At 43.3% G+C, this 72,089-nt stretch overlaps 2 protein-coding genes and 1 non-coding gene across 5 annotated transcripts in view; 2 read left to right on the top strand and 1 right to left on the bottom strand.

Annotated features, from left to right (window-relative positions):
* Positions 1-8,828, bottom strand: part of LOC121916017 — a 111,261-nt gene extending 102,433 nt beyond the window's left edge. For both annotated transcript variants that reach the window (XM_042440719.1, XM_042440728.1), the window contains exon 1: positions 8,629-8,828. The gene's annotated coding sequence lies outside the window, so the exon portion shown is untranslated. The remainder of the gene's footprint in view (positions 1-8,628) is intronic.
* Positions 8,829-9,236: 408 nt separating this feature from the next.
* Positions 9,237-9,309, top strand: TRNAA-AGC. Its single transcript has one exon. It is a non-coding gene; the product is annotated as a tRNA-Ala (tRNA).
* A 36,310-nt stretch (positions 9,310-45,619) lies between these two features.
* On the top strand, positions 45,620-66,100 carry RNH1 (ribonuclease/angiogenin inhibitor 1). Of its 2 annotated transcripts, none has more exons than XM_042445447.1 (10): positions 45,620-45,715; positions 51,586-51,685; positions 52,576-52,746; positions 54,092-54,262; positions 54,884-55,054; positions 56,867-57,037; positions 58,165-58,335; positions 60,074-60,244; positions 62,435-62,605; positions 65,445-66,100. In XM_042445447.1, exons 2-10 carry the CDS (start codon positions 51,600-51,602, stop codon positions 65,530-65,532), a joined length of 1,371 nt encoding a protein of 456 aa, XP_042301381.1. In that variant the 5' UTR covers positions 45,620-45,715; positions 51,586-51,599; the 3' UTR covers positions 65,533-66,100. The 2 variants fall into 2 exon arrangements, with proteins under 2 accessions (XP_042301381.1, XP_042301382.1); XM_042445448.1 differs by lacking the exon at positions 45,620-45,715 and adding an exon at positions 45,795-46,027.
* The last annotated feature ends 5,989 nt before the right edge of the window (positions 66,101-72,089 follow it).

Raw genomic sequence — 72,089 nt, 5'->3', positions numbered from 1 at the left:
TGCCTAAACCGAGCTGATAAGAACGCTGCCGATAATTATTTCTGTTCCAGCAGTGCTAACTACATTTTAGACATTTGTTTCATGTTCATCAATAACCTTCAATGGCCTCTGTGGTATCTCTGTTTTTCTTTTATTTTAATATTGGGTTTTATTCATTCGCTTCAACGTGAGATATTTTCAAGCGGCAGGAAAACTTTTGTCATGCAGGTATGTATGAAAGAAACAGAGAGTGGGCTCTATTCAGGATACTCCCTCTCTTGCTGTGTAGAGCAAAACTAGGCATATTGAGCTATAAAAGGCAATTTTTCCAAGCAAGCATCGCTAGCTCTAAACATACTCACGATTAAACTGAGCCTATACTTTTATGATATCAAAACATCTGCTTGTTTTCGTCATCATAAAAAATACTTGGTTCAGAAATATCAGCAAGCACAGTAGTCTCATCTGTCTATAAAATATTAGACCATTTACTAACTATTCTAAAGTCAGTTCAGACATGAACTTTTCACTTTTTCTACCACACCATTATTACTGGATATGGAACAACCTCACCATGAAATGAGCTATAAATGAAAACAATCTACAGTATAGTCATGTTGGAGCCACTTTCCACAGCATCACAAGTTCAACTACAGAAATGAATTCAGGTTGTTTTCACAAAGATTTCTACCTAAAAATTCTCCCTATGATCAGCTGGTTCCTTCAGTTGTATACAGCTGGAACTTCAGTAATAACAAATATCTTTTGCCAACATTATTAACACTCCCCATTCCTACCAATAATTTCTTAAATTGCATGTAACTCTGTTTACAACAAGAAGTTAACCTGAAGGAGATTGACATGAGCTACCATAGATACTGTGGTTAAAGATACAATATACATTTTTACAGAATCCCTATGCTTATAGTAGTACTTTAAGCTTGATAAACAGCAGCAAAATGAAGCACTCTGAGAGAGCTACAGCACACTGAAAATCATTGCCATATTAATCCTGAAGAAAAATACAGAATGCCTAAAAATAGCATAAGGGGTGTCTGTGAGATCTTTTGGCACAAAAAGCATGCAAACGTTTCACCTACAAAGATTAGCCATACTGGATACTTGAAAACACAAAGATAATTACAGTGATCCATTGGAACGAAAGAAAATAATCCAGGCAATACCTTCTTTTGGAGCAACCAAAATAGCATACAAGCATCCAGGGTCTGTGGCATCTGAGTAAATTCTTAAAATGGTACTGCTAAATTGTGTTGTTGTTTTTTTAAAAGCATCTGGTATCCTCAAGAGATTAAAAAGAATTCAGCAAAATACAGTGGGTCCTTGGTATTTGATTCCAAGACACACACTCCATGGATACAAAAATCTGTGGATGCTCAAGTCCCATTAAATATAATGGAGCAAGTGTCCCTCATACAGTGAGCCCTTGTTATCCACTAAGGTTTGGTTTCAGGACCACCATGGATTCCAAAATCCGTGGATACTGAAGTCCCATTAAATACAATACAGTATATACAGTAAAACTGTGCCCCTTATTTTAAAAAAATGGCAAAATCAAGGTTTGCTTTTTGGAAGTTATATATTTTTTAATATTTTTAAATCGTGGCTTGATAAAGAATCTGTGGATACGGAGGGCAGACTGTATAAAAGGGCAAAATCAATGTTTGCTTTTTGGAATTTATAATCTTTTTGAATATTTCCAAACCATACATAGTTGAATCCATGGATAAAGAATCCATGTAAGTATAGCACTGAAAGGTACATGCATATAATCCATACATGTATAGCATTGAAAAGTATAAGCAAACTGTGATGCCTCTGTTGCAGTCACTTAATCTCAGAAATAAGTATGCCAGCCTATAGGGAAAAAAATACTTAATTCTTCAATAAAATGCAAATGTTAGCCAATTAGTATAATTTTTACTATCATTCATCATAAGGACTTTGTTGTAGAACAATACACATTGACGTTAAATATTTACATAGAGGAAAATATAGATACATATACACAACCAGAGGGAGAAACAAAGGAGACTGAAGGTAACTGCCAACATTTAGAAAGGGAGACCCTGTACCACCAGCAGTGTCCATTCCACCAACAGACTGACAGAAATGTAAGCACATACTAAGCCATTAAATATTTTTAAAACTAGATTTCTCTACACATCTAGCATATAACATAATTTATGGAACTGGTCATCCAGAGGAAAACTGGAAGGCCAAAGGCAGTGAGTGCCCCATGTTGTACACCTAAGGAATTAAGTTAATTCTCTCAAAGACCTCTACACATTTCTATTTCATCACTTAAAATTATAGGGACAACCCATTTTGACTTCAGCAGAAACAGAAAACTGAAAGATTGCATAGTAATAACCTTAGAGCATCTTAATCTGAGCAAAATACATCCAAAGTATTCCTGACTCTTTAGAACTCTACTTACTTTTTTGAACAGAGAGATTCTCATCTCCATACTGATTCAGAATCGGTTCAGTGTTCCCACTATATTTACTGTGACTGAATCTCTCTGTGCCATTTTAACCCTGTTGCTGTTCACATTTGCCACAGTGTCGATTTAAAAGAAGGCACCTCCATTTTCAGGAACAATGCAGTGCGATCTAAATCGCTTCAGTAGCGTGGTCAGACTACTGAAGTTGCATATTAAAAAAAGAACCGTGAAGGGGTTTGGTGCCAAATGCACCAGTTTAAGCGGGCTTTTAGGTCACCTCTCCACAAACTGCATCGAGTGCAGTCAAGGCAAGTGTGAACTTCATGGAAATAAACCGGTTCCATACCGGTTTATTTCCATAGTGTGAATGATGCCAAAGTGTTCCTTCACTACAAAGCTAATTTTCTAAATGTGAAGTCTATGACAGAGAAATAGCACCCATGGATCATATCATCAGTAAACATGTAAGAAATAATGATGTGCAGAATTTTCTGATGCATGAGAAGAAAAGGGTCCGTGGTTAAATCTATAAGATCTTCCAAAAGATAAGGTAAGAAGATAAAAGTAATTAAGAAGATTGCAAAGGAACTGAAAAAATGAAGCCAACACAGTTTTTTTCAAGAGCAAATTGAACAAGAATACTTTAGCAGGGAGGAATGCATCAACAGCACAGAAGAGGATTAAATCCAGGACTCCCAGAGGATCAGTAATTAGCAAAGGCAAGGTAAGAAAAAGCATAAAGACAGAACAATGGCTACTTGGTGTGAGTAACTACCACCTTTTCAAGCACCAACTAAAACATTTCTCATGGTTAACTTTCAAAGGATAAAATATTTTTTTATTTTTTAATAAAAGTATATATGTCTTGTTTACATTAATGTTCTTCTTGTGGGATCAAACTTTGGAAATGCCTCCACCCACGTATTTTTGAAAATTTTCCTCTGGGAATATAACAAACTTGCATTAGTCACCCTCAATGAGTAACAATTTGTTCTCATCAATAGGCTGTAGGCCCTTCTCTGCAAATCACCTTGAAATTGGCAGGTATGTACTGGTAGGCAGTAGCTGGTTATTGAGTTATCTGAAAGGCTGGATCACAATGAGTAACAATGAGCACAATGATGAAAACAGCATGGAAAGACAGAAAAATCCAGATGAGAAACGTCAGCTGCATTGTAAAGTAGGTCTCAAATGCCAAACTTCATAGCACATGTCAACTGTTGCAGCCCTGCATAACATAAAACCCTCCAAGCTGACTGAAAGCGGTTATCCATATACTGTGACCTAGGCCAGAAATAGACAGGCCAAAAGTGTCTGCTTCAGGTTGTGTTGGGGGCATGGTGTTTACACAATGCATGCCTCAAATGCGGCCAGAAGCTGCTCTGAGCCCACCCCAATCCGGAAGAGCCAGCACAAAAAGGAGCAGCAAAAAGCTGCTCCTTGTCGGTGGCCAAGTTGAGGACCATAGCAGCAACTCAGGGCTGGGCATGTGTGGTTGCCACAATCCTGGTACAATTGGTGCTGGCATGGCCATGCACCACTCTTTCAGGCCCATCTGCATGAGGCCTTTATCACTTTCTTGATAAACTCTCTCCATCTTCACCCCAGGAGGAAAAAGCAGAACTAATCTACACAGTTGGTAGGTAGCTTCTTCTGTTATGGATCACCAACTAAACAGTCCTTAGCTAGAGACTGGAAGACATCAAATTATTGATGTAAAATTTATTTTAATGTTTTGAAACACCATACACAAGCTAAAGTCATTACAAAACACAAAGTAAGGAGTATATTACTCTCACATAGCCGTGTGAAATGGTGGGGAAGCTGACAGTAATATGAAGTAAAAGTATCTGTCATATTGTCTACAGAAACTAGAGGTGGGTGATTTAACTGTACAGTTGTCTGAAAGTAATTACGTCGGGATAGATGTTTGAACACCTGCAGAACAATGCTTTTATGAATCTGATGGACAGATCTAATGAACACATAAGCAAAGAGGTATGCTGAATGCAAAATTTACACGTAAAGACTTCAAATGTTGCCTCAGCCTGTGTAAAATTGATGCAAGTTAGTTAATTTCACCTACTGTATCACGCAGCTACCAAAATAAATTATTTGACAGACAGCATTCAATACATTTGACCCAACTATGATGCAGTGCTGCTGCTGTTGTTGTGTACCTTAAGATGTTTCCAGTTTATAGTGACCCTAGGCAAATATCATGGGCTTTTCTTGGTAAAATTTATTAAGAGGGATTTGCTTTTTGCCTTTATCTGAGGTTGAGAGAGTATGACTTGCCAAAGATCACCCAATGGGCTTTTATGACTGAGCAGGAATTCAAACCCTAGTCTCCAGAGTCATAATCCAATGCTCAAACTCTTATTCCACACCAGCTTTCCCAATGCAGTGTTAGACACATCCAACTTTCTGTGGATTTCATTTGGTGTTTGTAAGACTTCAAATATGGATGGTTCTTCCCTCACAAATTCATTAATATTCTATTATCATAAAATATTGCTTATTGCATCTGAAAGAAGTACACATGAAACCAATTTCTGTCTATGGATCTTCAAAACTTATGAGGAAATGTTGAAGGAGCTGGGCATATTCAACACAGTGAAGAAAAGACCAAGGGATTACCTGATTGCACTCTTTAAATACCACAAGGGCTGTCAAAGAGAAGGGGGGGAGGGAGCGGATTTGTGCTCTGCTGGCCCAAATGGTAGGACCATGGCCAGCAGTTTTAGGTTACAGGAGGGTAGATTTTGGTGCTATACAGACGGCGCTATAGTGCACCCTCGTCACATGCGAGGGGCATCGCTTCCAGACGCCCCTCACACCTTGCACGTGACGAGGGCGTCAAAGTGGCAGTGCCCTGTACAGATGGACACTGCCATTTTGACGTGACGGCGCCACTGTGATGCCGCGAGTGTGCCATTGGCGCACTGCGGCATCATAATCATGCCGCAAGATTTGCTCCGCGGGGCTGTTTGACAGTGGAATACACTCCCTCGGAGTATAGTGGAGTCTCCTTCCTTGGAGATCTTTAAACAAAGACTGAATGGCCAGCAGTCAAGGGGGGTAGATTGTGAGTTCCTGCATGGCAGATTGGGTTTGGACTGAATGGGACTTGAAGTCTCTTCTGACTCTATGATTCTTGACAGTGAGAGCAGTTAGCAATGAAAACAATTTCCTAGAGTCTACTTATCTGGACATCATGAAAAAGAGGCTGGACAGCTACTTGCTGGGGGTGCTTTGACTGGCTAGCCCATAAAGACCAATCCAACTCTATGATCTAAGTTACCTGTCAACGTATGGAGAGACACCATAAAATAAATGGGATGTACACAAAATAAATGTTCTCTTAAATGTAACTTCTATTCACCAAATCAATTTATATAATTTGAATTGTTTTAAAGCATAGTGTAGCATTTCCCCAGGGTTAAAACAGTTAACAGTGCACAGATCCCATTATTTTTGCTGAGCTTTTCTAGGCAACTTTTATGTCACTCCAGCTACAAAGGATAGATAATTGCCATGCAAAAAAATGAAAGCCAGAGTCTGGTATTAGTCAGAGGTAGGAGTAAAAAATCCCACAAAGCATGAGAACAGACGATGAGCTGTTTTAAAGTTTCCACTGTATGAATGTATGCATTCATTCTCACACAGACTATTCTGGCACTCTGACAAACACCTGGACCAAGCCCTTTTTGTCAAGCAAGAAGTCTGAATTACTCATTGCTTTTTACAGGCCCCTGCATTTTAGGAAACAGCAGCAAAGTTAATACATCTATGGCAGAGACAGCATGGTTTGCACAGAACTGTGAATTTCTTCCAGAATGGCAGAGCTGTCACTAAATTATCTCTTGGATGTTGTTTTTTAAACAAACAAAATTAAACTCCATTCTCTTCCTTCCAAAAACCCAATTCAAATTAAGGCCTCTTCTCAACGTTAGTACATTAAGATGTGATAACCTGCCTTTTTAAAACCCTGTGGCAGTTTATTCTGTGAGAGGCACATATCATACTCTATCCAGCCTCCAGGCATGCTCTCTTTTGTAGTCCTCTGGATGGGCCCAAAACACTAAAATACACAAACTAAGTAGGACTGCTGGGTTGACTGGAGTCTCTCCAGCTGTGTATACCCTCATCCTAGTCAGACCAGATATTGCTACGTATGGCATGGCACAGTGTTGGACTATGTTTGAGTGCTGGACTATGACGCTGGAGGCGAAGAGTTGAATCCCACTCGGCCATGGAGGCCCCCACGGGGTGACCTTGGGACTGTCACATTCTCTCAGCCTCAGGGGAAGGCAATGGCCAAACACCCTCTGAACAAATCTTGCCAAGAAAACCCCACCAAAGGTTTGCCTTAAGGCCACCGTAAATCAGAAATGACTTGAAGGCACACAACGACGATGACAACAGGCAAGAAGAACACAACACAACCCTGGTCATTGTCAGGATGTACCTAAAACATCATTTAAAACACATAAACTACTTCATACACATCATGAGAAGGCACAATTCATTGGAAAAAAGAGTAATGCTAGGGAAGGTGGAGGCAAGTAGAAAGAGCGGAAGTCTGCATGACATATGGATGGACTCTGTTAAGGAGGTCATTGGTATGAGTTTGCAGGAACTGAGGAATCATGTGTTAAGAGGTCATCAGTATGGGGGTTTTGGGGGGTTTTGGGGGCTCTGTGGCCATGTTCTAGAAGAGCTTCTTCCAGGCGTTTTGCCAGCATCTGTGGCTTTGGCATCTTCAGAGAATGCTTTGCCTGGAAAGGAGTTGGGTATATCTTCTCTGAAGATGCCAGATGCCACAGATGCTGGCGAAACGCCAGGAAGAAACTCTCCTAGAACATGGCCACAGAGCCTGAAAAACCCACAAAAACTATGGATACCGTCCATGAATGCCTTTGACTTGACCCTCTTGAGTATGAGTCTGCAGGACAGAGCAGAGCAGAGGAGGGCAGGGGGTCTCCTCATCCACAGGGCTGCCATGGGTGGAGGTGGACTCCAGGGCGGATAACAACAACAAAAGAGCAGAATTGCTGTGTGGACCGGAGTCCCTCCAGCTGCGTGTGTGTCCTCAGTCACACTAGACATGGCTAAGCACAGTGTGGCGCAATGGGCTGAGCGTTGGACTAGGACTTGGTTCGATTCTCAGCCGCCCTGGGTGACCTTGGGCCAGTCACTCTCTCTCAGCCTCAAGGGAAGGCAATGGCCAAACCCCCTCTGAGCAAGCCTTGCCAAGAAGGCCCAGGGCGGAGTATGTGGGAAACAACAGCAACAACAGCAGCAGCAGCAGCAGCAGCAGGCAAGAAGTGCCCAGAGGGTCCAAAGGCCACTGTCACCCCGCCAAAAGAATACCGCCCCCGTCTCTCCTCTCTCCCTCTGCAGGGCTTGTCCTCCTTTTCCCGGACCCGTCCTCCATGCCAGCCTCCCAGTTCCATCCAGGATTCCCAAATGCCTCCTCCTTTGTTTTGAGCGGGGCTCAGAAGCCGGCACTTCCTTGCTTTGTGGCTTGGCCATCTGCTGCTCCCTTCTGACTCTAAGAAAGAAGGGTCCCATCCAGAGGAGGGTCTGGGGCTTTATCTGGGAACAGCCTCCTTCCTCCCTTCGGAGCAGGGCTAGAGCACGGGTTCCCATCTCCAGTCCTTTTGTCCGGCCACCCCTCCTCCCTCCTGACTATACGGGAAGGGTTTCCATCCACAGGGTTCTCTGGGCATGTCCTCCCTCCGGAGAAGCTCCAAGCAGCAGGGATTGCCCTCCCCGGTCGAGGGGGCTTTAGCCGTTGTTTGGGAATAGCCTCCTCCCTTCGGAGCGGGGCTGGGAAGCACGGATGCGCATCCCTGGGAGCCTGGGCAGCTGTTCTGTGGCCACGTCCTCCATTGTGCCGCCCCTGGTCCTCTCTGGCTCCCCTCTGCCTCCCTCCAACCTCCCTCGGCAAGGATTAAAACGCAAGCCCCGGTGCTTCTGCATTACACTCTCCTCTATCTATCTATCTATCCATTATCTCCTATCCTTTATTTATTAGTCCTTCATCCTTCCTTCCCTCATCTCCGCTTTGGGTGGTAAAAACGGCGGCGGCGGCGGCGGCGGCGGCGAGAAACCGCCTCCCTCCCTCCCGAGCCACGCCGTCTCTCCCTCTTTCTTCCCTTCCCTCAGGTTTTATTTACCTTAGAACGTTGAGAAGGAGAAGAAGAAGAAGAAGAAGGGCGCGAGCCGCACCGCTCGGGACGCCTTCCTCCTCGTCAGTCATCCTCCTCCTCCTCCTCCTCATTAGCATACCGCTGCCAACGCGTGCCGCGCTCGCGCCCGAGGAGGAGGAGGAGGCAGACCGCCTCTTAAATCGCTCCCCCTCCCTCACTCCGCGCGTGCTCGCTCCCGCGAGGCCAAGAAGCATCACCAACGCAACGACCAATCAACGACCGCCCTTCTTCCTTCCCTCGCTCTATACTGTATCTTGGTTCCCTAACTAGCCTCCTCGCCCCGCCCCCGAGCGCGCGCTCTCTCGGGCTGGAACGGTACCGCGCATGCGCAGTGAGAGAGAAAGAGGGGGAGTCTCTTTCCGTCTTTGAGTGACAGGAGAACACTGACCCAACCCCGATATAACACAGACGTACATACATACATACATACTCCTTTTGTTTTTATTATGAGCCGTTGGAGAAACAGAGAGAAAAAGCGCTCCCTTGGATTGGAAAACTATGAGGAAGTTGTTGCTGAACGTGCCTCAGGCGCGACACTGTTTTGTAAGAGTTCAGAGAAGACCAAACTGCAACGAGGGGAATTAGCTCAAATGGTAGAGCGCTCGCTTAGCATGCGAGAGGTAGCGGGATCGATGCCCGCATTCTCCAAAGTGACACTTTTTGCTCTACCAAAATTTGATGGCTTCCAATAAAATAAAATAGATATCCGGACATAACTCTTCGTAGGGAAAGAAGATCACTATTCGTGTTTGTTTAATGTTCTTTTTATTGCTGTCTCTTCCATTTCCCCCCATTTTGGAAACCTGAAATTGCCTTGTTAATGCTTCTTTTATTCTCCTCAGAATCCAGATTACAAAACACCAGAGGGCCCTTGATTGCTATTTCTTGTGTGAATCCGCCTCAGACGAAAGAAAATTAATAAAGAGACACATTTAGTTCAGTTTGGGCTTCTCACATAATTCCATATGGACAAAACTATGATTTCACCTCAACTGTCTCCAGTCTGGTAACACTCACTGATTCCGAAAATGTTAACACACATCAATCTTAAATGTCATTTTACTTCCCTTAATAATTACTGTACTTCACATCAGCCAATGGCCATGTTTGTGGTCCTCCAAAACTACAGATGGAGCACAGCACTCTCTACTGGGGAAGCGTAATAAATATTTCTTTAGGCTGCATCTGCGTTGGAGAAATAATCCAGTTTGACACCACTTTCTAAACTGCCATGGCTCCACGCTATGGAATTCTGGGATTGTTGTTTGCACCAGAATTTTGCTACAAATCCCAGAATTCCATAGCGTGGAGCCATCGCAAATTAAAATGGTGTCCAATTGGATTATTTCTCCGCTGTGGATGTAGCTGTTGATCTCTGAGCAAGACAATTGCTTAAAATTGTACTTTACTAACAACAAACCCTCGACTGAATCTACATTTAAATTATTCCTTTCATTTGTCCATTGGGCTGAAATTGAGGGGGAGGGGGGACACTTTCAACATTTGCATTGTGTCCTCAAGCCGACCATTGCCTAACACCACATTGGCTGCCCTTTTTGCCTCTGAGAAACAAGCAGGCCCTGAGCTCTGGGTGCAAGTCCTATCTGCTGCTGTTCTTAGGAAAAAAGACCTTTAGAAGGATCCAGCCTATCCCACTCTTTGTCAGGTGGACACATTTCTCAAAGGAGAACAACAATCATGGTGTTAGTTAATGGGCTTCCTAGCCATGGTCAAAATGGAGGACATTTAGGGATTCCTCCTGAACAGAAGGCGGAAATATAGGACATGTCCTGGAAAAGGAAGACGTCCATTTGCCCTGACTGCAGCACACTATATAGGAAATATGTGTACTATTTGAACAGATAAACAACACACTTGGCCTCAGCAAGGCAGGCATACCAGGAGCACTCACTCTCTGATGGCAAATTGTTGTTGTTGTTGCATGCAAAATTGCTTCTGTAGTTATGCATTTAGTTCCCTCTGTGATGGGGACAATTCAGAGATGCTGAGCCTGGATGGACATAGGACAATCACTCTCTTTCTGTTTGTGGTCCTACTAAAGGGGAAAAACTGGATTGATGTGGCAGGTCAGTGATGACCAAATACATCTATGTCTCAGTCATCTAAGCCTCGGACAAAGAAACTCTTTTTTATGGCCACATAATTCCATTCCTTCTTTCCTCATTGTTCTCTGGGTGAAACTCGTTTAGGCACCATCAACACTGGGAAGATGGATGGTGAAGAAGGGCTGGAGAAACCCCAAACTTTTGGTGTTGCATTGCAGCAGTGTGTCTTCAGCAAGGTGACCGGATGTCCTGCCTCCAAGGAGGACAATGCACCACAAAATGTAGGGCATTGAAGAAAAATGTAGGGCATGACCAAATAAAAGCTAAAAACACTCATAGAAATGTAAATTCATGCTTCTTAATGATGCTCAAAATGGAGGACATTTTGGAATTTCTCCTGGAGAGAAGGTTGAAATGGAGGATATGTCCCAGGAAAGGAGGATGTCTGGTTACCCTGGACTTCAGTAAATAAGGCAATAAAGCTGGATTTGGGAAAGAATGGTATTCTATTCTAGCCAGTCCTCCTATGTGTCTACCTACAACAGACATGGTAAACAATCACTGCCTCCAGAATCATGACCAGCAAAACAGAGAGAAAACAGGAAAGTGGACAAGCTTGCTTCACCAACTATCTCCGACATGTTCAGGTACCAAAATGGAAATCATAAGAAAAGTGGAGGGTGGCGAAAGAAAGAAACTTCCATAGACTTATATTGGAAGAAAGTTTCAATAGCTCTCCAGAAGACTGAGAGTTTTTGTTTGTTTGTTTACTTATGCAAGGGTTGCTTGACCTGGTTTTCCCATTTTGCATTTTAAAAATAGCTATCTTTTTATGTGAGGTGAGAAACTATGCCTATTATTTCCATGATATTTCTGCCTTTGATACCAAATTTGCTTTCAAGGACCACCCAGGACCATATCTCCTTGGACAGTTGGGGATGCTCTGACTGAGAGTTCCTGCATGGCAGGGGGTTGGACTGGATGGCCCTTGTGGTCTCTTCCAGCTCTATGATTCTATGATAACTGAGGTGTAGCTGTTTTTCCTGCAGTGTGGACAAGTAATCCTTCATACAGGGTCCCTCTCCTCCCTCCGGCTTCACAGGCAGGGCTTCTGATTTGTGAATTATCCTTACCACCGGTTGACTAAGCCTTTTATCCTTTTGTAGGTTGGTAAAATTAGTACCCAGCTTCTTGGGGGTAATTAACTTACATGCGTAGAGATGCTTAGTTCAATATAAAGTGGTATAGACATGTAAATGCTATTGTTAAATGCTATTGCTAGACGTGGTCAGTCCCACCTTCCCAGAGCTTGAACCACACATGCTACAGAGACTTTGGCCTTGGGGATCAGTTTCTGAGGAGAATTCCTCCAGTCTGTGGATCAGGAAATCTTAATTTGTATTAGTTGTACTATCCTAATGGGGACCATCAGTCTCAGCTTAATAGACCGTGGCGTCCCCCACCCCTGGTGGTGTCATGCAGTGCAGGAAGGGGATATGCCATGGGGGAGTGGTGGACAAAAGGGCATGCTGGGCCCTCTCCTTTGCTGCGGCTGCAGTGATCTCTGCATGCAGAGGCCTCCTTTGCTCAGGTGGCAGAGGTCTTGTGAGGAGGCCTCTGCAACCCTGGCAGTGAATGTCTCCTCATGAGAAGGCCTCTAGTGCTGCTGAAAGCCATGACAGGGTCACTTGGTGGTCTCCTTTGCTGCGGTAGTGGAAGTCTCATTGTGAGGAGGCCTCTGCCTCCATAGCAAGCTTGGAGGGGCACAATGGGAGAAGGGCCTGAGTGGGTGTCACCCCACTTCTGGTGGCTCACCCGGTGCAGTCCACACCTCTCTAGTAATGCCACTGAATAGGGATCACATTCCTGAGCTCTCCTCTGAGAAGGAGTTGGTGGTTGATTGTACAATGGGGGAAGCCCCTCTGGGGGTCGCAGACCAATCAACCAATCCACCTTTCCTGGGAAACATGATCCAGTTCCCATTCATGTTGTGGCTGGAGAGAGTAGCATTGGTTTCCGCTTCTGATCCAACCACACTAGGGAACTTTCAGGTGCAGCTCTGGATGTGTGGGTAAGTCCATCAAATGCTCCCACTCCCTTCCCACCTCTGGTTGTCATAGAATCATAGAATTGTAGAGTTGGAAGAGACCACAAGGGCCATCCAGTCCAACCCCCCTGCCATGCAGGAAATCCAAATCAAAGCATCCCCGACAGATGGCCATCCAGACTCTGTTTGAAGACCTCTAAGGAAGGAGACTCCACTACACTCCGAGGGAGTTTGTTCCACTGTCGAACAGCCAATGGTTAAGATTTCTCTTGAGAATTATGTTATTGGATTTCCCTCATAGCCAGACAGGCTGTGGGACCTGGGGTGTTGGGGGATGGAAGAAACAAGAGCAAGTCTGTTAACAGCCCAAGACGGTGGGCATGTTGAGCCCCATAAGAAAAGGTTGGCAGGAAAGACACACACATGGTCTGTAATGATGAGCTCTTGGACACTTGCAGGCCCTCTGGTGGTCAGAAGCATGAGTAATGCTTCTTGAAAGCTCCATGCCTTGGCTTCTTCTTCCTCCTCTCAGGAGGGGAGGAGGAATATGTGAAGGGGGCACTGTCTATGGTTTCTCCCCTCCGAAAGCAAAACAAAAAGACAAAGCATGCCTCTGCTGTAACCTCTATGGATGCCTTCTGTCTCTGCAAAGACTTCAGACAAGGAGCAGGAGGATGAGGAAGAGGATTCTCTTCCAGAGCATGTTTCTCCCCATTGGTTTGAATCTGAACAATCTTTCTTCAGCCTTTTGAAAGATGGGAAAGCCTTTGGGGTTGTCTTGTAGCAGCCAGCTTTCTGGTACTAATGCTGAAGGGGCTCCAGAAATCAGAGCTAAGACTAAGCAAGTGCTTTCAGTTGTACCCTTCCCTGCAGTGCTTGCAGCAGTGATGTAAACTCGAGTCATTTGACTTGGGACTTTATCACACAGGAAGGAAGGGTCAAATTCCATGCATAAATTGCACCACTTTTTAACTTCGAGAAAATCCCATTTTGCCACTTTTTGTACAGGTTAATGTCACATTAATGCTTAATTTGCATGACATGTCTGAAAACAATCCGTTCTTGCCGGATTTTTCTGGGATTTAAACCCTGTTTGTGCACGGGATTTGAGCACTTTGTTGTCCCCCCCATGTGATAAACTCCATAGACTTAATTCAGATTCAAGTCACTTCAATGGTTAGACTTGGACTTTATTTGGCAAAAATGACACACTGACATGGCTTGACTTGAGACTTGCATATTTTTAGGGACTGACTTGCTTGTACCATTCACTATGAGCAGCAGGCAGGATCTTCCTCCAGAGCAGAATGCAAAGTGCAGAATACATTTCTGGGAAGAAAACAGCTAGTGCATTAAGCAATGTGCTTGAGGCAGAAGGATCTTTTCAAAGGCTTTAGAAGATTCCTCTAGTGTGCCGCAGGGACAGCCTGCTGAGCAGACCTCAACTCTCACCTCAAGTCCATTGCCTAATGTGTTTGCTGTTCCTCTCTGAGAAATGCACCCCATCTCCTTTTTTCCTTTTATGGCTGGTTTCCAGACTTGAGACTTAACTTGAGGCTTGACTTGAAAGTATTTTGCAAGGACTTGAGACTCAACTTGAGGCTTGAGGTGAGATTTGAAAAGACTTTAATACATCACTGGTTTGCAGAGGCTAACGAAGGAGAATGGGCTCATCCTCCTATGGCAAGAGCAGCTCCAGCTTTTGCTAAATGCTTATACTCATTACCTACTGAAGAAGAAATTAAGAAATTGAAGCTGGCTCCTATTGATATTTAAGAGTCCAAAAGTTAAGAGGCTGCACAACTTTTTTCCCAGGAGGCTTCTATTCTTGCATCAGAGCTGCTTCGGAGACCTCCCTGTTTACTAGGGCTACTAATTGTTGGGCTAAGGACTTTCGGTTTCTGGTTCCCAAGGAAGAAACAAAGCTCTGACAGGGCAAGGGTTTCAATAACTGGCTAAGGCATCTGCTTTTATGACAGACACTAATCTTGATTCTGGCCAGTTTGCTTCACAGGCTATGGTGGCTGATGTCACTGCTAGGTATCAAATCCAAAGCTAGTATACATATCCTTTTAATGATTCCAAATTATTTAGTGAAGCCTTGGATGATTGAAAGTTCTGATTGCACCAATGAAATATAGTCCCTTAACACCCTATGACTAAAAGCTATAGGAGCAAATATAGGGTAGAAGGAAATGTTATAGAGGAGAGACTCCTATCACTTAGAATACTCCTTACAGTATGTTTGTGTGCATATAAACTAGATTCATATTTAGTGGACATTGACTCCCCGACTATGCAACAGTGTAGACTAGAGATAAGTATACAGATGACAAATCTCAAATCTGGTTGATTTGTAATGTGCTTCAATCTTTTTCACAATAAAGGTATGTCCCCTCTGTGGAATTACATGGCTGAAACAGATAAAGTTTAGAGTAACCAGAAGTGGATTACTGTGGAACAACCATAAGCTCAGCTCAGACTTCTGGAGGTTTATTCAGACAGTGTAAATAATCCCGGTAGAACATGGATTGAATCTGTTTTGTTCACATGAATTTTGAATGCAACTGATTAGGTTTTTTGGGAGGGTACCGAAAAACCCTACAAAACCTGAGATAATCAATCTCAGTTGTTTGTTTTCCGAGTTTTCCTGAAAGATTGTCAGCTGTGTGAATAACTAATGCAGATAGACCTGGAATAAACTGGGATAAAACTCTGCATGTCTTGAACATGTTTTGAATACTTTCAGATCATTGACTCCATCTTTATTCGCAGTGCTAACACATGTGGGCAACAGAACTGACAGAGATGCACATAGACATGGTTCTGATTTTAAAAAATTAACATGAACAACAAATTGGGAATGCTTGAGTGAGATTATTTGCATATTCGTGTTGCAAAACAAAATGTTTAGATAATCCCTGGGTTGGAATTTATTTTGTTCTGAATGTATGTCTTTTGCATCTAGCTCTTATTGGTGGATGTTAAGAGTTCTATTAAAAACACCACCACCAAAGTAATAATAATAAATAATAATAAAATTTTTATTTATACCCCGCCCTTCCAGCGATCAGGGCGGCTTACAGAACAATTAAAAACATACACAATCCATATTATAATACAAAAAATTAAAACCATACAAAAACATCAGTACATCAAGAAAATAACAGAAAAAAGCCCCATAGCCCAACCTCTTGGCCACGGAAGAGGAGGGAGGCCCACAGGATATTTAATCGGGGAATGCCTGTTGAAACAGGAAGGTTTTTAAGTCCTTCCTGAATTGGGCCAGGGTGGTGGATGAGCGGAGCTCAATGGGCAGCGTATTCCAAAGGGCTGGGGCAGCCGTGGAAAATGACCTCCGCGTGGTGGAGGTTAACCTAGCCCCAGGCACCTTCAGTAGTTGCTGCCCAGATGTTCTGAGGGTGCGAGGCGGAATGTACGGGGAGAGGCGGTCCTTTAGGTATCCTGGGCCCAAGCCATTTAGGGCTTTATAGGTAATCACCAACACCTTATATTGAGCTCGGAAGCGAATGGGCAGCCAATGGAGATCTTTTAAAACCGGTGTTATATGGCTGGTCCTGGGAGCGCCAGTGACCAGCCGGGCTGCCATATTCTGCACCATTTGTAGCTTCTGAGTTTGGTATAAGGGTTGCCCCATGTAGAGTACATTGCAGAAATCCAGTCTCGAAGTTACCAGAGCATGTACAACCGTTTCTAGGTCCCTCTGGGCCAGGTATGGGCGCAGCTGGCGGATCAGCCGAAGCTGATAACAGGTGCTCTTGACCGTCGCATTCACCTGAGCAGTCAGGTGAAGCGACGAGTCAAGAAGCACCCCCAGACTGCGCACGGAGTCCTTCACAGGGAGCGTGACCCCGTTCAGGACAGGTGGAACCACCGCCATTCCTGGACCAGGAGAACCTATCACTAGTACCTCCGTTTTCTCTGGATTCAATTTGAGTCGGTTTTCCCTCATCGAGCCCATTACTGACTCTAGACAGGCCACGAGAGGAGAGACGCCATCCCCAGTCACTGCATCAGTCGGAGACATAGAGAAGGTGATTTGGGTGTCATCAGCGTACTGATAACCCCGCGCCCCATGTCTCCGGATGATCTCTCCCAGCGGTTTCATGTAAATGTTAAATAGCATGGGAGACAGAATGGCTCCTTGAGGGACCCCGGTTTTAAGGGGCCTCTCGTCGGAGCACACGTCTCCCAGCTGCACCATCTGGGACCTCCCGGAGAGGTAGGACCGGAACCACTGGAGCGCAGTGCCCCCGATTCCCACCTCTGCCTGGCGTCCCAGAAGGATACCATGGTCTATGGTATCGAAAGCCGCTGAGATGTCCAAGAGCACCAACAGGGACACGCTTCCCCCGTCGATGCTCAGACGGAGATCATCGACCAAGGCGACCATGGCCGTCTCAACCCCCATAACCCGCCCGGAAGCCAGTTTGAAATGGGTCCAGATAATCCGTTTCATCCAAGACCGCCTGAAGCTGGATCGCAACCGCCTTCTCGATCACCTTTCCCAGAAATGGCAGCAGCGAAACAGGCCGATAATTATTATGTACCAGGGGGTCTAGGGAGGGCTTTTTTAGGATCGGTTTTACAATGGCCAATTTAAGATCCGATGGAAATCGCCCATCCCTCAAGGATGTATTAATTATCCGGCGTAACAATAATGTTACCGCCGGTCCCCCCTGGGCCGCTAACCACGAGGGACAGGGATCAAGAGAGCAGGTTGTTTTCCGAACACTTCCGAGGATCTTGTCCACATCCTCGGTACTCACCAACTCAAACTGATCCAGTTTAACATAGTCCACGGAGGCTCTGGACACTTCTACCCTAGGTTCAGATCTTCGCTTATACGAGAGGTTTTATCCGCGAAGAAGTCGTTAAACAGGTCACAGCAGGCCTTAGAAGGTTCAAGGATCTGGTTCAGGGCGGGAGGGAGCTGAGTTAGCTCCCTGACCACCCTGAACAACTCTGCCAGACGCGACTCAGCGGACGCAATACGAGCACCATAGAACGAGTTCTTTGTTGCTCGTATTGCCTCTCCGTAGTCCTTTAACAGTTGGTCTAGGAGAGTCTTGTCGTCGAAGCGAAGGTGTTTCCGCCAACGGTACTCTAGCCGTCGCAGAACCCGCTTCCTCGCCCGGAGATCTTCCGTATACCAGGGCTTACGTTTGGAAGCGGGCCTGAGAGGGCGCTTGGGAGCGATCCTGTGTATAGCCCTGGAAAGACCGGTATTCCAAATACCGGTGAGGGCATCAACAGAGTCGCCGTCATTTCCAACCGCGAGCCCCTTTAAGGCTTCTTGGAACCTCTCAGGTTCCATCAGCCTTCGAGGGTGGACCATTCTAACAGGTCCACCACCCCCGGGGGGGATCTGGGTAGAAGCCTTGATTTTCACCTCTACCAGGAAGTGATCCGTCCATGACAGGGGGGAAACATTAACTATTTCCACCCACGGATTTTCCGCCTCCGAACAGAAGACCAAATCGAGGGTATTACCCGCACAATGCGTAGGACCCTGTATCAGCTGGGATAGGCCCATGGCCGCCATGGTATCCATGAATTCCCGAGCCGCACCGGATGGAACATGGCTGGCCGTGAGGGAGATGTTGAAGTCGCCCAGGACAAGAAGCCTGGGCGTCTCCAGCATCAGCTCAGCGACCAGCTGTGTCAGCTCGTTAAGGGAGTCCGCTAATGCACGGGGTGGCCGATACACTAACAGAATCCCTAGACTGTCCCTAGCCTTTAGGGTCAGGTAAATACACTCGATATAGGAGGTCTGTCGGATGTGGTTCCTGGAGAGGGACACGGTGTTCCTATGCACCAAGGCCACACACACCCCCGCCCACCTAACCTGCGCTGGTCCTTCACCGAGTACCCAGCAGGCAGGGCCTGAGCCCACACAGCATCCCCTTCAGGCCCCAGCCAGGTCTCGGTAATGCAAGCCAGGTCACACTTAGAGTCCTCCAACAGATCCTGGAGGATGTGGGTCTTGTTGTTAAGAGACCTGGCATTGCACAGGAGCAGCGACAGGGTTTGTGGCACGGTTGGAGAGACCCTCAGGTCCTTTAGGTTGGGAGGGGGACAGGAAGGTGAGATAGATATGATGCATCGATCACGCCTTCCCCTGGAACGGAAGTCCCTTCTCCCACCACCATACCTCCCCCTGCCCCACACAACCTGAATTGGAGCTCCGCCCACCAAGATGTTATCCCCGGCCCAGGCATCCCCCGCATCCCTATCCTCCCCCCACCCCTCTATGGCTACTAGAGGAGCAGAGGTTAGCCACTACAGGCATCCTCTGCTCCCAGGCTAAACCGAAGCCTCCCGCACCAATAAAAGCTGCGCAGTAGAACCCACAAATCTGAAGTTTGCCTTGCAGAGCAAGATAATCTTTCAGTAAGATCACCTGGTAAAGGCTGCTTCTCAGGAATATTGGTTACAAATATCTTTCAGGAGGGTATGCATTGTGACTTCAAAAGGAGAAGTCCGACTGCTTCTCTTTATTGCCTTTGGTCCCATGGTGTGATGTTCATTTTTTGTCTACACAGACATCCTTCAACATCCAAAGCAGAATGTAGATGCTGTTGGGATGATTCCACCAATTTTTTATTATCTCTGCCTGATAAAGAAAAGCTTTGAAAGCTAGTGTGATATATCTTATGGCTTTTATTTGGTCTAATCAAAGTATTATGGATTTTGGACTGGATTTCCCCCCCCCCCCTTTTATGGCCAATATGGGTTCCCTTGCTAAGTCTGTTTATATTGTTCTTTCCTCTGTTGGTTTGGGAATCTTTTATTCTTCTATGTCCACCTGACCTGAGTTTCACTGCTTGTATAAGAAGCACTGAAGGTAATTTGTGATGCAAACAAGATTCAAATAAGAGGGACACACACACACACACACACACACACAGCATAAAGGCACTTAAAACAGATAAATCAATACATCACACACATTCCCTGGCAGTGTATTTATGCTCATAGCAAAAGCAGAGGCCAGTGTGTGCTATTCTACAGTGTCTTCCCTGTGACAACTGTAGACAGTGACTTGTGAGTTTCTCCTCCATATAAAAGTCTTTGCCAGTAGAAAAAAATAATAATTAGCCACCCTCTTGGCTGAAAGATACTTCTGACGTTGTTGTTTTAATTCATCTATTTTATGTATTTTAACTTACCCTTTTAAAACTCTGTTGTTTGCTGTCATGAATTATAGTTCTTCAGAAAAAAGTGGGATAAAACTCTAAGAAATACAAAATAAATCTCTCTCTCTCTCTCTCTGGCTTTGCTTCGCGAACGAAGATTCAGGAAGGACTCATCCCGCGCTTTGTACAAATGTATTAGATAGATAAAATGACATTTGTGGTAGCTCCTAGAAAGTTGTACCAAAGGGACTTAGGTCCAAAACACACTGCAGAAATAATCCAGTTTGAGACCACTTTAACGGTCCTGGCTCAGTGATAGGGAACCCTAGGAATTGTAGTTTATTATGGCACCAGAGCTCTTTGACAAAAAAGGCTAAATCTCTCACAAAACTACTGTTGCCAGAATTCCCTGGCATTGAGCCAGGACAGTTAAAGCAATCTCAAACTGGATTGTTTCTGCAGTGTGTTTTGGACCTTAGTCACAGCCAAAGTATATTACAGCAGGAACCATGTACAATTTTAGAATATATTTGCCTGAAATATTATTGACAGAACTCTACTTTTTTACCAATGTGTAACATATGAAGTTATCAGATGCCTGAAAATAACGGGAGCAAAGCGGGACACTCTTGTCACGCAGTTGTGGCAAGAATATCAGATGATGGCATGCGACATTGACATTATCCTGTCCTTGTACCGTCCATGGGGAGGAATTCTCCCATTGCTTTTAATGAAAAGTGATGGGAGAATTCTTCCCCACAGATGGGACAAGGATGGGATAATGCCGACGTTGCGTGATGTGAGACGGCAGTCACCTTTCAACTTCAAGCTGTCTTGGATGAAGCCGATTATCTGGACCCATTTCAAACTGGCTTCAGAGCGGGACAGGGAGTTGAGTCGGTAATGGACTGAATGAAGGAAAACAAACTCAAGCTGAATCCAGAGAAAACAGAGGTACTTGTGATAGGTACCCCAAGTCCAGACAGGGAAATTTGTCATCCAGTCCTGGATGGGGTCACGCTTCCCCTAAAGGACAAAGTTCGCAGTTTGGGAGTACTCTTGGACTCATCTCTACAGTTATCATCTCAAGTAGATGCGATGGCCAAGAGTGCTTGGTACCAGCTTCGGCTGATACGCCAACTGCGTCCTTGTCTGGACCGAAAGGACCTTGAAACAGTAGTACATGCGCTGGTAACCTCTCGATTAGATTTCTGTAATGCGCTCTACATGGGGCTACCTTTGTACCAGGCTCGGAAGTTTCAGTTAGTTCAAAATGCTGCAGCCAGATTGGTCGCCGGAACTTCTAGATCAGATCATATAACACCGGTATTAAGATCTCTCCACTGGCTGCCTATTAGCTTCCGGGCTCAATACAAAGTGTTGGTTATCACCTATAAAGCCCTACATGGCTTGGGCCCGTGTTACTTGAGGGAACGCCTCTCCCCATACAATCTGCCCCGCACTCTCAGAATTACAGGGAAATGCTTACTTGAATATCCTAAGACGAGATTGGTATCAGCTCGTCAAAAAGCATTTTCATCTGCAGCTCCCACATACTGGAACAAGCTCCCGGAGGAGATAAGGCTTAGTTCCTCTTTAGATGCCTTTAAGAAAGCCTTAAAAGACCCATCTTTTCCGGTCAGCATATCCTTCTGACTCCCTGTAGAAATTATTCCATGTTGAAAGATGCTCTTTATGACTGACAGATGTTATTAATGTTCTTACTCGTGATTTTAAGGATACTTGTTTAATTATATATGTACTCGCGGTTTTACTTATTTTGCATTTGTTGTATTGTGCAATTGTATTTGATGGTCTTGTGAACCGCTTTGATCACTGTGGAAAGGCGGTATATAACGTTTTTTAATTATTATTTATTATGTCGTCTGATGTTCTTGCCCCAATCGCACAATTGTGATGAGAGTGTCCTGCTTTGCTCCCGTCACTTTCAGGCATCTGATAGTCTCATATGGACTTCTGTTATGTATGTATGTACTGTATGTTTGATTGGATACTTTTAAATGATCAGTCAATGAAAATGTATTTTCAGAAGTTTCATGAGGAAAAAAGTAATAGTTCCACTGTTTTCCATGATGCTGAAGTCCTCAAAGCTGATTCCCTATATTATTTGCAGAAACAGAGAAGAAACATTCTCCTCTATTGTGATGTGCAACACTTGGAAGATTATCGCACTGCGTTCTGAGAACGTTCCATATCATCACGTGATGAAAACGTTCCTGGAACGGATATTACCGCATTAGAAATCAAAACGGGATCAGAACGGGATCAGAACGGCAGTTTACCGCACTGCGATTCCTTTTTCTTGAAACCGTTCTCAGAACGGTTTGCTGTATTAAGTTTTGTGGGCTGTCTTCTGATGACGTCGCCACTCAGTGGTTGGACGGCTCGGGAGAGGCGCTGCCCCCAGGAAAGAGGGAAAAGGGAGGCTTGGGCCATGGAGCTCGCCTCTCCTGAGTCCCTCGGCTTACTGAAATCCCTCACCTCCCTTCCCCATAGGAATCAATCCAAAAACGGAGTTTAAAATCTCTCCCAGATGCAGACCCAAAGGGCTCTCCTCTGCTCCTTTTAAACTCAGTTTTTGGATTGATTTCTATGGGGAAGGGAGGTGGGGGATTTCAGTAAGCCTAGGGACTCTGGCCGGGAGAGTGCTTCTCAGCCTCACTGAGAAGTCTTCCCTCCGAAGATTCTCTTGGGAGGGAAAGAAGGCAAGCCCCTATAAAACGCTGGGGCTTCATATGCTGTCATATGTTTGAAGAAAATAGGATAAAACCTATGTAACTTGATGGGCCAAGGGCAGAGTCCCCTCCTTGGCAGCCTGGGCTTTAAGGGAGCTCCACGGAGGGAAGGAGGAGAAGGTCCTGGGCATCCCTGCCATCCCTGCCTCCTGCAGGCTGCAAGCACAGGAGCCCCGCTGGACATGACACCAGAGGCCCCCCCGCAGAAGCAGCCAGACCCTCTCCCTCTTGCTCTCTGCCCTGGTCCCCTCTTCCTTGAGGGAAGGAGGAGCTCCATGGAGGTCCCTTCAAGCCGAAGGAAAGCAAGTTGCCAGGGAGGGGACTGGGCCAAGGGCAGAGCCCCGGCAGCCATAGCAGCTCTTTAAACCGGTTAGAAAAGAAGAGTCCTCTGCTGTCATCCCATTTCCCCTTTTTGGCAGCTTGACACCCTTTTGCTCCTGTGTGTGTGCATGTAATGTGTGCCTTCAGGTTGTGAGCTTCCCTCCCCGCTTTAACTCTTGTCTGGCTCTTTGCTATGGAATTCTGGGAGTTTTTTTGCTTGCTTTTGTGTGGTGCTCCAAACAGAGGAGCTTTTGTGGGTTCCCTCCTGGAGGGAAGGAGGAGAAGGTCCTGGGCATCCCTGCCTCCTGCATTGTGACAGCACAGGAGCCCCACTGGACATGACACTAGAGACCCCCAGAGAAGCAGCCAGACCCTCTCCCTCTTGCTCTCTGCTCTGGTCTCTTCTTTCCCTCTCTTTCCCTGCTTTCCTCTTCTCTTCCTTGTCCCACCTTTCCTCCCTTTTTCCTCCCTTCCCTCCCTCCTTCTTTCCCCCCTCACACACACACACCTTCCCTCACTGCAGTCGCTCGCCTGCCTGCCTCCCTCCCTGCCTGTCATTCTTTCAGCCAAACAGAAGACAGAGGAATGAGGGAACGGATTTGAGAACGGATAAGAATACCGCACACACTTCTCTTGGAACGTTTTCATCACGTTTCAGCTCTCTGGGAACACATTCAGAACACATTCAAATCCGTTCCCTCCTGGAACACATTTGGAACACATTTAAGCGTTCTGAGAACCCGATTGGAACACATACGTGCGGTATTCTCAAATGCGTTCCGTTCTCATCACGTGATCAGAACGTTCTCAGAACGCAGTGCGATAATCTTCTTAATCTCTGCAGTGAGGGATACTGGGTTAAAAACTGTTTAGGAATTAACCCCACTGTCTACCCATGGGTACACACACTCACTGCTTTAGTACACTTCCATTGATGTTGTGTGTCTTCAAGTCATTCCCGACTTATGGTGACCCTAAGGTGAATTTATCACAGGTTTTCTTGGCAACATTTATTCACAAAGGGTTGGCTATTGGCTTGCTCTGGGGCTGAGAGTATGTGACCTGTCCAAGACCATCCAGTAGGCTTCTCTGGCCAAGCAGGGATTTGGACCTTGATTTCCAGAGTCCTAGTCCAACACTCAAACCACTATACCACACTGGCTCTCTCCCACCCATCCTCATAAAATAATTTGGGCTGTAGGCTGAATAAATGTTTCCTGTGTCTATTTGAATCCCAGAGAATAGTTACAATTCTTCATGCTAAAAGAACTGTTTTCTACATATATTCAAAGATGTATAAGTAGTATCTACATATACTTTGGTCTTTCCCCCCCTAAAGATTTCCTAAGAGACCTATACAAGGTATGCAGTTATAGAGATCATGGGTGGGTAATGCGTCTCCTCCTGATGTTGATGAATGACCATTCCCATCATGAGTTTGGAAAAGCTACATTTTAGACTACAATACACAGGCTCCTCCAGCCAACATAGACAATTTCTTGTTTGGAAATTTTGTTTTATTTTTTTTATTTTCAGAATTCAAAAGTAAAAGCACACTACTCACATTTCTACACTATCTAATCCCTACCCCCACCCCATCCTCATGAGGATGCCCTTGAACAGTTCATCACATCTCCTCTCTGGTTCCCACACGACATTCTAATACTCATTATTCATATGGTTATCCACTCTCTGGCCTTAGGCAACATCCTTCCTGCTGCCTTTGTCCTCCAATGACCATAGTTAGAACTGAACTTGTCACCTCATCTTACTCACAAGGTTTGGAATATACCCCACTCACTTCCATGCCAGTATTCTCTGAAGATGCCAGCCATAGATGCTGGCGAAACATCAGGAATAAACTCTTCCAGAACACGGCCACATAGCCCGAAAAACCCACAAAAAATTATTTCACCATACTGCAAGCCACAGGATTTCACAGGATGCATCCCCAGGAGAACGGTTCAGGTGGTTCTCTTTCACCTGAATGCTGGCAATCCAGGACCATCTATATTAAGTTGTAGATAGGTGTGATCTCTACACATCTGGTGGAAGAGGAAATTTAATTCAGAGTAATTCATTTACCCTCACTGTCATACTCCAGATCCCTTAAAACTCTGAGCTCATTATATTTTTAGCAGGTAGGAGAGCAGCTGCTGTTCAAAATGTTATGTAGCAATGGAAAAATAAATTCCCTGCAAGGTCTCAGCCAATTTTTTTCATGTGATAATAAAGAATCTTGGAGAAATCACCAACAGACTGAAGTTGTTCTAGCTTTAGGCTTCTGTTTGTTTTCCATGCTTATCTCTTGTAAATATTTTCTAACCAACTGAAGTGTGAAAAGCAGTGTTTTCTGGCAAGATTCTCCAAACTGTTTCTATTTCAAGCGCAAAATGCAAGGAACAAGAGAGAGATACTCACACATGATTTTTGTACCTCTACACAACCATCTCAAACACTCTGCTTCTGAAGCAACATTATACAACACACACAAACACACACATCTCATATAGGTCTCTTGGGAAATCTTTAGAAATGCTAAAACAAAGAAATGCCAATCACTTAACTGGGATAATCATTAATCACAACTGTTCTAGAAATTCAATAAAGCCAATGTGAGGAACAATTTAGGCTTTGTGAAGCTGGACCCCATCAGGATTTCCATTTCAAAACTGAGACAGTGCTGGCATTATTAAAGCAATTAAAGCAATGATTAGCAAGTTAATAATCACAAAATTCTATAAACAACTGGAAATACTCTAAGGCCTAGATCCAGTTGCTAGCAGAGTAGGCTTACTGAACCAACTGATGAATGGTAATGTAAAGTCAAAGGCTTTCATGGCCGGCATCCATAGTTTTTTGTGGGTTTTTCGGGCTATGTGGCCATGTTCTAGCAGGGTTTCTTTCTGACGTTTCGCCAGCATCTGTGGCTGGCATCTTCAGAGAATGCTTTGCCTGGAAAAATTGAGTGTGTATATACTGTGTGAGCCTGGGAATGCAGGAGTGATTTGCATGTGTATTGTTCTGTGTTGATGGCTGGCCTCAGGCTGGGAGGCTAATGCAAAAGAGGATTAATGTCTGCTAATTGGTGGTCATTATCTGCTGGGAAAACCCCTGACTCTGAATTCCCACAAAAACCCACAAAAAACTATGATAAATGGTAAGTCAGTATTTCTGAAAATATCGTTGATTCAACTGATTTATTCTAACCAAGACTAGCCATTGGCTTTGGATAGGGGTAGTCAAGAGCCAGTGTGGTATCATGGTTTAAATGTTGGATCAGGAGTCCAGGAGATCAGGATCCATATCCAAGCTCAGCCATGGAGATCCACTCTGTGACAAACTCTCAGCCCCAATGAAAGCAATGGCAAACTTCCTCTGAATAAATTTAGCCAATAAAACCCTAGGATAAGGTTGCCACAGGTCAGAGCTGACTTGAAGGCACATAGCAACAAAGGCAATGTGCAGCTCTCTACATATTGTTGCACTGCAAGTACTAGCAGCCCTAGCCAGCATTGGCCATGGTAAGGAATACTGGGAGTTGCATGCCAACAACATTTAGAAGGATTTTCATGGCTGGCATCCACGGTTTTCTGTGGGTTTTCCAGGCTATGTGTCTGATTTCTGGAATAGTTTCTTCCTGATGCTCCACCTGCATCTGTGGCTGGCATCTTCAGAGGGTGGTGGCCACCCTCTGAAGATGCTAGCAACACATGCAGGTGAAACTTCAGGAAGAACCTCTTCCAGAACATGGCCACATAGCCCGGAAAACCCACAGAAAAATAATATCTAGAAAACATGCTTTCCCCACTATTGGATTTAGGTTTAATACTTTTCCCTAACAGTGAGGCCAATAGTTTGACTGTATACAGTGGCATCCATAGGGTTATTGTCCTTCATGCAGTAACTCATGGTGCCATCCCCCCCCCATTGACCTCCTCCTATACCACACCATACATAATCCTTAGTAATGTGGGGTTTTTTTTTTTTTGGTACTAATGTTACTTGTAAATCATAATCCCCATATATCACTGCATGTTATGGTAATAGTTGTGATATAAATAACTTGCAAAATTAAAATTATACCTTTAAATTACAATATCATACACACCACCAAAATATATTTAATCTAAAAAAATAATTAAATTTTAATTAATTTTTTTTTAAAAAACCTAGAGTCTGTCCTTTCACCTTCCTCTGAGCCTTTCTTCATTCACACCATCTTTTTAGCCTTTTAAAGGGATGCAGGCTAATGCCAGAGCACATTTCTGTCAAATGATAGATGTTTGGGGAGCAGAAACGTTGGGAGCAGAAAAGATAGATGTTTCTCACCCTCCTCCTTAGTGTGTCACCTGGTATGGCCTGCACCCCGTAATGATGCCTCTGACTGTATATAATAATGACAAGTCTCAATATCTTTACCAAAGGAGAAAAGAGATTGAATCTACTAATAAAAGTAAAGTGTTATTTTAACTTTAATGTTACATTGGGCTTTTCCCAGGTGGTATATGTGTAGATTTCCAGAGGATGGGAAAGAAAAGGAGAGAGAGAGAGAGAGAGAGAGAGAGAGAGAGAGAGAGAACATATTTATTATTTCCTTACAACATTCCTAGGATGAGAAGGACCAACATGTTTCAATGGTTCTTTCCCCACATTTTATGTAAATCTGATATGCAAATTTTATTTTCTTGTTCCATGTTAGTACTTATTGACTGCACCCACAATGCAGAAATAATCCAGGTTGACACCACTTTAATTGCCATGGCTCAGTGCTATGGAATTTTGGGAATTGTTTGTTGTGGCAACAGAGCTCTCTGACAGAGAAAGCTAAACGCCTCACAAATTGGGCATCCTTAGGATCACTGGTTGGGTTCTTTATTCTGATGTAACTTTCCTCCCATTTGCAAGGCTGCAAAATGTGCCCACACACTGCTCCCACCAGCTGCCTCCCTGCCCACCAGTGCCACAACAGACTACAGTTCCCAGGATTCCATAGCATTGAGCCATGGCAATGGTGTCAGACTGGATTATTTCTGCAGTGTGGATGCAGCCATTATTCTGCTTCTGCAATAGCAATTTGATACTGTTTTTACTGAATCAATGCAAACAAGAGTGGGACATCACATTTCTTATTAAAAACAAATAAAAGCAGGAATTGTAGAATTTTGTTTCACATACAACACATACCCTATTAAGAAGTTAACAGTCATCCTGGGATTGTTAACTGCATGTTTTGTACAATATTTATTGACTGAGTAAGACTTCCATATAGGAGTCTGGCATTTTGTATATTATGCACCAGCCTGATAAGATAGGTTTACAGTTTCTGCTAATTGTCAAGATGGTTAGATCTAAATTTGTTAGATGTAGTACCTAAATAAATATTTTTAAAAACCTATCCTTCCCACAGGTTTACAAGCCAAAGCAGGGTAGCAAATAACTTTGCATCTACAGATGCTCCACATTTTAATTCCCTTGATCCCTTACCATGGCCATGTTGGCAGGAGCTGGAACAAACTGAAATCCAAAATATTTGGAGACCCAAAGGTTCCCCATGTCTGGACTAAAGATATATTGTGTGCCTTTTCTATGTATCAGACTAGGAGTCGAAATATTTGCTGGGTTATCTTTGACCACTAGTTTACAGTATCTCTCAGTCTAATCTATCTCATAGGATTGTTGTGTGGTGCATTAGGTGAGAAGACCATAAAGATAACAGTTAACTTGTGGGGATATGAGAGACAGTGGAGTTTATCAAACGGGACGGGAGGCTCTCAATTTCAAAAGAGAAGATAGCAAGGTCAATTTGAAAATTCACACAATTACATGATTATTTATCACACTTTAAATTTGCTGCAATGGCCTCCCCAAACGCGACCCAGATTCTGTGCAAAGTAAGCCATCACATCAGTAGGTTCTTAATTGTGAAATGGCACCCTTGCACATGCTCAGTGAGACTCCAGATGACTGGAGCATAGCATATTTAGGCAAGTGAGAGAGAGGAACCAAGGAACCCCACAATTTACAAAAGAGGTTGGAGGGGGGGCAGGAAGAATGGTTGAAAGAACATGCTGTATTCACATTAAAACGAGCATATATTCACTCTTGTCACATTAAAACATGAATATAATGGTTATCCAATAGCTCCCGGTCCATGCCTCTTAAATAGCAGGCAGCAACCCCCCTTCAGCAATGCTGAAGGACAAGCGGAAGCCAAATTGAAGTGGAATTGCACCATGACTTCATGGGAAACCCCCCTTTCCAGATGGGGGGAGGGAACCAGGATCAAAGGAGACATGCACATCACACCAAACAACAGCGCACTGAGTGTGAAGTTGTCTAGGAACAGGGTTTGTGACTTCACTAGTTCATCGAATTTACTTGATTGTGGATTGATGCATGATTGCATTCGGAGTGCATTCAGACTGCTAGCGATCGCATGTGATAACCTTTCACACAATAACGTGAATCTTCATTATTGTGTTCAGGACGACACTGGATTATACTTCCAATTTCAGTCATGTGATATCTTCCACTGTTGGATCTCCCAAACAGAACAGTAAGATTAGCAAGGCAGAAACTGAACAACAACCTATCCCACACCCACTCTTATACAGGGTTTACAGGAGAAAATAAATAGGCTTAGCATTCCTTGTTTGTCCATAGTCAAACATAGGGTTATATGGAGAGAGAAAGAGAGAGAGAGAGAGAGAGAGAGATTAAAATGGCTGCAGGTTAGAGTGATGTAGGAAAAGAATGGGGATAGAAAAGCAAACTGTAACCTACAGACTATTAGTAAGTACAGCCATGCAAAGGTTTTTTATTATAACATGACCCACACTGTATTCTATCATCCTATTTTTTCAATTTGTATGCAAAAAATATCATAAGAAGAACAGGTTTAAACTTAGAAAGAGGAGGGCTGAAGATAGGAGGAAGGAATATCAACAATCTAAAATATGCAGATGATGCCATACTAGGGCCCCATCCCCACTGTTTTATAAAGCAGATCAAGACTCAGATTATGGGGGCATCGTTCCCATTTGAGTGCGCATTCAATCCTCATTGCGCTGATTTCGTTTCCATTGGAATTTGGATCTGATCCCCATGTAATAAATTTTTCCAGGGAAAAACCGAATCGAGGGGGGGGGCGAACCCGGGTTAATTTGACTGTACTTTTTCAGAGATTTTTCCTGCACCTCCCGAGTCCGATCTGGGGTAAATGAATGGGAACGACATTTGCAATGATATCCCTGCTTAGGTTTAAAAGCTGCTTTCTTAAAATTGCCTTTCTTTACATGGGGTTTGTGCTGCTCAGTTCCTGGCTTTGTGTTGCTAAAATTGCACCCATTTCTTCTGGGAGAAGAGGAGGCTTTGATATGAAGATCCTTGACGTCAGTCCAAGAGAATTAGAAATGCATGCAGGAAAATCCTATCTATCTGAGGAGAGGGAGAAAGAATGCAATGATTTTCCAACAATCCCCTTCTCATTTTCTTGGACCGACGTCAAGAATCTTCATCCTTTCATGCAGTCTCTGGAACCGATCTCTTGGTAGATGTTTAGTAAGTAGGTCTGCAAGCATCACTTCAGTGCTGCAGTATTCTAACTGAACAAGCCCATTTGACTAATTTCTTGCACCTTATGGAAGGCAATGTCAATATTCTTCTTGAGTGGTTTTTCACTTTCAGAAATCTTGATGCAGCTTTGATTATCTTGCATCAAAATGGTTGGTCTGGATTCTGTTATTCCAAAGTCGAGAAGTAAATTGTGCAGCCATTTTATTTCATTGCATGCTGCCTTTGCTGAAACACACTCAGCACCAGTGGAAGAATCTGCAATTGTAGATTGCTTTTTATTTGTCCAACTTATAGGGTTGCCGTGTCCCACCCCCAGGCGGGACAATCCCGCTTTTGAACCAGGCGGGGTGCCCCGTCCCGGTTCGTTGCTGGACCCAGGTTTGCCCCGGGTCCACTGGTGCCACTGGTGCTGGTAGTGGCGCGGCTAGCCATTGTGCGACACCGCTCCTGCAGCCTTTGTGTTGTGCTGTGCGCAGCGCGGCAGCGCACCACCGCTGCTGAAGCCGCCACAGATGCGGCCTTTGCTGCCCGCCAGCAGCTTCTGTTGCCCTGTGAGGAGGAAGAAGAAGAAGAAGAAGAAGAGTAGCAGGAGGAGGAAGAGGAAGAGGGAGAAGAGTAGCAGGAGGAGGAGGAAGAAGAAGAAGAAGAATAGCAGGAAGAAGAGGAGGAGGAGGATTTCCATTCCATTTGTACAGGGCTGTTTTGTTTTAACAATGATAGTGGTGGTGATGATGATGATGATGATGATGATGATGATGATGATGATGATGGTGATGATATCAGTCCGTTTCTGAGGCATGCGCTCACTGTTTCTGAAGGTGAGAGAGTGTGACTTTCCAAAGTGCATTTCTGTGTATTTTCGGTGCTTTTAATGCTCAAAAGTCTGCCTTCTTTTAACAATGATAGTGATGATGACGATGGTGATATTGATATCAGCAAGCCTCTGAGGCATGGCCAATGTAAGTTGCTGTGATTTTTACAAACTCATGCGCAGTGAAGAAAAACCAAAGTCCCTTGACCAAGTACACACTTCTGAGAAGGAGAGTTGGTGCAAGACACTTGAAACCGAGGGCAAATCCACTTCTTGTTAAACCACCTTGACATATTCAATATGCATAGCCATGTGAACCCATGTTAAGTGTGAAACTCAAAGAGTTTGGTTATGCAATAAGCCTCTGAAATATGCAAGAGGCAATGTTAAGTAAAGCCATGTTCAATGCTGAAAAGTGCTGTCGTGTGTGTTTTGGAATGGAGGGGGGTAGTTTGGCCAGAAAGGGAAGTCCATTTCTGCCATCTGTCTAGCAATAATGCCAAAACGTCCTCCATTTTGAACATGCCTAAAAAACATGCATTTATATTTACATTTTTAAAAAAATCATCAGTTTTTTTCATGTGTCCTCCATTTTAAAAAATGTGTCCTCCATTTGAAAATTTTGTCCTACATTTGTCCCGGTTTGAAGGTCCTGACTTATGGCAACCCTACCAACTTGAAAAATTACTAAAGAAGGTCAAAGAATGCTGAACATAAAGAAAACAAAAATAATGACCACAGAAGAAATACATAAATTCACCCTAGACAATTAGGAAATCAAAATAAAAAAATAGTTCCCTTACCTGTGATCAAGAAATAATCAGAATGGGGACTGCAGCCAGGAATCAGAAGAAGATTAAGAATGGACAGAGTGGCTATGAATGAAAAGATTCTAAAATGCAAAGATATTCAGTGGAGCACAAAAGTTAGAATCATACAAGCAGGGACTTAGCTAGGATTTTAGGAAGGGGGGGTGGTTCCAGACGAAGTGCCACCATTATAATGGGGCTTGGGTGCAGCGGCACAGCAGCACACACCATTCATTTTTCTAATGGAACAGGGGGCGGACCCCAAGAACTCCCCTCCCCCCCTTGGCTACATCCCTGGTACAAGGGATTGCATTCCCTGTTACCATGTACAGATGTGAGACCTGGACAAGGAAGAAAGCAGATAGGAGGAAAATCAATTCATTTGAGATGTGATGCGGGAGAAGAGTGCTGAGTGTACCATGGACAGCCAAGAGGATAAAAAAAAATGAGTCCTAGAGCAGATCAAGCCAAAAATCTCTCTGGAAGCCAGAATGACTAAACTGAGGCTGCCATACTTTGGCCACATCATGAGAAAGCAGGACTCATTGGAAAATAAAATAATGCTGAGAAAGGCAGAGGGCAGAAGAAAGAGAGGAAAAACACAGGCCAGACGGATGGATTCAATCAGGGAGGTCACAGGACTGAATTTACAGGACCTGAGCAGAGCACTGGAGGATAAGGAGTCTTGGAGATGATGGTCCAAAACACGCTGCAGAAATCATCCAGTCTGAGACCACTTTAACTGTCCTGGCTCAGTCCTAGGGAATCGTGGAAACTGTAGTTTGCTGTGGCACCAGAGCTCTCTCTCTGACAGAGAAGGCACAGTGTCTCACAAAACTACAGTTCCCAGGATTCCCTAGCATTGAGCGAGGACAGTTAAAGTGGTCTTAAACTGGATTATTTCTGCAGTGTGTTTTAGACCTAAAGGTCCTGGTGGAATAATGCTGTGGAAGGATCCCTTTCGATGAGCATCTTTAGAGTCACTGCAACTTTTCTCCTGCTTTCAAGGCTGCAAAAGGTGCCCAGCAGGGACACGCAGCTGCCACCAGCCGGCTCCCTGCCCACCAGTGCCACAATAGACCACATTTCCCAGGATTCCATAGCACTGAGGCAGTGAAGTTAAAGTGGTGTTGAACCGGTTTATTTCTGCAGTGCAGATGCAGCCTGGGGCTTCATGCATGGAAACTTCCCCTCCGCTAAGAACAAGGCTAAGATATTGGACTGAAACAGGTGGAAAAACACAGCCGCCCCAAGGAGCCATCCTAGGTTGGCAAACCCCTCAAATAAGAAAGGCAAAACACACATGAGGCAACTACTTTCAGGAAAAGGTGGTGTCATTTGGGTGCCTTCCAATCTGACCCTTAGTGACCCGAAGGCCATGAACCTATCCTGGGCTTTTCTTGGCTAGATCTGCTCAGAGGAGGAGGTTTGCCATGGCCTTCCCCTGAGGCTGAGATAGTGCGACATGCCCAAGGTTGAATACAGTTTTTTAAAAAACATATCAATGCCAAAAAAGCAAGCCCTGGTTTTGCCCTATTTTACTACGCTGTTGCATTTAATGGGGCTTGAGCATCCCCGGAATGCTGCCCCAGAAGTATCTACCAAGGCCCCACTTTACAAAGTTTTTAAGCAGAGGCTGGATGGCTCCCCACATGGGGGGGGGTGTTTGTGTGCTTTGACTGTGGTCCAATCCACACTGCAGAAAAAATCCAGTTTGAGACCACTTTAGGTGCCCTGGCTCAGTACTAGGGAATCGTGGGAAGTATAGTTTATTATGGCATCAGAGCTCTCTCTGACAGAGAAGGCTAAATGTATCTCACAAAATGACAGTCCGTAGGATTTCCTAGCATTGAGCCAGGGCAGCGGCCTCAAACTGGATTATTTCCACAGTGTGATTTGGTGCTGTGTCTTGGCCAAAGGGAGTTGGAGTGGATAGCCCTTAGGGGTCCCTTCTAAATTTTCCAGGATCCTAGGATCCCCACTGAGCTCTTTTTCCCTCCTCCCTTCAGCCCAAACACTCTGGGCTTCATCGTTTCCAACTTATGGCAACCCTATTATGGGGTTTTCTTGGCAGGATTTCTTCAGAGCGGTTTTCCCATTGCCTAGTTGGGTTACATTTTCCATTTTTATTAGCAATATTATACTTTGTTATTGTTGTTGTTGTGTGCCTTCAAGTCCATTCATGGAGACCCTAAGGGGACTCTATGATGGGGCTTTCATGGCAAGTTTATTCGAAAGGAGTTGGCCTTTGCCATCCCCTGAGGCTGAGAGAGTGCGGCTTGCCCAAGGTCACCCCAGTGGGCTTCATGACCAAGCTGGAATTTGAACCCTAGTTTCTAGAATCATCGTCCAGCACTCAAACTACTACACAGGCTGGCTCTCTTGGGACATCTGGTCACTCTGACAGGTACAGCTCTTAAAAGTGCTGTCAAACTGCATTATTATTATGAATATTATTATTATTAGGGGAACATTTTCACTGTAGAAATAATGCAGTTTGAGTAAGTTAAAATAATGCAGAGGTTGAAATGTAGGACATGTCCTATAAAAGGAGGACATTTGGTCACCCTGCATCCTATGGAATCCTGGAATTTGTGGTTTTACAAGGTCTTTAAACTACACATCCCAGGATCCTAGGAGCAATGGCCATTAAAATGCTGTCAAACCGGGGTGATTGAAGGTCCTCCTTTTCCCAGATGTACCCTCCATTTCCACCTTCTATCCAGGAGGAATTCCAAAAGGTCCTCCTCCATTTTGAGCATGACTAAGAAGTATTAATCTACATTTCTCTGAGTGTGTTCAGCTTTTCTTTGGTCATGTCCTCCATTTTCCTTGAAGGTCCTTCATTTTAAGCAGTGCCTTGTCCTCCTTTGCAGCAGTGAGGGGGACACATTGTGTCTCCAGTGTAGATGCACAATAGGAAGCAGAAGGGGTTGTTTTGGTTGAGGTTGTTGTTTTCTTAAGGGCGAAAGGAGCAAAGGCCCTGCTTGTTTTAGCCTAGGTGGTTTTCTTGGGCCTTGGCATTCCCAGGGTGCTACCATCTCCCTTCCTTTGGGCTTCTTCACTCAGGCACCCTCCTTGGGGTTTTCCCAGGTGATATAAGTGGGAAGGCTTTTCCTTCTCAAGGTAATGAAAGGGGGTGCAGGGTGCGGTGAGAGATGAGGCAACAACAACAACAGAAGGAAGGGATGACACACACATTCCAGCACCAGCTCATGAGGCTGGATTTGGGGCATTGAGTCATTCCAAATTAGCCTCTCTGCTCATGGGTTTGTTTCACTGCTTTGTGATACAGGACTAGGGTGGGAATCTTCCACTCGCCAAGTGATGTTGCACTGTAACTCCCAGCATTCCTATGTTAACTGGCTAGGGCTGCTGAAACGTGTGCATGATTCTCAGCTCCTTGAGGGATTGTGTGTCCCCCCCCCCCCCCCGTGTGAGTGGCCAAATCCCTTATGATAGCCAGCGTAATGTAATGGATTGTGTTAGACTACAACTCTGGGGACCAGGATTAGATCCTCACTTGGCCAGGAAACCCAGTGGGTGACATAGGGCAAGTCACATTCTCTCAGCCTCAGAGGAAGGCAGTGGCAAACTCCTCTGAACAAATCTTGCCAAGAAAACCCCATGATTGGTTCACCTTAGCGTTGCCATAAGTTGGAACAACTTGAAGGCACACAACACACATACACACACAAGGTGCACAAACTTTGCAGGTAGTAAGGGACATAAAAGATTTGTAGACAGCCCCTAAGTGAACTTGCTAGGATAATTACACAAAAAGGGTCAGTATGGTGTAGTGGTTTGAGCGCTGGACTAAGACACTGTGAGACCAGTGTTCAAATTGAGTTTCAGCCATGAAACCCACTGTGTGAGCTGGGGCAAGTCACACTCTCTCAGCCTCACAGGAGGGCAATGGCAAACCCTCACTGAAGAAACTTGCCAAGGAAACTCCATGATAAGGTTCTCTTAGGGCAGTGGTTCCCAACCCATGGGTCGGGACCCCTTTGGGGGTCAAAAGACCCTTTTATGGGGGTCACCTAAGACCATCGGAAAACACATATTTGCATGTAGCAATGAAAATAATTTTATGGTTGGGGGTCACCACAACATGAGAAACTGTCTTAAAGGGTCACAGAATTAGGAAGGTTGAGAACCACTGTCTTAGGGTCACCATAAGTCAGAAACAACTTGAAAGCACTCAACAACAATTTACACAGAGTTTAACCAAGACATTTTACTGCCTGAATAAAACAGGAACAAATGGTGGAATAGATCCACCTATTGCTCACAGAAAAGCCAGATGAATTGGACCTAGACACTTTGTTAAGTGTTGGCCTTATGAGCAGCATCCTTTGCCCCTCAGGAAGGCAGCCAAGTGTAGCTTTCTGGGTAAAGATCACACAGCACCCTCCTCCAGTATCTTACTGCTACTTCCCCAAATCTTTATTGCTGTTTGAAGCGACCACCTCATTCTGCCTGCCTCATTAGGCCAATTTGCAAAAAAATATTATTACAGGGCTCCCCCGGGTTACGAAATTAATTCGTTCCGCGGCGCCATTCGTAACCCGAAAAGCATTCGCAAGCCGAAGCCCCATAGGCGCTAATAGCGAAAGCCGCGATTTGGTGCGAAAAAGCGCCGAAAAGCACCAAATTTTTTTTCGTAACCCGAAATAACCTTCGTAACCCGGAACAGTTTTTTTTAATGGATTTTTTTCATAACCCGGAAATTTCGTAACGCGGCGCATTCGTATCCCGGGGTACCACTGTATTTATTTTATTTACTTATTATAATTGTATTTATACCCCACTCTTCAGAAATGCTCTCAGAGACACTTACAAATTGGTAATTGGACAGTTGCCCCATGCCAGAGAAAAGCTCATCACATCCCATTTATCCCAGTGGGACTGGCTTTCTTTTAACATATTAACCTGATTTACATCAGTATAATCCCATTTTCACAGAGGTCAACCAAATACTTATGGGAATCCCACAAGAAAGGCATGAAGACAATAGCACTCTCCCACTCCTGCTCTACAGCAACTCTGCATAGAGAGAGATGCCTTTCATAGTGAAGGTATTCATACAGTCACCCTAAGAAGATAACCATTGATTTCATAGTCTAACTTCCCCAATAAAGCCATCCAAGTTGGAAGCATCACTTTGCTTGTCTGGGAAATTAATGCAACAATCCAGTGGTTATTGTAATCCCTGGTGTTCCCTTTCTTGGGGACTGGAATGTATATTGAGTTTTTCCAACCTGTGGTATTTGTTGAGACATTTCAGTTAGAATTAGAGAAAGTTCTGCCTCTGTAGCTTGAAGCAGATCTATTGGGATGCCATCAGTTCCAGGTAATTTATTTCTCCCAAATGTTCAGAGTGGAGCTTCTACTTCACTTTCTTTAATATCTTTTAGCAGACTGCAACTAATATGTAACCAGCAGAGTTGCTAAATTCCTTGCAGCTGCTATTACTCTCTGTATAAGATATTTGAAACAGATACAAGTAAACATTGTAAAATTAACTATAGCTGCCATTATTACTTCAGATATTATGTGACTTGTTGTATGAAATTTTATCTGTTTTTATAAATTATTTGACAATACCATCTACAGGTATATGGATGGGATATACCTTTTTATATTTTTTATTATTTTCTTGCTGTTGACACTTAAATGACTATGCCAAAGAAAACCTTTTGTAATATTTCTATAATCCCTTAAAATTTCCCTGTAATTTGGCACACGATAGAGAGTTTTATTCCATTTTAGATTTCTCGTTGATTTGTATGGAGATCTTGATTATATCGTGTCTATATGGATATTTGGTCATTATTGTATTCTAGCTGTGTACTGGCTGTAAGCCATAATAAATAATGTCAACTTCACTTTCTAAAATTATCCTTCATCAAATAGTTCTTCCTGGAATAAAACTGTCATACTTTCATTGCTTTGATATAGTTCTTCAGTGTATTGCGTCCATCACTTTTTTATTTGTTCTTGGTCATGTAATGGCTTTCCTTGCTAGTCATCCATCCCCATTCTTGGTTTAAATTTCCCTTTGATTTCTTGGATCTTGTGGAAGAGGGTCTCTTATTCTTCCTTTTTTGTTGTCTTCTGTTCCTCTTCATTTATTGTTATAGTAGGAACTACAGTTCCTTACCTATACAGTACTAACAAGTGTTAGGTATGGCACTACTGCCATTGTCTCTGAGAGATCCGCTGGCACCTCTCACTATCCCTGCTGCCCAGTAGCTGTTTGGCACATTTAGTCTGGCTCCTCAACAAAATCCTGTCTGGCATGAGAGACCCTACTGCATAGCACTACTGTGGCCAGCATAGCCTCCTGCCTCACATGAGCATGCAGTACATCCATTGCAGCCTTACCAACTAGGACAGCTTAATTTTGCTACGTCTTTGAATAACTACTAGCAGAAGCTGGAGACTGATAGAAGAAATATTTATATTGCAGTCCTTCAACCACTTATTAGCTGTAAATCCCAATAAATTCAGTGAGACAGAGTGCTTTCAGAGATTTCCTACCAGTGTATGTTCAACTCATTCTATAGCAATTCTATCATTCCCTCCTTAAGGAGAGAGAGTGGGGGGGGGGGGGGGGGAGAATAAGTGAAAGAAATACAAGAGCCCATTCACATTAAATAATTATATTCCACCAGCTGCCATGGTTCTGTCCTATGGAATCCTGGGATTTGCAGGGGCAGCCAGAAACTGCTAATACCTCACCAGACTACAAACTCCAGGATTCCATAGGACAGTCATGGTGATTAATGTGGAATACAGCACTATATTTGTATAGTGTGAATGATTCCTAAGAAAACACAGGAAGTTACAAACAGGGAATATTGACATATCCTCTGCCCAAAGTACTGTGAAGGAGGTACTGGAGAATGGACAATAAAAGCCTTACCTGCAAGTATCCTTACTTCTGAGTAGACATGTATAGGACTGAGTAGACATGTATAGGACTCTTATACTACAAACTTATATTCTCTGGAAGTAAACCCTATTAAACTCAGGTAAAGTTTATTCTGTAAATACATATTACTGTTCCAACTTGAACAAAATTATAATAGAAGTATACCATCTTAGTTTAAATGTAAATGGTTTGCTATGATATAATGTAAATGGCTTAACATTTTAACCATTCAGGCCTATCCAGTGGATAATTTATTCAGACATAAACTCACAGGAAAGAGACTTACTCCTAGTGCATATGGGACAGCAGGCTTAAATACCACCAGTCTAAAATGAACATACTAGCAATGTTGAATTTCTTGCTTCAGAAGATTTTGTAAGTTTTCCAGTTAAGATGGTTTGAATGATAATATTGTTGAAATTACATTACTGCTGATGGGACTAAGATAGCTTGAGAATTGTCAGGGTCTTGCGGTAAGCTTGGCTGTGATGCAATGTCCTTTGGGGAGGCAGATGGCCAAAGTTCATAAGTCTATGAGTTGTGTGCACAGTTAGGTTTTCCGAAGGGTAACTGTGTTAAATCTATTGCAGCAGAACCAAGAAAGAGTTCAGTGACACCTTAAAGCTTAGAAATTTTATTATAACTTTCACATACGTTGATTGAAATATAATCCCCTTCATCAGATGCATCAAGTGCTACTTAGGATTTCAGGTATATAGGCAGGACTTGGGGTAGGACTGCAAGTAGTTGAGATCAAAGGGAAATTAAGCACAGAAAGTACTGACAGTGATATTGTATTATTAACAGTGACCAGTCAAAAAAACTGTTGCTCATAACACAAATACAGTTGGCCCTTCTTATACACGGATTTTTTATACATGGATTCAAGCATACACGGTTTGAAAATATTCCAAAAAAGTAAAAATTTACCTTGATTTTCCATTTTTATAAGGGACACCATTTTGCTATGTCATTATATTTAATGGGACTTGAGCATACACGGATTTTGTTATACACGGGGGATCTTGGAACCAAACCCCAGCGTATAACAAGGGTCCACTGTATCTTGATACTATATCAAGTTGAAACATATATAGAATCATAGAGTTGGAAGAGACCACCAGGCCCATCCCACCCAGCCCTCTGCTATGCAGGTACATACAGTCAAAGCACTTCTGACCGATGGCCATCCAGCTTCGGTTTAAAAAAATTAAAGAAGAAGGAGACTCCACCATCTTCCAGGGCAGAATCTTCCACTGTTGAATAGCTCTTACTGTCAAGGTCTTCCTAATGCTGAGGTGGAATCGCTTTTCTTGTAGTTTAGTATGGGAAAGATGTTACAGTATTCTGATTCAAATGCTGGGGAATAGACTGAAACATCCAAATTATTATAATATAGTCTTGTATAGAAATCTTGTAACACTTTTGAGACTCACTGAAAGAAAGAAGTTGGCAGCATGAGCTTTTGTAGCCTTCAGTCTACTTCCTCAGATGCATTTCATCCTAAATCCTAAATGCATCATAAGAAGTAGACTGAAGTCTAGAAACCTCATGCTGTCAACTTCTTTCTTTCAGTGAGTCTCAAAGGTGCTACTAGATCTCTCTAGATATCAATTCTACATATTAACACGGCTATATCTCTGAATAACAGCCTTCCAAGTCAGAGAAGAGATACATTGCTTGCATTACAGCTGTCCAGCATCCCCTTCCCTCTGCACCTGCCTCCTGCTCTTGAATAGCCCCTGCCATGGTTCCTTTTCATGGGCATCTTCCAGCTCCAATTTCTTCCCTCCTGTGCCCCATTTTTTTTACCTCCTACACTGTTGTACCTAAGAGGGTTATTATTTCCCCATGCCCTAACACCGCCCATGATTCCCAGGAATTTTCTGGAGACCTGTTCTCCTTTCCCAGTAGATAAGGGTGGGGCATCCCTTAATTTGTAACTTGGGTATCTCCTCCTACTTGCTCCAATTAGTAGGAAGAAGAAAATAACTTTCCAGCGTTGGGGTGGTGGCAGCGAGGAACCCCTAGAAGTTTTTCTTGCCTACCACTCCAATCAGGCATATAATTAACTTAGAAATTAATTTAGCCATAAATGGTTATCCATTTATTGCCCTTTTAAACAACCCACTAGTCAAAGGTTATCTGGGTGCTGTACAATCTGCTAAATACATGAAGAGAAACAATGAGTAAAAAACAGAGTAGAGCTGAGGCGGTCAGTTCAGATATGGATGTATCTTGGTTTCTCATTATCTGATGTCTGAACTGCTTTTATTACAAATGATAATCTTGTGGGTAAATTGCTGTGAGATTACCTGAACTTTCTGCATGCGCTATTTGATCTTTTCACATATGTAAGATGTCTTCTGTTGGGCAGCAGATATCATATGAACATACATATGTGAAGCTGACCCTTTCATAAATATACATGGATTTATAAGCTCTTTAAACCCATACACTGTTTCTATTAAAGAGCTTCCTTATACCTGCTAGTTTCCATGTGAGCATCAACTGATACTATGCAAAATGGAATAACTGGGAGGAGAAGGAAGAGAACAGCAGCAGTAAAGTGCTCCAGATAGTTATTAATATGCAAAGTAGATTACAGCAGCTATTCTATGAGGAAGCTCTGGCAATGGAGTTGCCAAAGGGAAAATCCAGACTCAGGCATACTTTTGCTATAAGGTGTCAGTCATAAACACTGATTTAAGAATATAGCCCATTGACATTAGTGGGCTATCCTTCCAAAGGGGTGTGTTTACACATGTTGGACTATGGTTCCAAACTCAAATCTTTGCAAAAAGGAAAGAAATTGCTGTAGCTAGCTCTCATCTTTTCAGTTTTTACCAGCTGGTCTGGACCCTCTCTCACTCCATCAAAGCCAACCATTCTGCTAGGAACAGAAGTATGACTTTCTGTTAAAGCAGCAGGTGAAGGTGGTCATCTGGAAGCCACTGAACCTTTCTGTCCACAGTTGGATTGATAAGGTGTCAGCAAATTCCAGTATGGCTCAGGAAGGCTAGCAACTTCTAATAAAGTTAAGACGTGAGGCGATTTCTTGGAGGCCTGTGCTTAGGCCATTTTTAAAAAGTTCTCAGCTGTTCAGAGCAGCAAGTTGGCTTGTCATTAGCAGATTTTCTACTAGGCCAAAAGGGTGAGACCCTATTCTATCAAGATGGCACCTGCTGCATTGCAACTACTTCTGAGAAGGTGTTTTGACTGTAAGGAACCTAACCAAATATACAAGTAAGAACTAGGGCCCAGATTTACTTTCCTCCTCCTTCTTCCTGGTCCCTTTTCCTTTTATGTTATGTATTTTTGTTTGAAAACTTGAGACCTGAGACTGTTTTGTTGTTGATATTTGGAAGCATTTATAAAGAAACATGTTTAATCAGAAGAATGGAATAAAAATGCTATAAATATATAAAAGGTGTACCGAGGGTGTTTGCCTTGCCAGTAATATATGGATCTTGTCACAAGAGCAACCTTTTGCTTCTCTCCAGAACAGGCAGTTGAAAAAGGAAACCGATATTGTGAAATTAAAGAGCGAGATTGTGTTTGCTGAGAGGAATTGCCACAAGAGGAAGTTCTGGAACTTCCAGTTCTCTTCAAAGAATGGGTTAAGATTCACTGATGATTACTGAAGTTCACTAGGCTACTATAGGAGCAGTTGTTTGGATGAAGCCTCTTGAAAGACACTCAAGAACAAAAATGTTGGCTTGATGGATAGCAAAAGATAAATTAAAAAAATAAATAGGAAGATTCTGCTAATTAATAAAGGCACTTCAAAAGTAGGGCATAATGTAATTAGATACAGACGTTGTAAGGTCCAAAACACACTGCAGAAATAATCCAGTTTGAGACCCCCTTAACTGCCTTGGTTCTGGGCTAGGGAACTGTAGTTGGTTGTGGCACCAAAGCTCTCTGAGAGAATGCTAAATGTCTCACAAAAGTACAGTTCCTAGAATTCTCTAGCACTGAGCCTGGGCAGTTAAAGTGGATTATTTCTGCAGTGCATTTTGGACCTAAGAGGCTTGACCAGGAAACCATTTCTTGGAAGCTTTGGGTTAGTCTGAAACAGAATCACAGAGCTGGAACGGACTCTTTCTCTGAACTGCTGGTCCCTCTCATCCCTTGCCTTCATATGGTCCAGTACGAGGTTCAACTAGCTGCACATCCATGTACACGTACCAACATTCACAGCCTACCATTCATAACAGTACACTTACATACTACATAAGGTGGCGCGCCCACAGAAGCAGCAGAGATCCCTGGTTTGTCCTCCTCCTCCACTGTCTCCACTGCAACTGTTTGTGTAAGTAGAGTAACATTTTACTATGTTTTTGGTTATGTACATACACATATACATGTATGTATATATATATATATATATATATATATATATATATATATATACACATATACACACACACACACACACACACAGAGAGAGAGAGAGAGAGAGACAGAGACAGAGAGAGTATGCATATATTTTATCTATAGGCACATAAAGAAACACACATAAGCATATTATATAAATATACATGGCTATAAGTTAGCATGTACATACAGTACCTATACACACATGCAGGTACATACATAAGCATATGCACACACACAACATATGGAGCTTGGTATGTTTAGCCTGGAGAAGAGAAGGTCAAAAGGTGATATGATAGCCCTGTTTAAATATTTGAAGGTGCGTCACATTGAGGATGGAGCAAGCTTGTTTTCTGCTGCTCCAGAGAACAGGACCCGGAACAATGGATGCAAACTACAGGAAAAGAGATTCCACGGTCCAAAACACACTGCAGAAATAATCAAGTTTGAGACCGTTTTAACTGCCCTGGCTCAGTGTTAGAGAGTCTTGGGAACTGTAGGCCCAGTACAGATGGGCCTGAAAGCAACTAAATTGTGCGATGCTGCTGCACAGCAAAAAAAGGAGCGCTAAAAAGGGGCAGCTTTTTGTGCCACCATTGGTGGCGTGAACACATCACTGCTACACTGCTCCATTTGGATGCAGTGCAGCAGTAACGTCATCGCTCCGCACGCCGTCAATACGACACTGTGTAGTGATGACGCCCTAGTCATGTGCTAGGGTTGCGGGACGTGTGGGTGCTCTGCCCCGAGGCAACCCTAGAGCGTGACGAGGACGTCATTCAGGGCCTGTCTATACCGGGCCGTAGTTTGCCGTAGCACCAGAGCTCTCTCTCACAGAGAAGGCTCAATGTCTCTCACAAAACAGGGGAGCCCTGGTGGCCCTGGTTAAATGTCTGTACTGCAGCCACTCACTCACAAGCCATAAGGTTGCGAGTTCAAGACCAGCAAAAGGGCTCAAGCTCAATTCAGGCTTGCATCCTTCCAAGGTGGCTAAAATGAGTACAGTGGTACCTCGGGATACGAAATACCCAGGTTACGAAATTTCCGGGATACGAAAAAATCCCATTGGAAATCATTGTTCCGGGTTACGAATGTTTTTTCGGGTTACGAAAAAATTTTTTGGTGCTTTTCAGCGCTTTTTCGCACGAAACGCGGCTTTTCCCCATTAGCGCCTATGGCAATTCGGCTTACGAAGGCTTTTCGGGTTACGAAAGCGGCCGCGGAACGAATTAATTTCGTAACCCGAGGGAGCAGTGTACCCAGATAGTTGGGGGCAATTAGCTTACAATTTGTAAACTGCAATTAGGGAGTGCTTAAGTGCACTGATAAGCGGTATAGAAATGTACTTGCTACTGCTAACTACATATCCCAGGATTCCCTAGCATTGAGCCAGGACAGTTAAGGCGGTCTCAAAGTGGTTTCTTTCTGCAGTGTGTTTGGGCCTCTCTCTCACCTCAACATCAGGAGGATGTTTGGCAGTGGAAGATGGTCCCTCAGAGAGTGGTGGAGCCTCCTCCTTTGGAGGTCTTTAAGCAGAGGCTGGGTGGCCATCTGTTAGGAATGCTTTGATTGAGAGTTCCTGCATGGCAGAATGGGGTTGGACTGGGTGGCCCTCTTGGGGGTGTGTCTTCCAACTCTATGCTTTCCCTTCATGTATACCTAAAGATGGCTGTCATTTCTCTTCTCAGTCAAAAGTTACAAATATATATGTGTGTGGGGAATGTAACAGCACTTGAAAGCACTGCCATTAAAAACAAACAAAGAAACTGTAAAAATAAGACAAACTGTACAGCATCAAGGCAGTTAAAGAGGGGTGAAAGCGCATTAAGAATACTGCAGTGCGGACACAGCCGCCCTCAACGGCTCTCCCCCTCCTTTCCTGGGCCTTTAAAAACGAGGCGGTTGCTAGGAGACGCTCCCGGCAGCCATTTTAGGCAGGAGAAGGACCCCGCCCCGGTGACGCCAGCGTCAGGGCGCGAGACAACTAGGCAACCTCCCCCGTCCTCGGCGGCCACAAGGGAAGGGCTGGGCGGGGCTATGCAGATTTTTGCTCAGACTCCTCCAATGGGGAGTGAGCGGGTGGGCGGGGCTCTGTGGGAGAGGTATATCTAGGGCAGCCAGCAGGACGAGGAGGTTCTTCTTGAGCAGAGTGACAGCCGGGCTTCCTCCGTCTCTGGCCTATAGATCCGGTAAGCGCAGGGAAACTATCCGGGGTTGGCCATGTGGCAAAGTACTGCAGCCTCCGGGATCCCCCAAACCGTGGAGCGTTTATCATGCCGACCGAAGAGTATGAAACACATGCGCTTTTTAAGTGTCTATTTTGTCTTACGCACTTCGGTTGACCCCATAAAGGCATGACTCTTTTGTGGATTGTGGATGTTGCAGTAGTACTTTGCCAAGATGGGGGGTCTTTTCCCTCCCAGCTGTTTGCGTGCTGCGTGTATTTCCTGGGCTCCATAAAGGCATCCATGATTATGGATGCTGGGTTTTACAGTACTTTGGTAAGATCAAATGTCCTCCCTTTTGAGCATGGATTTATATTTGTATGACTATTTTAAGGTTTTATTTTCTGTCCAGGAGGAGTTCCCAAATGACTAAGAGGCATGTATGTGTCCATGTTCATATGAGTGGGTTTTAGATTTTATTTTGTAATGCCCTCTATTTTTCTGGGATGTCCTACCTTTTGGGGGTCCCTTGCCCTCCTTTGCGGATGTGACATCTGGTCACTCTGGTGGCACCGGATTTGGGACCAGGGAGAGGATCGCCTTTGGGTCTTCTTGGGAGGAAAGGGAAAACTGAATGCCAGCCCTGGTTATTGGTGCAGTGACAGCAACACCCCTCCCTGACTGGAAATAGCATGACTTCATGAAACAAAGCACTCAGTTTAAAAAGTGCACTGGGATGACTTTTATGCTGCGCCCACACTGCAAAAATAATCCAGTTTGAGACTGCTTTAAAATGAATAGGTAAAAAAACCTTTGGCACCACTGATGTTGTTTCATGCTGTGCAAGGATGGAAAAGAGACTCTAGTTGAGGCCTTTCCATCCTGAGGCATTTGTCTTACAGATCTTTGCTCCCACAGGATCTTTGGTTCCATCATCATCATCTCCACCATCATCACCCTTTATTACAGTCAACAGACCATTAGGATGTTTGGTTCTGTCAGACTGCAGACACTCAATGTGTTTCAGTTGTGTTACCATTATTCAACTGATGGCAGCAGACAACTGTATGTTGTTTTGTGACTGAAAGTTTTGTTCTGATTTTGTGTGAATTCTGCACTCCTTTTCAGTCCAGAAAGCTCACGCAAAGCCTTTTTTAAAGAGTACCCTATTGTTAGATTTCTCTCATGCTCTGAAAAGAGTATCAAACTAGCTGATTTCCCTATTTATTATCCATGGCATCTAGATCAAAGTTCACAAGAGCCTCCCAATATATGATGCCCTGGAATAAATAGCACTTAACACTAGCTACTTGGGTTACATTTTCCATTTTTATTAGCAATACTATAGCTTTTTGTTGTTGTTGTTGTGAGCCTTTAACTTGTTTCTGCCTTACGGAGACCCAAAGATGAAACTATCATGAGGTTTTCTTGGCAAGCTTTATTCAGAGGTGGTTTGCCATTGCCTTGCTCTGAGGCTGAGAGTGTGTGACTTGCCCAGGGTCATCCAGTAGGTTTCCATGGCTGAGATGGGAATTGAACCCTGGTCTCCAACACTCAGACCACTACCCCATATTCAGCATTTTTAGTGTGAATAGTCTTGTCTGAAAGTACAACTGAATTTTTAAAACGTAGAACAAATAATATCAAAGTGGAAAATGTTAAAGAAGCATACGTTAAAGCTGAATCATGAATGTTGAGTTTTGTACCACCAAAGACTACATCTGTGTTTTGAGAAGTGCTGTGGAGAAACTGGGATTAGCTGTTGATCAGCAGACATCTCCTTGGGAAAACCAGAGGCCCCAGGGGAGAGGAGACTTACTCTGTAACCACAGCACTAGTAAGAGAACACCTAATTAACCCTTCAACAGGCAAAGAACCAGAATAGATGTATTTTCCCATAGGTTACTTACTGTGAAGTGTTTATTTGCCCACTGTGATAAGAAGCTTCTTAACAGTGCTCCCATTCCTAAAATATGTGCTACTGACTCACAGGTCTCGCGGTGGCAGTCAGAGTAGTGAGCTACATGATATTTAATCCTTTGAGAGTCAGACCTCAGTGATTTCTCCATGCTTTAAGGAGTGGTGGGACTTTCAACTATGAGTAAGGATTTCAGTTACCAAATCAGGATGAACAACTTGCCTGGGGCATACCTTTCCCCAGAGCCCACACCCTCCCATCATAGCAGAAAACTTTCCATTGCAGTTTCTGCTACCATAACCCCAGTGATTTGCTTGGGAAATATAGAACACCTTGTTTCTGGCATTAAAATTTTACTGGGAAACATGGTGTGCTCTGTCTGTCATTGTGTGCTTACAAGTTGTTTCCAACCTATGGTGACATAAAGGTTAACCTATCATGGGTTTTCTTGGGAAGATTACTCAGAGGGGGCGCCTTTGCCTTCCTCTTAGGCTAAGGGAGTGCAACTTACTCAAGGTGACCCAGTTTTCATGGCCAAGCAGGGATCCAAACCCTGAGCCTTAGTCCAGCACCCAAACCACTATGCCACATGTTTGCCAGGTCTGGATTTCATTGGCAGTGATGGAGCCATTGGTGGTCACAACAGTTGGAGGTGGAGCAGAGGAATTGCCAGGGGCCACATGCAGACTACAGGCTAAATAAACTTCATTGAAAAGAGGAAGCAGTGGGAAACTGGTTAGTTCCTGTATATAATCTTTGCTCCAGATCTTGTCTTTAAACTAGGAATGGTGAAACTTTTTCAGCTGTGGGCCACATTCACTTAAGCATAACTTTCTCAAGGTTGCATGCCAATAACAGGTGTGGATCCAAGCAGAAAGTGGGCAAAAACAATGTAACACAACCCCTCCCCTTCTTCTTGAGCTACAGGAAAAGACATTCCACCTAAGGATTAGGAAGAACTTTACAGCAATATCTGTTTGACAGTGGAACACCCTCTGATGTTTATCACACTATGCTCTTAAGTGCTACTTCCGTGTGCTCCTCTAGCAGCCTCCTGTTGTGCTGGTGGCAGTTTTAAGGAGCTGAACTTCTCTGCCTGAGAATTCTAAATACCCCTCCTTAAAACTGCCAATCCCAGCATGCAACAGGAGGCAGCTAGAGGAGTCACACTGGATAGTACCTCTTTAAGAGCATAGTGTGATAAACATCCATGTTAGAGAGTGGTGGAGTGTCCTTCATTGGAAGTTTCTAAACAGAGGCTGGATGGCCATTGTTGGGGTGCTTTGCTTGTGTCATCCTGCATGGAAGGGGTTTGGATTGGATGTCCCTTGGGGGTCTCTTCCAGCTCTGATTCTGCGGTTCTGTGATTGACAGGAGATTTGGGCAGGACCACACAAATGGAATGTATATTCTAATCAACATGCATGGGGTTTGAGGCAGCTAGGAGGGAAACACTGTTCATTGGCTCTAAAGCTCGTAAGTTATCTCTGGTCTATAATGGAAGTATGTGGGAAATATTACAGTACTTGTGATCCTTGGTTGAGAGAAAGTGATTTACATGTGAATCTGTGTGTTGGTCTGTTGTTGAACGACAAGGCCACGAGTGGAGGATATGTGGGAGGATATATGTGTCTATTTAATTAGCAATCCATTGTCTGTGGGGAAACCCCTGACCCTGGGTAGTGTACGTTTCCATGTACCGAGTCTTAATTTGGGAGGCCATTGAAAGCCACAACACTTGGACAACTGCAATGGAAGAAGAAACACTGAAAAGAAAAAAGTTTAGCTACCAGTCCTAAGAAACACCAAAATTAAGACTCAGTATATAGAAATGAACACCACCCAGGATCAGAGGGTTTCCTTGCAGACAATGGATTGCTAATTAAATACACAATACCTCCCACACATTCACTTCCATGCACCACCCTCGTGAAGATGCCAGCCAGTGCAAGTGAAACGTCAGGATAAAGACTTCCAAACGCGGCCACTAGCCTGTAAAACCCACAGAAAATAATTTAAACACTTTAAAACAGTTTTAAACAGTTCAACAAACAAAACAAACATCCACAGACTGAAAAGATTTTACTAGGGTCGCAATAGTCAGGTGATCAGGCACTATCACCTTGTATAGAATGAAGGCAGTGTCAGTACAGCGGGCCTTTGATATCCATTGGGGTTTGGTTCCAGGAGTGGATACCAAAATCCATGGATTATCAAGTCCCATTAAATACAGTGGCATAGTAAAGGCATGTCCCTTAAATAAAACTGCAAAATCAAGGTTTCCTTTTTGGATTTTTAAAATAATAATTTGAAGCCAGGGATAGTTGAATCTATGGATATGGAGGGCCGACTATACTACAGTAATTAGGTTCCAAAAGTGGGTGCTGTAATTGAGAAAGCCCTGCAGCCTTTTGGTCTGCCTTTAGGAAAATAATCAAATTACAATCTTTATTTATAGCAAAATGTCTTTGCTTTACAGGTTGCTTTCAGGATTGAACAGGTCACATTCAGAATATTTCGTTGTTAGCTGTGATGAATTTTGGTGCGTTTATTATTGGCCATTAAAAAAAAAATCTCATGGCCAGCGTACCCAGTGTACAGTTGATGTGTAGGGAGCTGTCGTGTGGGTTTGGGTTTTGGGCTGGAAAGTGTCGTCAGAAGCTGTGATCAATGATGAAATTGGAAGAAGGGATGGGGCATGGTTAACTCTTTCTGCTGTTTCTATTCCAAATCATTCCTCAGCCAGGGAAAAAGATACAGAGACTCTTAATCTTCCCTACCTTCCCCCCTTCTAACAAGAAGAGAGTGACTTGAGCAAACACATGGCTGGAGGGGAAAGGATTAAGCATCACATCCCTCCGTTGTCTGCTTCGTATTTTAAAAAATATAAAAGGGTCTGGACTTTGGTGAGGAATTTATAAATTGATCCTAATATAGGATGGTGCCAACTAACGTTGAATGTTGGTCAGCTTTGAGCAGCATTCCCTATTCTGCCAAGTGGCCTATACTGGCTGGGAATGCAAGATGTTTCTAACTCCTCTTGAAGGCACCACATTGAAAAAATGTTGCTGTAGAGACAAAATAGTGTTAATGCCGACTCACTTTCATAAGCGCTGACATGCATCCTGAGAATGAATCACCTCTCTTGTGTTCTAGGAAACTTTACTATGAAGCAAGACTGTGTTGAGCAAGTTGGTAACTAGGCCGGGCTCTATGTAGCTGCTGAATATAGTTTTCTCTGCCAGCTAATTTGCCATGAGTCAGCCTTCAGAAATGCCTTTTTGTGGTTCAATTTCAGCCAAATAACAAGCATAAGGAAAATAATGATGTGCGTAATTCTGAAAGGGAAAAAAGGAACTAAAGTAAGATTTCTGCAGAGCTGAACACCTGACACCTACAGGAGATTGATTGATTGATTGATTGTGGTGATGGTAGGCTGGTGTTATGCCTGCAGAAATGAGGTTTGACCCTTCCTAACTGATTGTAGTAAATATCTCTTGAAAAGACTGCAAGTAACATCAGAAGCATTTAGGCAGGACTAGAGCCAGCATAGTGTGTGTTCTTGCCAGTGGTCAGAATGAACCACATCCACTGAAGGTGCTTTTGAAATTAGGCCAAAAGGTGGCAAGTTATCCATCCAGATACAGTCCCTTTCAGATTCTGACTGCCTAGTACTGAAAGGTAGACCTTCAGAGACGCTCTTCTAGCAAGTGAGGTAAGACCAGCTGCCTGTGAATAACAGAAGCATTTCATGTAAAACCTGTTTGGTGCAGACTCCTTTGGATTAGGTTGCAAGTGGTTAGCAGGAGGACCTTGGACAAGGACAGAAAATATCTGTTGAGGAACTTTGCCTTGCCACTAAGAGACTTGGTAAATGCTGTAGGCAAAACCTAACTGAATAGGAACTGTAGTCCATCTCAGTTGTTCTGAAGAAGTAATAATTTCTCTCCTCCCCGCAACCTTCCTCTTTTTCCAGCTGTTACCTCAAATATGGACCTTGACATCCAGTCTACAGAGCTCAGTGAGACCAAATGGAAAGAACTTATTCCATCCCTGAGGCAGTACAAAACTATCCGGTAAATAAAATTCTAGTGGACTGTTATCTATACGGGGCTATTTTAAGGGTTTACAGTCCGACACCTGCAAGAGCTCCATTTAGGTACAGCTTCAGATGGTTTGAAAATTGGGGCAGGGGACAAGAAGGAAGAGAAGAGACTGACCTGGCTGAAACATATAGAGATGCTTTTTATAGGGAAGACTTCACTGTCGTTTATTAGTATCTTTTAGAAAGTTTTTATAGAGAAACATAATGGTGCTGATGCTTTTTCCCCAGAGGATTATGATGCTCCTCAAGCACTAGAGATCTGCTTTGCTCACTCGTGGTAGTTTCTGGCTGAGTGACAGCCACAGCTTTTGTCGGTATAGAAATGCCCCCTTTTTGGAACTAGAACCTCCTTCCCTATTGGCACATTCTCCCTGTTGAAAGGAAGTGTGAAAGATGAAACTTCTGCCTCCATCCTGTCTTTTAGATGCTCCTGCCATTCTTGATGTGCTAGGTGCTGGTGTCAATCTTCAGGGTTTTTTATGCGAGGGCTTACATGTATATGTGAGCTTTGTATGCACACTCACTCTGTGTCTTTTTTTAAGGTGGGATATAAATTAGATAATTGGCATAGTTTCCCATTCCAGAACTGTCTTAATTGCCCATTGTTATGTATAAGAGAGGCAAGGGAACTACTACTATTAAAATAGAAGCCACTAATTTTTGGCATATTGTAGGATACACACATGGACCCACAGTGATGTTACACAGGATTTTTTTTTAAACTCTCAGGTTTTATTCAGATGATTTAAACAATTTAGGAGTTTTCTAATACAGCTTGGAAAGGCAGAACATTGTGAGTGATCAATGACTTACTTCACCGGGCTATTAAAACTCATAGCTGGCTCCTCTTCTCATTTTCAGGCTTGATGACTGCAATCTGTCTACCAGTAATTGTAAGGATATCTCTACTATTCTGAGTACAAACCAAGACCTGACTGAACTGAAACTGAATAACAATGAACTGGGAGATTCTGGTGTGGAGGTGCTGTCCAAAGGATTGTTACATCCAAGTTGTAAGCTTCAGAAACTATGGTAAATCCTTGTCAATCTGTAGCAGCTTAAATTGCATTAGATGAAGTTTGCTGCAGATGGGAAAGTTTACAGTAATCTTATCTTTTGTGTCACTCCCATATATAGCCGGCTAAGCAAATGCCTCAGGATTTCTACCAGATTTAGCATAAATTTTCCATCTATCACTGTGTTTGAACACCTATGGTCATATTTCCCATATTCTTGTAATCAAATTACCACAGCATGGGTTTTCGTGGGCCAATTGGACTAGGTGATCTCTACCAATTGGTAATAGCATTAATTATGCAAATTGACAAGTATGCTGGCAAGACAGTCCAAGGGATTACCCCCTTCCCAATGTTAACCCAGAGGCAGTAACGTTATTTTTCACATACTTAAAACACCTCTTATTCACCTTCACAAGATGATCTGATACGCTAGATCACAGGATGTGGGTTTGAAAAATATGGGGATGAAAAAAGAGTTCAGAAGGAGTGTTCTCCACTTCTCACACTTGTGTAGGGGCTATCTTGGCTTTTTGGTTTCATTCACCAGCCCACACACCAGTTATCTACAGCCTGCCTGGGTATGCACTTCCTTTGCATGGCTTGATTGCCTTGTATATATCTCTTTGGAGAGAATCCTAGTCATGTAAAATGCAAAAGGCTGGCTTTTCCAGTCTGTCTGGAAAAGAAGCTGCTTTATAACAAGTCAAGCCATTTGTCAGTCTAGCTCAGTATTGTCCACACTGATTGGTAGTAACTCCAGCATTTCAGGCAAGGAGTCTTTTCCAAAATTACCAGGGTCTGAACTGGGGCCTTCTGTGTACTCAATCATGGAACAACAGTCTGTTCCCCTAAGATCTACATGAAAAGCTCTACATTAAGCAAGTTTTGGGCAGCCCCTGTGGTCCTCTGGATCTTGATTACCAGTCACAACATAAAGTGCTTTGAGTAGCTTGCAATAAATGTAACACCCATGTAAGTGTAAAATAAACTGTAAAATTAAAATCAGATAAATTCTGCAAATAAATTCTGCAGAAAATAAAACTTGCATTAAAAATGGGGTTTTAAAAATTCACAACTACATGAGTCATTTAAAAGACCTTGGTCATAGAAGAATTTTTGTGTGACAGTGAAGTAGCACAAAGGTGGCATTGGGTAGAGCTCTCTGAGAAAGATGTTCCACGCCTGGGATGCCATTATGGTTCCTATCAACTTGGACCATTGAACATGCCCCATTGCTATCGTAGTGTGCAAATGTAACCCACAAAGGTGGTCTGGTTTACCATAAGCATAGATCAGAGACAAAAATTGAACGTGTTGAATTCTGGGAAGGCTCACTTCATTGTGAACTGTTGTTCCAGGCTGCAGAACTGCAACCTGACTGAAGCCTGCTGTGAGAATCTCCGTTCTGTGCTTAGCAGCAAATCATCGTTGACTGAGTTGCACTTGGGGGATAATACTTTGGGCACATCAGGAGTGAAAGTGTTGTGCCAGGGACTTCTGGATCCAAACTGCCAACTGGAAAATCTTCAGTAAGTGACTATTAGGGTGGCAAGCAAATATTTTGGGGTTGAAAATATTGTTCAACTTGTAAATTTTCTTTTTGAGAGGGGAAAAAAGCCTTTGCAGCTTGCTGTAGTAAGGGATTTTCTCAGTGGAGTCAGATAGACAGACTATGTTAATGACAAGCAAAAAACATGCCTTACAAGAAGATTTCACTAGAGAGAAAACCATATTTACATAGGATTTATGAATAGGTTAAAAGCAAATTTTTATATAAGAAGATCTTGTATGGTTGAAAAGCTAAGTATTGAATTGTATACAGTCTACATCACCTTCCACAATCCATTGCCCTCCAGGTGGGTTGGAGTGTAACTTGCATAATCTTTCAACCAATGATGCCCTTTAAAAAAAAGTAAAAGCAATCCATGTAATTCACTGAGTGCAGGATTGGCTGTATACAGCAACAGTGGCCATTGCTGACTGAAGCTTATAGTGATTTCTCAACTCATTGGAGGGTGTCACATTGGGAAAGGTTGGCTTAGTTGCACATTCAGCGTGAGGAACAGTGAAGCAGGCACTTCAGTACCTGAGACGGTCAGAGCCCCATTCTTATTTCTTAGAGGTCTTTGTATTCTTCTGCTTTCCCATAGCCTGGAGTACTGTGAACTCTCAGCAGAAAATGTGGAGGCTATCAGCTCTGCCTTACGCACCAAGTCATCCCTGAAGGAACTCAATCTGAGCAACAACAGTCTAGGAGATGCTGCAGTGAAGCAGCTTTGTCAGAGTGTGCTGGATACCAGATGTAATCTGCAGACACTTCGGTGAGTTGCAACTTCTTCCTTCTTTTAACATCATCCCACTTGGGGTTGCATCAAATTACCTATTTGCCTTGCTGATTATTACAGTGACTTCATATGGGATAGATTTGGGGTTTCCATAAAACTCTTAGTCTTAGTCTGTGTTGGATCTCTGAAGTACTGACACAATCATGGGGATGATGTTGATGACTCCTGCATTATCATGTCACCCCAGCTGCTGTATCAACTGATACTTGTCCTTAAGCACATGTCTTTAAATCCATCAGAGCTTTATGTGCCTTTATGGGGTAGATATAGCATCACTCTTTGGCTGAAGAATAAAATTCTTCACAACCTGGGTAACAAGTCTGCAAGGTTCCTATTTTCCTAGTGTGTTACTGCAGTCTTCAAGAGAATATTTCACTTCTCAATTCTATAGTCCAAAAATTTGGCAGGGAATTGAGTCTAGGCTTAGCTATAGATCAGTGCTCAGCATAGTTTTGGTTGTGAATAGTGGGAGAATGTTGCCTTTGTAATTGCTAGGGCTGAGGTGCTGAAAATTTGATTGGAATCTTCTCCTATATGCATCATTTGTGTATTTGCCACTTCTTTTTCCTGCTCTGGTGGCTGCCATTCCCTTTTCCAATAAGGTTTATGTGAGGTGCAAAAGTCTTGTTTTCCATTCAGTTTTCCTTCTGTGCTGTCTGCTGGGTGCAGCAGGCTGCCAGGAGAAGAACAGGTCAGTCTCTTCTTTTGCTGGTATCTTGGTTTCCTTCCAGGCTGAGGAGGGGAAGATGTGCTTTTCTTCAGCCCAGCACAGAGCTGCTGGTCTAGAAGCTAGAAAAGAGAGTTTGCCCCTTCACTTAGTAGATTGTGGGAGACGACATGAAAGAGAAGGGGGCAGGGCTACAAAAGAGTGGGAAGAACAGGTAGAAACATTCTGCATTTGGCTGGTATGCCATAAGCTCCCTGCCCCTTCTCTGGACCAAAACAGTATTGCTGTGGTCAAAGAAGCATAATGTATGTGTGGGTAAGAGACTTACTAAAAGCCCACATGGATACAGTTACTGCTGGTCTTTGCTAACGGATCCAAGCCTCAGTGCAGCTGCTGGAGTCTGCCAGGTGCCTTTTCCTGCTCACCCAACAAAAGGAGTTGGGTAAGGAAAGGACCACTTGTAAGGATTCCTAATTCCTGGAGAATCAAACATATGAACATAGAAGCTTGTCTGTCCAACACATGTACATGTGGTCAGGGTAAAATGAATGTCACCATAACCTAGTTTCTCTAGGTTCCATTTAAGCATTTATAGAACATAAAGACTGTATGGACACCATCTCTGTATATCACAGTTTTGGATCTGACCCCAGGTATTGCAAACAGATTGATGATAGAGTAATCATGATTACTGTTTGCAGCCTCTGATAGTGTGGCCCTTTTAAAAAGTCAAAGCAACTCATGTAAATTCACTGAATTCCTGTTTGGCTGTATACAGAAAACAGTGAGATTTCCTGTAATAATAATGTGGAGATTTATCCCAAGAATAATCAATGGGCAAGGGGGGCAGTTTTGTTCTAAAATTTACATACTTCATGACAAAAGGGAAATACATTTCATGATTAACTGTCTTTGGAGAAGGCTTTTGAGCAAAGTGCTAAATTAAAGGAATCCTTATTGGCTAATAAAATAGTTCCCTTGGTGAAGTCAAAACAACATGTCTCCAAATGCTGGCTATGGAGGGAGAGCTACTGACACAAATGGGAGGAAAAAGTTCTCCATTGTTTGACTGTCTGGCAAAACAATGTTTACTATTGTCCTTGGTTTCTGTTTTCTTGCAGGTTGGAGAACTGTGATGTCACTGCTAATAGCTGTGAGGACCTCAGTACTGTTCTCAGCACAAAGCCATCCTTGACAGAGCTGTGTATAGGCGAGAACAAGATTGGTGATACCGGTGTGGCACTCCTGTGCCAAGCTGTGCTAAATCCAAATTGCAAAGTACAGAAGCTGTGGTAAGTGGCTTGTCTGGAGCAGTGACATGTTAAGCACAAGCTGTCACAGAGCAGAGTTGACTGTTCCTCACAGAATAAGCCAAGGACTTCAATGTACTGGTAAATAATCACACCACCAGAATCAAGTATTGCAGACAAGGGAGCAAGTCTGGCCCAAGTCTGAATTGAGATCCTGCCTTGAATCCTGGTTGGGATGGAAAGGTTGGGTACACATACAGTGTTGTTGTTGTTGTTGACTACCCTAAGACAAACCTATCACAGGGTTTTATTGGCAAAATTTGTTCAGAAAGGTTTCTTCCAGTGCCTCCCTCTGATGCTGAGTGAGTCTGACTTTCCTAAGGTCACCCAGTGGGTTGTCATGGCCAAGCAGGGATTTGAGCTCTGGTCTCCAGAGTCATAGTCCAATGCTCAAATCACTATACAATGGTCATTATGTACATATATGCAAGTACAGGTTTTCCACATTAAAAAAAATCAAAAATCCAAATCACCTGTAGTTCTGAGAATTTTTAATGAGGAAGAATTACCCTGTACTATTACTGTTCCCACAAGCCTGTTTTCTCTGACAGAAGTATTCTTTTGAGGCAAGTGCAAATAATTGGGGAAAGATTATATATATTTCTCTTCATCTTTACATTGAACTTTTACAGATTTGTATTTGTAATAATCCATTACATGTAGAAACAATATTGGCAGAAAGAACTCAATACACACAATTTTCATAGTGATTTTTAATTTTGCTTTAAAAAGATATTTTTCTACTTATGTGAATATAGACCATAAACCCAAATTCTACATATTTGTTTATATAAATAGCCATCAAACCTTCCTGCATCAGATGCATTAGTAAAGAGTTCTGACCCCATGATCTGTATTCATGAGGTTTCAGCTCTATCTCATATGTTTGCCTTTGAATTCTCTGCTGTTTGTACTTAATGCAAATGAAACTGAGAAAGCTTTGATGGCAATTCTTATCTATGCTGACTTAATACAAGAAACTGTGTTAACCTTGTGTGGACTGTAAGAGCCCAGCATAGTGCATGCTAGCTGAAGGCAGTGCATTGTAAAAATTTTCAGATCTATTCTTAACTGTTGTGTGTGTTGGTCTAAAATGACTATTATTTCAGGTTATGGGAATGTGGTATCTCGGCTTCTGGCTGCAAAGACCTCTCTAATATTATTGGTACTAAAGAGACTCTCAAGGAAATGAGCCTGATTGGAAATGATCTGAAGGATGAAGGGATGGAGTTCTTATGTCAAGGGCTGAAGAATCCAAACACTAAACTCCAGTCACTTTGGTAAGTACTTAGGAGCTTTGCTTTATAATAGGTAGGCATAGGTGACTTGAGCCCAGTCCAGCTTCTTCGGTGATTAACATTTAGTTTCTGAAACCAAGAATTCCCTCATACAATATTTCTTCAGGAAATCAAGTTTTGGGGAAATGTGAAAGTACTTGATCTCTCTAGCAGAATAATAAATTTGCAAGACAAAAGCTAAACTATAACTGGCCTTACAACCACCCCCTCACATATATACAGGGTCTGGCAGAGAAATAAATAAACTTAGGGGCAAAACAAATGGCCCCGAAGCAGTGGTTTGACTCCACCGCTTTGATCGCTGGATTGGGGCAGCAGCAACTGCATGCCACGGCCCTGATCCGGCATTTTTCCAGCCCCAAAAGAAGTGGCAAAATGCCACTGCTTTTTGGGCTGAAAAAAGCCGCCCTTTCCACTGTGGCGGTGGCGGCTTTCCCCTGTTTCTGCAGTGTGGTGCATGTAAATGCCGTGCCACAGAAACATCATGATGCCGCCTGCTGTGTGGGCAGTGGGGTGGGGTGATGCCAGCTTGGGGGTGGCATTGGGACATCTGCTGTTTGTATGTCACACCCCCATACCACCCTCTTTATGCCCGTCCTCTTTGCCCATTAGTTTTCTTTGTAAAAAAACATATAGCTAGTTGTACTTACAGTACTTGTCCATATACAAATACATGATACAATCAAGGAAAGAGAGAAGAAGAGAAAAAATGACTAGGTTAGAGTGAGATGCAGTAAGAGATGAGGTGTTGTAAAGCAACAAACAGACAGGAAGCCTGCAAACATGCACATTAGCAATCTGTGAGCAAAGGGCTGCAACGGTTGCTAACTCTAACATAAGTTGGAACAAAGATCTCAGCCTTACTGTGAACAGTAACAAAGCTCCAGTAACAAAGGCGGGATACAGACCGCTCAAAAAGGGCAGTCTATCTGTGCCTTGTTTTGCTACGTGAGGGCGCCGCAGCAGACAAACTGCGTGGCTCCCTCATGCAGCCAAAACAACCTGCAAAAAGAGGGTTCTATTTGCAGCGCAACTATGCGGACGCTGGGATGTGCAGACGCGAAGTGTCCATCGCATCAAAATGGCAGCACCCATGTGTATAGGGCGCCGCCATTTTGGTGCCCCGGTCACGTGCTAGGGGTGAGGCCAGTATGGGCGGTGCACCCTCGGCCATCCCCTAGTACATGACGGGGGCGCCGCAAAGGCCTGTCTGGGGAGGGCCAATGTAACTGTAGTAAGGTTTCCTCCTTTTTATGTGCTACCTCAATATCTGCTAAAGTAGGGATGTAGAACTTTTGGTTCATTGGACATTTTGAGTTACAGCTACTGCAGTTGCTCCACACCAGCTGTTTCTATGAGGTTAATGGAAGTAGAAATTAAAAACATCTGCAGTGCTAACACTTCCCCACCCAGAGTTTAAAGTCTAGTCTGAATAGACATGAATGACTGAGGGCCACTCAAAGTCTTTGTTGCAGTTCACATGAGGGGAAATGATTTGTGTTCTTGGCCCATGTGGAGCAGGGATGGGTAGGTGGAGGAACATCACTAACCTTTCAGGAGTTTGTTCCATATCTCCTCCATTGAAAAAGGCATTGCTTGTCATCCTGGTTTTTTAATTTGCTTCAGAGAAGCCAAGAATGTTTCAAGACACAGGGCAAATACCTTTCTAGTTGTAAAATGTCAGGACTGTCAGAGGTAACTCCTTGTCTGTCTTCCATAGGATGAGAGAATGTGGTCTGACCAGAGCCTGTTGTAAGAACCTTGGCTTGGCTCTCAGTGCAAACAGTGTTTTGAAAGACCTGCACATTGGGGGCAACAAGCTTGGTGATGCAGGGGTGATTCAGCTGTGTGAGGGTATCCTGAATCCCACCTGCAACCTGCAATCCCTCTGGTAAGTGATCATCTAAATACATTACCTTTTGAACACAGCAAACAAGGACACTACATAAGCATTTTGATGTAAGAACAATGCCTTGCTGGAAGGAGCCCTCTTTAAAATGTTCTGATTTGAATTCATGTGCCTTTCCATTAAAGCTTGCCATAGAATCTCTTCCATGGACACATTTTTTGTATTGTACCGTACTTGAAAAGGGGCCTATGATTGAAGTGCCCTTTATAAATGTAACATTAGAATTACATTATAAATCCAACAGTGGAAGGCCTTTCCCTTTAGAAACAGGTTTTTTTGTTTCTGATACAGAGGAATTTGGCTTCTTCCTCTTGGAAGATGGCTTCATTCTTGTTGAAGGCTCTAATGTCCTTGCTTCTAAATGCACATTTTCCTTACTTGGTTCAGAACAAGCAGTTTGATTAGACCGAACTAAGCTACTTGCCTTGAACTAGGTGAGTAAAATTTGTATTTTGAATAACTTTGTTACGGTTGTGCTGGAGTGTAGCTCATAGTCCCTATTCTGATTTGCGACTTCAAATATATTGGAATATACAACTTGAGATCCTCCAGATGTTAGACTTCAACCTCCAGCAGTCCTGATTAGCATAATCTGTGGTGAGGAATGCTGGGTGTTTCAGTTCAGTAACAGCTGGAAAGCTACACATTTCCCATTCCTGCCAGAGCTACTTGTGGTATATATTGTTCAAAAACATTTCTAAAAGACAAAATGTGCATAGCTGAAGTTTTCTAGGTTAGGCATGAACATTAAAAAAATACAGTTCCTGTCTTTGTGCTTAAAATCTAATATTGTACAACATGAAAAGAAAAAGAGTTAGAAAGTAAGCCAGTTCAGGGACTAGTTTTTCAGTTATGTGCAACCAAGTATGGAACAGCTGCTGAGGCAGAGACTTCTGCAAGAGGAGGATGTTAACTAGCAAATTGGTCCCAGGTGACTAGTGATGTTTCCACACATACACAGTTGTAGCAGTATTACACTAAAGATTCTGTCCTAATGAATCCTAGGATTTGTAGTTTTATGAGGTATTTAGAATTCGTACTTAGAGAACAGTAGTGTTGTAGTTGAGGAGAGTGGACTGCAAATCCAGAGATTCTGTAGGATGAAGCCTGAGCAATTAAAGTGGTATTGAACTAGTATAACTGTGCAGTGTATATAAAGTCTAAAGCTCTATTGTCTCACCTCCCCCTTTTCTAAAGTAAAGTGGAATGCTTTCTAATAGCCAGATGTTTGCAATGGTAAGCAATATTCTACTTTTGTTTGGATTACATCTGCCATAAACCTTAGCCAGTATAGCCACTTGACAGGGATTGTGGCAGTTGTGAACCAAAATATTTGGAAAATGCCATGTTGTCTATTTACTGTATTTATACCCTGCCCTTCAGTGCTAAAGGCTCTCAGAGCAGCTTACAATTATTATTATTTTTAATTACACAGTTCCCTACCCTCAGGCTTACAATCTAAAAAGACACAACACAAAAGGAGAAGGGAATGGTGGTGGGGAAGAGGATCAGGCCCAGCAGTTCTTCTCTCCCTCTGAGGCCTGGACCAAGGCAGATGGACTGGAAGGAGGGCTCTGCTTCTTAATCTAGGCCAGGCCCAAAGGAGCTGGGCCTGCATCTCTCCCTCCATGGCTGGATAGCACTACTAGCCATGCTGTAAGCATATTCTATTTTAGCCACAAGAAGTTATATGTTAATAGACTTTACAAACATGAATGAGCTTGTATATATATTAATGGACCTTAAGAGCAGAAAAATAATGAGATGGGATAGGAAATATGTAGCACTGTAGATTGTGCCCTCCGTTCCTTACTAGTGACAGTCCTGACTGATGGGAGTTGCAATCTAATATTTCTAGGGGAAAAGCATTCTGTCTTGGGTTTGCAGTCAGCTCTTCTTGTTATCTCCAGTGCATGGAGACTCTATCCTAGGGTGTTCTTGGCATGATTTATTTAAAGGAGGTTTGCCATTGCCTTCCTCAATGGCTGAGAGAATGTGTCTTGCCCAAAATCACCTAACAGGTTTAATGGCTGAGCAGAGATTCAAACCTTGATCTCCCTAGAGTCCTAGAGCAGCACTCAGACCACTGTACCACATGTTCTTATAAAACAATAATAAGTGGAGTTCTACAAATCCTGGGAATGGCTTGCTTTCATTCTCTTCTGTTCCTAGGTTGGGGCAGTCAGATCTCACAGCAGCTTGCTGTGACAAGCTTGCTGAGGTGATTGTTGGAAAACCATCTCTGCAAGAATTGGATGTGAGCTACAGCCACATAGGGGACGAAGGAGCGCGTAAGCTCTGTGAAGCAGTGAAGAGTCCCAACTGCCACCTGAAGTATCTCATGTGAGTCCTTCATAAGATGCTAGGAACTGGAGAAATTGTTGGGTTGGGGGTGAATAAAAGAGCACCTTCACAGATGGGGCGCAGATTGCAAACAGTGCATAATTGCATTCCAATCAAAATGGTATACAGGATTCTCATCAAGCCTCCTGGCTCTGGCCTTTGGAAAGATCTCCATTACATTTTAAGTAAATCTGTCATTTACTCCTGGCTATCCAGCCAACATAGTCAGCCCTGCTATTAGGAGGAATGCGTGCCTCAAGCAGCAGATACTTTGGAACAAAGAGTGGCAACAGGGTGCTGGAAGACATACCTGTGTGCAGTACAGGCTGCTGCCTTTGGATGGATACTGTCCCATCAGTAGTGTTAAAGTAAAGATCAGCAGTCAGTCTGGTCAGCAGTTGTGCAAGGAATTGGGGAATGCAAAATGTCTTAGATGACCCCCTGCAGATCATTGTTCTGATCAGCATTTCAGTGAGCTCCTGAATCATTAATTTCAGTAGAGACATTCAAGAGGTAGCCATCTTTATCTCTCTTTTGGAAATGACAGTGTTTTCTTGCTATATACTGGAAGCAAATGGCTGTAAAATACAGATCTTTAGGATCATATAGACCAGCCATGACTGGCATTAGAAATAGATTTGCTTGACTTATTGACATGTTCGCCAGACAGTCATTACAACACCTGTGGAATGACACTACAACATGACTGTGCAGTGGGTAGCGATCACACAGGTGAGTTTTGCAATACAATAGGCATCAGTCCACAACAGCCTATGCCAAATGAAATAGGTTAGTTATTGAGGTAATGCAAGACTGGCTTGTGGTACCATACTTCTTTTGGGGTAGTCCATACCAAAGAATGAACTTCCTCCACTATTCATATGTTTATCATCTTGGCTTGTATCTCTTTGGGTCCCATCTTTGTCGCTTTATGTATTATTATTTTTATTATGGTATTTATACCCTGCCCTTCAGCCCTTATGACTATCAGAGCGGCTTACAATTATTATTTTTAATCAGACTGTTCCCTGCCCTCAGGCCTTAATGACTCTTCAAGTCTCTTGAGACTGAGTTTATCATTCCCATCACCATGCCCACGTGTTTTGCATTTCTACTCCCCTCGTGCATTGGTATACAGTAGTATGTTTGGTATACCCTTGGTATCCTCTGAGGTTTGTTCCAGGACACTGCATGGATGCCAGAGTCTGTGGATGCTCAAATCTTATTAAATACAATGGCATAGTAAAAAGGTGTCCCTTAAATAAAATTACAAAATTAAAGTTTGCATTTTGGGATGTATATCTTTAAAAATAATTTCAAACAGTGGATGGTTGAATCTGTGGGTGAAAAATCCATGGATACAGAGGGCCAATTGTATAGGCTCCACTCCATGCATCTGAAGAAGTGGACTGGACACCATGGAAGCTTGTTTTAATTTTTTTTCTCAGAGCCTATGATGCTATACAAGTCCTTTATATCTCTTTATGTACAATTATCTTTGTCTTCACTATCCACTGGGCATTACCTGTGGAAGGCAATACTCTCTTAGCCATTTCATCTTGGGTATTGAGCTCTTCTATGTGTTGCTGCTATGTTATGGAAAAGCAAATGCCCATTTTGGCTTGATTTTATGTTTGGGCCCATTCCCACTGAAGGAATAACCCGCGTCCTGATTTGTGACTGCCTCACTATTTTAATCAATTCCAAAAGGCCCCGTGTTCCCACTATGAAAATGGAGCCTCTTTGGAATCAATTCTTTGGGAGGGCATGCTTGTCATTCCCATTGGAGCTGGGGAAGACAAGCAGCCCTTCACCGGACCCTCTTCTCCCTTTCTTTCTTCTTCCCCTTCCCTCCCTTTCTTTCTTTCTTTCTTCCTTTCTTCTCCATCCCTCCCCCCCTCTTCTTCTCCCATCCTACCTTTTTCTTCCTACTTCCTCCACCAGGCCTCCGCCGCTTCCCCAGGTGTGGCAGGACTGCTGGCGCTGCAGCCATGGCAGCCAGCATGGGGCAAGTGGCAGCAGTGCAGCAGCACAGGTGGCCCTGTGAGCCCTGGGGAAGTGGCGGAGACCTGGCTGAAGTGCCAGTGGCCCCACCAGCCCTGGAGAAGTGGTGGAGGCCTGGCTGAAGCGCCGGTGACCCCGCCAGCCCCGGGGAAATGGCAGAGGCCCAGGGGAGGAAATAGGAAGAAGAAGGTAGGATGGGAGGAGGAAGGAGGGATGGGAAAGAAAGGAAGGGAGGGGAGGGAAAAAAGAGAGAAAGGGCCAACGTACCGGCAATAGGAAGAAAGGGAGCTGGGAAAAGGAGAAAAAGGATGGAATTTTTGGGTCCTCCACCCCCCCCCCCCCCCAAAAGTAATCACATAAGCAATAGATAGGCCTAGCAGCTACTCACCTTTCCAATTAGCTGCTAAGATGATCTATTGCTTGTGCGATTAGCTTTAATTTACAAAAAAAGGACCCAAAATGGCAGCACTGAGGGTGCGGGTGACATCTGGATGGATGACACACACCTCCCTCTGCCATTCTGAAAAGAATTGATCCCAATCTGACGTTCTCACATGTTGAACACGGGTTGGGATCGATTCTTACCAAAAGGACCGCAAAATAATTCCTAACAAAATACCCTGGCTTTTTTGCGTTTACCCTGTTTTTTTCCCACTGGAATCAATCAGATGAGGATCTGAATCGATTTTCAGTGGGAACTGGTGCCTTTTAACTCGATTTTGGGTTCAAGGCTTTTGGTAATGGGAACGAGCCCTTTGACTCCTCAAGCAAAGTGATGCCTGAACTTTCATCTTTAACCTTGACTGACACTAACTTTTACTGAATTCGTTTGCAGTCTGTATGACACGTACTGGTCTACTCCAATAGATGAAGCACTGAAGGCCCTGGAAGAGCTGAAGCCTGGATTTAAACTTGTTACATGAGTTGCACAAGCTTGCTATGACTACTTCTACTGTCTCTTTCTTCTCTAGGGATTCTTTTTGTAAACCAAAAGCATAGCCCATACAATGATGGACTTCAAACGATTCCAAATTCATGGACTTGGCAAATACAGTCTGCCTAGAAAGCACATTCAAGGAGGTATTGGCACTTCAGAGCTGGTGAGGCAGCTCATATAGAAAAGTGCTGGAATATCTCCTGGGTCCAGGCTATATAAAATTAATAATAAATCATGCTGGTAGGTTGTATTGCCATTTGGTAAATACAAAGTACAAAAAAAAAATCTCTTGTGAGGTGCAATAAAGCAATAGTGGATATGTGCAGATAGCACAGGATTCTTCCTAGGGGAAGAACTATATTGGAAATGTTCTACATAGCCTTAATTAGAGATAATGTTTCCTTTAATTGCTACAGTAATGACAAAACTTGTGCCCTCAACTTAAATATCAGTGATTTTCAAGCTTTCTGCTGAAAATGTAACAAGTGAACTTTGTGTATCTTAATCAGCAAATCTAGCTCTGTAGAAACCTGAATAAAGTTTGCTTGCAAAGAGATTGTATCCATGATTTTGTTTTTGTTTGCTTTTTGTTTCATTTGTTACTGGTTGTTTTGTTATTTTGGTTATGATGGGACACTAAAAGCTTACATAAAATTACCTTCTCATAGTTTAAAGATCAGATCTCCAACACCATTTCATGAATGCCTTGGAGACTTCATTCCCCAATGGTGCTGCCATGTGTTGTTTTTTAAAAGATGTGTGAGATGAAAACTCATTTGAGATGGGGTGCTGGAGAAGAGTGCTAAGGTTACCATGGACAGTGAAAAAGACAAACACATGGGTCCTTGAACAGATCAAGCCTGAACTCTCCCTGGCAGCCAAGATTGTCAAACTGAAGCTGTCGTACGTTGGCCACATCATGAGAAAACATGACTTATTAGAAAAGACAATAATTCTAGGAAAGGTGGAAGGTAGTAAAAAGAGAGAAAGGCCACATGCCACATTGATAGATTCAATCAGGGAAAGTCATGAGTGTGAATTTACAAGACCTAAGCAGAGCAGTTGGGTTCTTAGAGATGTCTCATCCACAGGGTGGCCATGAGTTGAGTGCAGTTAACAACAACAATATAGTACTGTAATGCCAACAGCATACTATTGTTTTCTTGCCTACATTATGATGTTACACTGGTATAGGATTCCAGCAATATGGAGAGTACTGTCTCAGACTGACAATGCTTTGGATGCCATTGAATTCTCATTGTTCCAAACACAACACCAGACTTGTTAGCCAGTTAACCACTAGGTGTCAGTGCAACTTTTTAAAGCCAAATGCTCAGGACACTGATGGTGATAATTCTGTGTGCCACTGGCCACTGTCTACATCTGTTTCAATCATTCTTTATACTCTTGTTTTATTTCTACAATATAGACTCTCAGTGTCTTTCAGTACTATTTTACCCCAAATTGATTAAAATTGAAATGCATGCATGTACATGCTATGGCTCAAAATTTTTGTGCATGGAGATATTGATGTATGTGCTTTTTGTTTTGGATTGGTAAGCAAAGTGCATTCCTTCAGATATTGGACTCCAGCTTCCAGCAATCCTAGCCATTATAGTGAATGAGAAGTGATGATGCAGTAGAAATGACAATAATGCTTAGCAAAGTAGAAGGCAGTAGGAAAAGAATGATACAGTGGTACCCCGGGATACGAATTGATCGCGTTACGAAATTTCCGGGATACGAAAAAAATAGATAGGAAAAAACTGTTCCGGGATATGAAGGTTTTTTCGGGTTACGAATGTTTTTTTCGGCGCGAAATTCAAACCGCAAAGCGCGGCTAGCGGCTTTCCAGCGCTAGCCGCTAGCCTTTTCGGGTTGTGAAATTACTCGGGTTACGAACGGAGCCGCGGAACGAATTAATTTCGTAACCCGAGGGACTACTGTATTCCAGCTGCATGGGCTTATTCATGGAAGCCAGGGCTCTGAGTCTGCAAGACCTGAGCAGGATAGTGGACAATAGAATGACTCACCATAAATCAAATTGACAGCAGTTAACAGCAACAGGAATGTTGGGAGTTGCAGTTCAACACCTGTAGAACCACATTGCCCGGCCCTTGATCTAGTACTTAATTCTGGCTGCATTATGAAATTGCCACAATGGGCCAGTTTGTCCAGGACCATAGAAAGGGTTTGACTTCATGGGGGCTGCACATACCATATATACTCAACTATAAGTCGAGAAATTTATACTCCAAAATCAAGGATCGACTTATGGAAGGGTCAAGAGGTTACTACTGCTGATAAGGTTAATAAAAAAGTGCCCACCTTCCTCTATGGCCAAGTAAACAGCTCCTCGTTTGAGTCCCGGCACCGGCAGCCTTTCCTCTCTCTGTGAGAGAGAGTGTGTGTGTGTGTGAGAGAGAGAGACAGAGAGACAGAGAGATCCTTCAGCCTTCCCTCGCAGCTGGAGCTAAAAGGAGCTACTGAGGGAAGGGAGAGGGATGCAGAGAGAGGGAGCATGCCCAGGCTTGGACCCCGTTTTGCAAGCCATGGGTCTGGAAATGCTGGTCTTAAAAGCAGGGAGAAAGCAAGGATGGGTGGTGTCCTCCTTTTTTATTTTGCTAGCCAAGGTCTGAAAATGCTGGGCTTAAAAGCAGAGAGAAAGCAAGGCTGGTTGATGTCCTCCTTTTTTTATTTTGCTAGCCAAGGTCTGGAAATGCTGGGGTTAAAAGCAAGGCTGGTTGGTGTCCTCCTTTTTTATTTTGCTAGCCATGGGTCTGGAAATGCTGGGCTTAAAGGCAGGGAGAAAGTAAGGCTGGTGTGCTTTTTTTTTTTTGCAAGCCATGAGTCTGGAAATGCTGGGCTTAAAGGCAGAGAGAAAGCAAGACTGGTGCCCCTTTTTTTTTGAAAGCCATGAGTCTGGAAATGCTGGGCTTAAAGGCAGGGAGAAAGCAAGGCTGTTGTCTTTTTTTTTGCAAGCCATGAGCCTGGAAATGCTGATGCAAAGAGGTTTGTGTGTGTGTATGCACCCAGACTTGTTTCCCCATGCTGATACTGTGACCATTGAGAGAGGTTCAAAGAGGGAGATGTAGAGAGGGAAGTGGTGCTTTGTTTCCCCCTTTACATCTTATGTAACATGCCCTCGACTTATCCACGGACGGGTCATATCAAAATCTATGATTTTGGCCTCAAAAACTGCCCTCAACTTATACAAAAAATCACTATTCCCATACATCAGTCTCAATTTCATCATCTTGGTTTCTAATGAGATCTCTGGCTTGATCTGTGCCAAGACCCACCTGTTTGTCTTTTTGGCTATCCACAGTATCCTAAGCATCACATCTCAAATTACAGCCATCCCTCCATATTTGATGCTTTGATATTTGCAGATTTGATTATTCACAGATTTCATTAATATGTTCCCTCTAGAACTGTCTAGGTCCTCTAGTGCAACTCTGTGGTCAACTTTAACTAAAAGTTGCACTGAAAGACCATTTGTAGCTATTCCAGTGCCATTCTATGGTCAGTGTCTGTTGGACATTGACCACAGAGTTGCACCGGAGGACCTAGAGATTCCTAGAGAGGTGTCCTTCAGGTAAAAACATGGTGTTTTTGTTATTTGCGGTTTTTCCATATTCACGGAGGTCTTGTTCCTCTAACCCTAGCGAATATGGAGGGACAACTGTAATTGATTTTTCTTCTGTCTGTTTCCTTTACTGTCCAGCTTTCACATCCATACATAGTGATGGGGAATATGATGGCTTGGACAATTCTAACTTTTGTACTCAGTTGTTTATCTTTACTCTTCAATAATTTTTCTCATTCTTTCCTAGCTGTTCTTCCCATACAAAGTCTTCTTCTTATTTCTTGACTGCAGTCACTACTTCTGTCTACTTTTGATCCTGAGTACGGAAATTCTTTAACTGTTTTGATTTCCTCATTGTCTAGATTGAACCTATGTATCTCTTCTCTGGTCATAATTTTTGTTTTCTTTATGTTCAGCATTAAACCTAACTTTGCACTTTCATCTTTGACCTTCCTTGTTAGCTGTTCCAAGTCTGCGATGCTTTCTGCTATTTATTATGGCATCATCTGCCTACCTTAGGCTGTTGATGTTTCTTCCTCCTATCTTCACTCCTCCTCCTTAATTCTAGCTCTGCTTTTCTTATGATGTTTTTGGCATTTAAGTTGAACAAGCAGGGCAACAGAATGCAGCCTTACCTTTGAGAATCACTGTTCTTCTGAATTCTGTCCTGAGAGTAGCTTCTTGTCCTTGGTACAGATTTCTCAGCAGGACTATCAAATGTAGTGACATCCCCATGTCTTTGAGTACGTTCCATAGCTTTTCTATACAGTTGAATGCTTTCTGTAGTCAATAAAACATATGCTCCTTTTTCCTGGAATTCATTGGTGCACTCCATTAGCCATCGTATGTTTGCAACGTGGTCCCTGGTTCCTCTTCTTTTTCCCAAAACCTGTTGGACTTAGCAAACTGTTGTTTCTTGTGAATGGCAGAAAGTGTTATCTTTCTTAAATTTGTTATTTTTATTGAGTTTAAGATTTTAAAATTTAAGTTTCTTACACAGTGTGACTGGTATCAGTATGTTGATTTGAATAATTTTGGGGAAAGTAACCAAGAGAAATGAACCCAATTGCCTTTTTTTCTGATATGAAATAGAAATGTTGACAAATCTTAAGGTGATTGCCATTTATTTGAGCTTACAGGGCATGTAATAAATGGAGAGAGGATAAACACGGGTTCAAACAAGGTATTTCAATGCTTTTAATCTGCTGTAGACTCAGCAAAGGGACAGCATGCACTGTCTCTTTCAATACAGTTTCGGCATCCAAGACATGGGAAAAGTGGTGGCGAATTATTATTATTATTATTATTATTATTATTATTATTATTATTATGCTTTATTTATATAGCGGTGTAAATTTACACAGCACTGTACATACAATCTTTTAATTAGACAGTTCCCTGCCTTCAGGCTTACAGTCTAAGAAGACACGACACAAAAGGAGAAGAGAATGGTTGTGGGGAAGGGGATGAGGTCCTGGAGTTCATCTCTCCCTCTGAGGCCTGGACCAAGGCAGATGGACAGATGGAGGGCTCTGTTTCTTAAGGATAGGCCCGATGGCATTGGGGAGGCCTGATGGCATTGGCCCACCCTCTCTTCCCCTCAGAGGCCAGGATAGAGTTGGATGCCTTCTGGGAAGGGCTCAGTTCCTTTAGGGAGGCCTGATGTCATTGGCCCACCCTCTCTTCCCCTCAGAGGCCAGGATACACTCAGTGTTTGCTGTTCTTTGAAAGTTGTCTTTTCTTCTGGCATTCTTGGCAAGGATCCTCATGTACTCAGTGTATGCTCTGGGAGACGGCCAGATTGACAGTACATGAGCTTTGCGTTCAGCAGCGCAGAATAACCTGATGGATAGTTTGTGGTTGCAATGGATAATGAAATCATATTAAGTCCAATCCAAAACTGTAGTACTGATTTTGTCTTGGTGGCTATAAAGAGCAGTTTGACAATGGAACATGCTGCCTTGGAGAGTGGTGGAGGTTTTTCTTCTTTGGAAGTTTTTAAACAGAGGCTGGATGGCCATCTGTCGGGAATGCTTTGATTGTGAGTTCCTGCATGGCAGGGGATTAGATTGGATGGCTCTTGTGATCTCTTCCAGCTGTAAGATTCTGTGATTCTGTTTTCCAGTATGGTGGCACCAGAGTCACTCCTTAACCAGGCTGTGTTCGATATGAAAAGGAAAAAGTGGTGTATGATCTTCCCTTTGAAACATGCCTTGAATTAGCCTTCCTCAGACTACCGTAGTACTTTTCTAAAGTTTTGGAGTTCAGCTCCCATGATCCTTCATCATTAGCCATGGGAGTTGTAGTCCAAAAGCACTACAGAGCACTAGTGGGGGAAGGCTGACTTCATTGGAGGAGAGACAATGTGGTGCAGAGTGTACTATTAGGTCTAAGGTAACCCAGGCTTCTGTTTCCAGTTTATAATAATAAGATTATTATTCTCAGCTTATAATAATAAAACAAAATGTTTGCACATCTATGGCAGCCATAACAGTATTATGAGTATTTTGGGCAGCCTTCCATTTTATTATTGTTGTTGTTGTTGTTGTTGTTGTTGTTGTTTCATATTTAATATGATTAAATATTTAATACTATTTCATATTGTGAAGAAGTGGGGAATTTGTGGCCCTCCCGATGTTTTCAGACTACAACTTCCATCAGGCCCAACCAGCATGGCCAACATGCTAAGGGATGATGGGGATTTCCAGCAACGTTTGGAGGGCCACACCTGGAAGGCCCATTCATATTACACAACTATAGTACTATTTTCCCACTTTAGCTGCCATGGTTCTAGTCTATGAAATCCTGGGATATGTAGTTTGGTAAGGCACTGGAGCGTTCTGGCTGAAAATTCTAAATGCCCCTCCCTAAACTAAGCAGGGTCAGCCCTGCTTTGTACTTAGATGGGAACCTGACAATGAATGCCTGGTGCTATAGGCTATATTTCAGAGACC

Source organism: Sceloporus undulatus, chromosome 1 (assembly GCF_019175285.1).
Source record: "Sceloporus undulatus isolate JIND9_A2432 ecotype Alabama chromosome 1, SceUnd_v1.1, whole genome shotgun sequence".
Classification (NCBI taxonomy): Eukaryota; Metazoa; Chordata; class Lepidosauria; order Squamata; family Phrynosomatidae; genus Sceloporus; species Sceloporus undulatus.
Note: the sequence above shows the minus strand (reverse complement) of the source record. Positions and strands in the feature narration are given on the sequence as shown.

What these genes read in the sequence shown, in the direction of transcription:
- RNH1 (XM_042445447.1), top strand. Translation starts at nt 51,600, where the DNA reads ATGGACCTTGACATCCAGTCTACAGAGCTCAGTGAGACCAAATGGAAA. An exon ending in TGCAAAGTACAGAAGCTGTG is followed by an intron (nt 57,038 to 58,164) that starts GTAAGTGGCTTG and finishes CTATTATTTCAG; the next exon opens with GTTATGGGAATGTGGTATCT. An exon ending in TGCAACCTGCAATCCCTCTG is followed by an intron (nt 60,245 to 62,434) that starts GTAAGTGATCAT and finishes TTCTGTTCCTAG; the next exon opens with GTTGGGGCAGTCAGATCTCA.